Here is a 72,089-nt window from a genome sequence, read left to right as displayed (position 1 = left end):
TCCAAGAGGCCTTGAATCCCTACAAGGCAGGTCAAGGCAAGCGTCCTCTCCTCTGCGGATGAGTCAATGGCCGCGGGCTTGGGGTCCTTCACATCAGCCAATACCCCGCCGATCTGCAAGTGAGGTAGCACTACGTCAGGGATTGATGGGCACTCATGAAGGAGGAAGATCATTATGGCCTGAACAGAGAAAAAAGTGTTTCCGATCCTTCCCTTACGCATTGCTCACACATCATCAGCTTCAAGCCGCACATATTGTCCGGCGGGTTGTGCTATGGTGGCAAAGCGTGCAAGCCGCTGATGAAATGGCTTGTCCCCTTGGTAGATGTGGTGGAGAAGGCCTTCAGGGACCCATTGCCCTGGCCGGTTTGGTAACTCAACAATGAATACATCTCCCCATGCACGTGGAAATGTATGAAGTAATGTGCTCAAGAGATTGAGAGTGGAGGGTCAAGGTGGTTTCCAAATCGGGTTGGGTTGTGAAAAATGCTTGAATCTCAGGGCGATTTGCATGCCCAACCTCAGTAAGGAATGCATCTAAAGCATTAGTAGCAGCCATTTCTTCTCTTTGCGTGATTGGGTATGCTAGGTCTCTTTGCAATGCTGGGATGAAAATGGTGAAATGAGGAGGTGGTCCTCCTTATATAGACATATTCCATCTCGAAAAAAATAAAAAATATGCATTTAAAAAATAAATTTACACCACCTTAAAACTCAAGTACAAAATCAAGTACAACACCTTAAAACTTTTCAAAATCTTTAATAAAATATCCAATATATAAACGATTAAAGTTACAAGCCAATTCACTTAGACAAGATGATTTCGTTTGTAGCCCAATCTTTGTAAACAAGCATAGTGGCCTCCATCCACCTTCCAATCTATACAACCAAAAATGGCCAATCAAAATACAAAAACCCACAAAAAATAAGAAAAGGTAGCTAACCAAGCACAAAGCAGACCTTGCGTTGTTCTAGTTTGAAACTTGCATTACCGACATCCTCGAATCCCATTATGATAAAGTGTTCCCGAAGATTGGCAAGAGTCCAATGCGGATTCACTGCAACCACCTCCACCTCGTTATTGGGCATGCGGACACGAATTTCAAAGGATTGAATCTCTTCGGCTGTCAGCTGCAAGGGTATCCATTTGCCACGTTTGTGCATCCACCTCTCATAGCTAAACCGTGCATACAAGGTGCACCTTGCTTTCAAATACCGAAGGCAAAGCTGTGTGGGGGACACATTGCACTTATAACGGTCACCATCATGCAAACCGTCAACATAGCCCCAATTGACACCTAGAATGGTGTCCATTGCATCTATGCCAACTTCTTTGCAAACAAACATTGTTGGTGTTTCTACAATCGGCAGAGAGCGGAATGCATGCACAAACAAATGAATGGGACAATGCCAATTGAGACCCACCGATCTGGTTGCCTTACCAAAATTTAGGGACCCTTGAAAATCTTGCAGCACCTTGCGCTTGAAAGAAAGCAAAACCCAATGGTTTGGAGTTGGCCATTCTGCACTCTGCAATGAGGGTGTCTCCACGGCTTCTAACCTACCATAGCTTTGGCTTGACTTCGGCACCACGTACTTGTGGGAGTACATGAATATTCGCTGCTCGGTAAGTTTTTTCGATGAAACATTAGGAAACATAAGCTCCCCAATGTGAGCATGCACAACCATGAACGTGCCTGAGAGGCACTCAAGCGGCTGCTCTTCAACTAAGCTGGATGGAAAAACATCTTTACAAATGCCCTTAGTTAAACATAATGATCACATAAACGTAAACATGACATATGCATGGGATAGCTAAACCATGAAAACTTACAATGAGGTGCAAATTGAGTTGAATCTCTCTTGAGGTGGAGCTCAGCTGCACTGTAGACGTGTTGCACGATGGCCACCATTCCGGACTTTGTTTCTTTGAGTTCCAATACGCCTCGACACCGTACGCGATGAGGTCCAGCACGTGACAGTTGCATGTAGATCCATGCACCCTTCTTGAATACTTGTGGGATCCATACCCCCTCTGAGTCTTTTGTGTTGTGCAACACAATCTCTTCTATCTCTGGTTTGGGCCTTCTATGCGTGGACATGCTTGGGAAGTTGGGCTTAGGAAGGGATTTGAAAGAGTTGAGTACTGAGGGGAGGGTGAGGTGAGCTGCCTATGGTGGCTTTGACAGTGGAGATAGAGAAAGAGGGGAGGAGTGAGAGGTAGAGAGGTAGAGAGGATAGTGGAGCTGTGGGCTATGGAGTGTGGGACTGTAGAGGGTTGATGGAGGTGTGAGAGAAGGGGGAGCTATGGAGAGAGAGGAAGAGAGTGGTGGAAAGCTTTTGGCTATGGTTGCCTTGACTGTAGAGAGAGAATGGGAGGAGGGAGAAGAGGGAGAGTGTGGGAGAGAAAAGTAATGAGGGAGAGAGAGAAAAGTGGATTTTGGGGGGGAAAATTGACTTTTTAAAGTTAGTTTATGTTTTGGGGCAGTTTTGGAGGCAAATGGGTGAACTTTGGAACTTTTTTTAAAAAAAATCAATTTTTAGGGTTTTTAAGCATGCGCGTTTTTTTTTTTGGGGGTCCCTCCCTCTTTTATGACACCTCTCTCCTCTTATTTACCCCCCCCCCCCCCCCCCCCCCCCAGCCTACCTCCCACCTCTCTCTAAGAACCAAGCATTGAAGAGGGAGACAATTAGGCTGCACCCCTACCATTCCTCCCCCTCTAGGTGATATCCTAAGAGCCTTCTCATTGGTTCTCCCTTAAGCCTTCACTAATCAAAAAGGCCCAAGGAGAGTCCATATTTTTCCTAATGTCACATAGTCAAGTAGATTAAGCTACCAACCATCTTCTTGTACATGATAGCGTTCTTGAGCACTTGACATGCATCATTCTCAAACTTCAATATTGTTGTGGCCACCAAGGAAAGAGTTAAAATGAGTGTGTGTGTGTGTGTGTGTGTGTCAAAGATGAAATTTGTGTAGCTAAGTCTGAATTACGTCATATTATGGACTCTATAATTGATAAACAAAAAAATATTGCAAGTAATAGATCCCCTTTTGTGGAACTTGATGGAGAGAAAATCTACAAGAGTACTCTTGTCAACCAATTAAATGGAAATCCTAAATTGTCCAAGGATAGACTAACTAGGGTAAAAAGTGGGATTTATTTCTCAATTGATAAGAAACAAAAGTTTCAAATAGGCAGATTCATTGTAGTAGGCTTGGATTGTGTTGTTTTGTTTGAAATCTCATCTTCAAAGGAGAATTCTAAGTAGCAAAGGAAAGAAAAACTTGGGAGTACGAGTCATGGTGTGAAAAAAGGTACATGATACTTAGGCTCGACTATGCCAATGAAAAGAATGATGGTTGTGCTATTGAAGAGGTAAGAGGTCCAGTTGATCTTCTTGATCATCTTCCTAATGTGGAGATACATTTATCACGGTATCAAAAAGCAAAGGGAACAAGGAGCTACACATATAACCTTATCGACAATCAATGTGTCCCCTTGGAATCAATGATTTCCATTGCTAATTTGTCGTATGATTTGGACACAAGGAATAATCAACTTGATGTTGATGATGGTAAGATATTCAATGACTATGTAAAAGGTATCATATTATTCACCGATAATTTATAATAACATATATTTTAATGTATTAGTGATAAACATAAAAGAGACCAATTATCTAGAAGAATTTTACTTCATTTTTTTTAAAGGAAAAAAATCTAGGGAGAAGCTTAGTTTGAGTCCATGGTTTCTTGCAGGTTAATACAAGCTTTGAAGGGCTTTGAAGATCCACTGCACTCTTCTCAAGATTTGGTGATGTTTTTAATTGGTGGCCATGCCATTATTGTAATCAATACTTGAAGAATTTATCCATATAGAGGTTTCAGTTTTTTCCAATTTTGGAAGCCTTAAATCCCTTGTGGGAATCCTACTAAAATAGGAGGCATACTTATCATGAGATTTTAAAATTAGTGGCACTGTCCAAAGGGAACTCTCAACCACTTTAGCATTTGCAGATAGGGGGTTGGGTTAGTGTTGTAGGCCCCGTAGATAGGGGGTTTTCCTGTATGGTTGCACATAGGTGACATCCCTCCATAAGGATAAGTGGATCCTTTGCGCTCATAATTTGAGCCTCTACGTCAATGTACATTTTCCATGCTTAACTCTTCATGAAATGTTTACGTTTTTAGATAGTTAATGATGTATTTTTCTCCATTTGGGTGCTATTATAACTTGGAACATGGACACAAAAAGTTGTGGCTCTTTTGTACAATATGTTTTATACCTCTTGAAATATTCATGAATAGTTTTATAAATATTGGGTCAATATACCCCCAATTTTATCAAGCGTTGATATGTATTTCTTGATGCATTGTGGAATTTAATGTTCTAATATACACTTGAACCAAGTAGGTTGATCTTTCACTCAGTTTTATGCATAATCTAAATATTTGATTAGTTCCTTGCATGTAGAGACACCTAGCCAATAGGAATAGAGATTTGGATTGATCAATTACCTTTGGATCACTCTCTATATGAAAATTTCCTAAGAGGACAAGGGGAATTACCTTTTGATTATATGAGCATTCCCTAGGGTAAAAAGGGGAATTACTGTTTTACTCCATCTATGTGTGATCTCTATGTTGAAAAAATACAAATCAGGCAGGTCATCATCCACTTCCTCATGTGATTTTTCATGCATTATCCTTGATATGATCAACAATTTGGTAGGCTATGCCCTCTTTGACTACCATAGTGAAGTCAAACTTTAACAATATAATAAACCATCTGACAATTCTCCAATATTGTAGGGTTTGTTCACCAAGTACTACAAAGCTTGATGATCTACAAAGACAAATTGGATTGCCAATAAAAAAGTGTTTGAACCTTTATCGCATAAATCATCCCTAACCCTTCTCTCTTAGTGGCTGTATAGTTATCTTTAGCATTAGTCATTAGCATAACAAATGGGAAAATGCATAGTACTGTCACATGGTTGAGCTAGTATGCATCCTATAACATAGTTTGTTGCATCAATGTGGACATGAAAAATCTTTGTCCAATCAAAATATTTCAAAATTGGAGCTGATATGAGGTATTTTTTCAACTTTTGAAAAGTTATGTCACACTTCTCTATCCTAGTGAAGTCTATAACTAATTGATAAAAGTCTTTTGTAACAATAGCAGTAATGTAGATAAAATGATGATGGTATCCACAATGGCTCAGTCAATCTGGCATCTCCCGTATCTTAGTAGGTCTAGGAAAATCTACAATAACGATCTTTTTCAGATTCATAGATATGGCATTCATTGACAAGACGTGACCAAGGATTTTGCCTTGTCTCACCATGAAGACACCTTTTTTTTGGGTTCAAGTAGATCTTGTAGCTTCTATACTTCTAAAATAATTTTCTCAAATGCTCGATATGGTCTTCCCTCAGTAATGAACGAACACATAAGTCATTCATATATACTTTTAAGAATATCCATAGAGATTCTCTGAATGTGTGACTCATCAATCACCAACAGTATAGTGAAAACATTTTCATGCCAAATAACATAACTTGATAAGCATAGATGTCCCATTTTTATGGTAAATTCCATCTTATGTTGATTTTCAGGTTTAATTGACATTGATTATAGCTCGATAATCCATCTAAAAGGTATGAGCCTCTTTTCCTGCCACTCTTTCTAACACATGATCTGTAATACAAAGAAGATACCATGATGGTAACAACATTTATCTTTTTGAATTCATGCATAGTTTGAGTTTTCCATTTTTCTTGGGCACACTACAATGGTTGAAACCCAATCTTTGTGATCAATTTTGTAGATGAATTCTTCCTCCTTAGGCAATCTATCTCTTCCTTCATTTTCATAGCAAACATTTCATTATAAGCGTATGGGCCCTATCTATTAGGCTTAGCATCACTCTTAAGAGGAATAGTGTGTTGACAGATGTCAAGATCCACTCCCTTTAGATCTTTATGAAACCAAGAAAACACATCTTTGTACTCTTTAGGCATTGCAATCAAGATTTCTTTCGCTTTAGAGATTAGGTTAGTTGCAATGCAATCAAAATTTCTTTCTCTTCAGATGGTAGGTCAATTGCAATGTAAGCTGGTCTAAGTTCTTCGCTCATTTCTACTAGTCAGTCTCCTTGGCTTTCTAAGTCCATCCTAAGATGTCATCAATTCCTTCATTTCTCTCATGGGTTGTTGTGTCGCAATCTTTCTGTCATACATTTGGTACTTTTTGTAGTGGGATGAAACATTGATATGATCTATCTTTGTGTCTTTATCATTATCCATATCCATATCCATTAATTGTCCAAACTACTTTCAAGATTTGTTTCAACCCCTAATGTTTCTTTTTACGTTTCACTGTAGTCATTTTTGGTTCAATGTCTTTGATGGTTTGGGTTTGGATTTAGTTTCCTTTCTTTTTGTATTTTCTCTTTTGTCTACTGTGTAGTTCTTGTACCTCTTGGTGATCTTGTTCTTGACATAATCCGTTGCCTTTACAAGCATTAGGTAATGTCTAGCCCTTTAGTGTTGGCATGGGTTTATGTTTTATTATTTCCCTTTGCTGTTTTTTTTTCTTTTTCTCTATATTGTGCTTGTCATTTAGGCTTCTAGTTAGCATAAACTTAGCACCACATCATAAACTTAGCACCATTACGCATACATAACTTCACATCTCCAATTTCACGTCTCTCAAGGTAATGAGAATCGTCCAGCTTAATTGAACCATGTGTAGAAGCATAACTGGAAAAACTTTCCTTGTGACAACATGAAAACTGGCAAGGCTGAGTCAATAATCAAATTTTGTGCATAGGATTCATCAAGAGCTAACAACACCCCTAGACTCAAATCAAAAGTGAAGACTAGTACATCTGATGGCTACGGCATGTGAGGACCAACATCAACATGTGGATACTCAATGACATTGAGCTCCTCTATCTTCACATTGCTCTTATGAGGTGTAAAACTTATGATAATGGCTTTATCCTTCTTTCTTTGCAACTAATGGCAATCCTTTTTCATGTGTCCTTTTTTGTGACAATAGTAGCATTCAATGGTCCTTGTGTCACGTCCATGACTCTTGCTGCGTGCATTCTTGTGATCCTAAGAATGACCACGACTATGACTACGACCCTCTTCCTTTGACTGCTTCTTTGGCTACTTCCACTTGCCATATACGCATCACCATGCCCACTTGTGTCAAGAGACTACGTCAAATCTCTTCCATGTGCAAAGCACTAGTAAGATCACTAAAGTCAAGCTTGCCTTTAGGAGCAAGAAATTTGTATGTATGGGATTGTGGATCTGAGATCTTTAGCTTGTGTTTAACTCATTTAGGAGCTGATTTTGTTGAGATTTAGAACCATTTCCCTATGGTTAATCAATCCCAGCTAATTAACAGATATAGGCTTATGTAGGTGTATTTTTTGGTGCGAAAAAATGCATTTTTGGACATAATTGAGAGAGAGAGAGAGAGAGAGAGAGAGAGAGAGAGAGAGAGAGAGAGAGAGAGAGAGAGAGAGAGAGAGAGAGAGAGAGCATCATCTTTCTCGGTGTTCCATATCTTCAACATTGGTGAGGTGTTTTTGTCCGGAAAAAAATCGACATCGATATCCAATGGTTTTTCTTGGCATCAACTTCTTCATCATTGACATCGGCAACACCTTCGGCATCGACACAATGGTTTTACGGTATTGTGAGAGAGATCAATTTTGACAGTTACTACTTGGCTCTTTTGTACCCTGTTTTGCATGGTTTTTGTGATGTATGTCTAATGTGGTTCGATTATGTGACGCTTAGCTGTTGACGGCTCACATGTTACCAATTTTATTGGTTTTCTTGGGAGGCTTCCCACTGTACAAGTTTGTTGTTCTTATACTTGACAAGCGCAAGTTATTGTATGCATGGCATACATGGTTTGATTTTGTCTAGACTAGTTCGCTACAATTGACAAGTTTTGTTAGTGATAGGTTCCAAGTTCAACAAAAGATTTTTGACCAGTGATTGCTTCTCTTTGGGAGCCTTATGTATATGAATATGTGTGATGAGCACATTTTGTGGGCTTGAGATCTATTGACAACAACTTTTACTCCCCGCAAGGAGCTCAATTTAGTGCATCTGAGAATACAAATGCATCTTTAGACAGTTATTTCAATGTTTAGCAATAGCACCAAATAGTGTTTCAAGGACTTTCCAAGCTTCAATCACAGATTCAAAAATATTTCCTTGATAAAATTATCATCGAGTGCAGTAATAATAATACCTGCTGCTTTTTTATATTTTCATTGCAAGGCCATCATCATTAAATGTGTTACTGTTGGAATTAGGGTTGCAGAGAGACACACATAGCTTGGAGAAGACGAAGGAAGCTCAAGGCACACAATAGAGAGTGTGTTACTTAGTGTGCAATGGAAAGATAGATAGCCCTAGAGTGATGGGCATATATACAATGCACGGGGGAAAAAACCTCCTAAAGAGGGAAAAAATGCCCCGGCGGTCCTAATGTGTTCACACACATCACTACCACATGTATATGGTAACAAATCCCCCCTGGAGTGATGCGGTGAACGAGAGCTCGCACATGAGTAAAGGGAAGTGCCATGCCCTGAGGACATGATCAGTCCACAAAGGGGAGTAAGCCCAAAGCTTTGCGGAAAGCTTCAAGCTTCTCACGAGACAATGCCTTTGTGAAAAGATCTGCAAGGTTGTACTGTGTTGGCACATAAGCCAAATTGATCTCTCCTGCTGAGAGCCTCTCCCTGACATAGTGGTAATGCACCTCAATTTGCTTTGTGCGAGCATGGAAAACTGGGTTCCTCGCAATTGCCAATGCGCTCTGACTGTCAGTGTAGATAGTGTCGGCATTGTCCTGTCCAACACCCAAATCAGCCATAAGGCGTCTGAGCCATACACACTCAACCGTAGCTGTGAAGACTACCCGGTACTCAGCCTCACAACTCGAAGTGGCCACAGTAGGTTGCTTCTTGCGCAACCATGATATACATGAACTGCCAAGCATGAAACAAAAACCACTTGTGGACACTCGCGTGCCAAAACAACCAACCCAATCTGAGTCCGAAAAAGCATGTAAGTCTAGTGGCAATGATCCCCCCTTGGGATACAACAAGCCAAGATGTAAAGTGCCACTAAGGTAGCGGAAAATCCTCTTGACAGCCTGCCAATGCTTAGACCCTGGGCTATGCATAAATCTGCTGACCTGTGAGATTGCAAACTGAATATCCGGCCTCGTGTTGCATACATAAATGAGGCAGCCAACAACAGTTTGGTAAAGAGTGACATCAGCAGGATCGCCAGCATCATGTAGACTCAACTTCAAACTTGTTTCCATGGGAGTGGCAATAGGTTTGCAATCTTCAAGTCCAAACTTACATAGCAATGTCTCTATGTAACTTTTCTGACACAAGGCAATACCACCATCACACTGCTTAAACTGTATACCCAAGTAATGATGCAACAGCCCCAAATCTTTCATCTTGAAAGTAGCATTCAAATCAGCCTTAAATTCAGCAATATGTCTCTCATTTGGTCCAGTGATCAGCAAATCATCAACATAAAGAACCACAATGAGAAGTACATCACCCTCACGCTTTACATACAGTGTGCTTTCTGTTGGACTGTTACGAAAGCCTTGTTTGACCAAATGAGTGTCAGCTTTCTCATACCAAGCACGAGGAGATTGCTTCAACCCATACAAAGCCTTGTTACATCTGCACACTTTGTCCTCTTGTCCTTTTATGACAAAACCACGATGCTGCGTTACATAAACTTCCTCAAATAAGTCATCATTCAAGAAAGCAGTAACAATGTCTGATTGATGTACATCCCAACCAAAATGAGCTGCTAATGCACATAGAAAACGTACAATAGTCATACGAGAAGTGGGAGCAAAAGTCTCTTCATAATTTATGCCTTTTTGCTATGCATAACCTTTTGCAACAAGTCAAGCCTTATGGCGATCGATCTCACAATCTGGCTTGCGTTTCAACTTGTAAACCCACTTCGTACCAATGGCCTTTTTGCCAGGAGGCAAATCACATAAAGTCCATCTGTCATTTTCTATAAGTGTATCATATTCTGATTGCATGGCAGCCATCCAATTTTCTAAATTTTGTGCTTCATCAAAAGACAAAGGCTCCTCAACATCATGTAAGCTAGACACAGCCAAAGCATAACAATCCGATGCATAAGATGCATGGCGAGAGCCTGAACGAGTACGACTAGACAAAGGTGCATCCAATTTACTGTCACGCAAAGTGTGCACCAGCCATTTTGGCATACCTCTAGCCTGCTCATTTTCAACCCTTTCCTCATCAAGTACATCATGTACATCTGCATCAGTAATAGGCTGATCTAAACAATTTTCAGAAACCCCCATAGGCTGTACATTTTCCTCATTGGAACTTACATTCGTATTTCCACCACTGAAAAGAGGCAACAAAGTCTCATAAATGTTTTGTGAGCTTACATTATTGTCTCTAGTACATGGCAGCAAGGGCTGAACAGAATCTTCCACAAACACTACATCCCAAGAAAAAAGAATACGTTTTGTTTGCGGATGATACAACCTGTAACCTTTGCTTTCAACACTATAACCAACAAAAATACATTTGACAGTCTTATCATCTAATTTTCTGCGCTACACTTGTGGCACCAAAGCATATGCCAAACAGCCAAAAACATGCATGTGCTCAATAGAAGGCTTTCTATCATGCCATGCTTCATATGGAGTAATAGACTGCAAAGCTTTCGTAGGACACCTGTTAAGTACATAAGTGGCACACATGATGGCCTCAAGCCAAAAAGAATGCGGAAAAGCTTGACTTTTGACCATACATCGTGCCATTTTTGTCAGTGACCTATTTTTCCTCTCAGCAACACCATTTTGCTGAGGTGTATAAGGCACTGTACATTGGTGTTTTATCCCACGACTAGCCAGAAATGCATTAAATTCATGAGACATATACTCCCCCCCTCGATCGGAACGGAGGGTGCCCATAGTACATTTCGAGACATTTTCAGCCATAACCAAAAATTGTTTGAAGCACATAAAAACTTCGGACTTCGCTTTAAGCAGAAATACCCATGCATGCCTGGAGTAATCATCAATGAAAGTCACGAAGTACAGGTAATTGCCCAAGGACGGAGTTTGCATGGGCCCACAAACATCACTATGCACAAGTTGCAACCTACATGTGGCCCGAACTAAACCATCCTTTGGAAATTTAGAACGCTGCATCCTTCCCAAAATACATCCTTCACAAAATACATCCTTCACAAACATGTTTGACAGGTGCTTCAAGAGGCAGCAAAGAAGCAACCATATCAGAATTCTGCAAACGCAGCAAACTGGCAAAATTCAGATGACCAAAACCTGCATGCCAAAGTTTTGCATCTGAAATAGCCCTTGAATCTGCAACAACATTTGCAAAATTTTGTCCACACTTGTCATACAAAGTGAGCTTATACAGCCCACGGCACAAAAGCCCAAAATGTAACAATTTCATCACCAAAACTGAGATCATGAACTGTACATCTATCATCCACAAATTTGACTACGTCCAAGTCTAGCAAGTGCGGATACAGACAAGAGATTCTTCTTGATCCCAGGTACATAAAGTGCATCAACAAGTGTGAAGGAACTGCCATTAGCAGCAGTGAGCACAATCTTTCCGACTCCCTGAACTGGATAAGAGGCGTTGTTGGCACAAGTGACTGAATTCCCATGAGGGACAGACTTGAGAGAGGTAAAAAATTCACGATGTGAGGTAATGTGATTTGTAGCACCACTGTCGAAATACCACACATGTGAATCTGCAGCAACTGACAAGCATGCATCATGGACAGCAGGATTGTAAGTGCACTCTATGCTAAAAGTCCATTCTGCATCAACATCAGCAACACAGTCTCCTTTCATAGAAGACTCAACAATGGCTGCATTTGTAGTGGAACCAGCATTTGTAGTGGAACCACCCTCTTTCTTCTTAGCCTCTTTGGCCTTCAACTTAGGACACGAATTGATCAAGTGATCATTGGCTTTACAATAATGGCAACGCATCTTCTTTTTGCCCTTATCACGAGAATTTCCAGACGAACTGCTGCCAGCAGAAGCATTAGGAACATAATTTTTGCCACTCGCAGCAGAACCATAAGAAGTGGCTGCATTGCTGTTACCACCCTTTCTTTGAGAAGCAATAAAAGCATGTTCAACTGCACGCTGTCTAGTCCTGTTTTTTCTGGAAAGTGACTCTTGCAACAGCAATGTGCATAATGCATCAAACTTGACAACTTTTGGATTTCCTTGGGTCATAAGTCTCCAAGTACTAGCAAAAGTCTGGTAAGAATCTGGTAAGGCATCAAGAATAGTCTGCACAAGGGAACTGTCTAAAATAACTTCACCTGCAGAAATAAGTTGCTCATTGATATCCTTGACACTAGCAAGGAAAGTGTCATATCATCTTCCTCATGCATAATCTTCGACTCCAGCTCTTTACGCAGCAAATCAATTTTAGCATCATTGCGGCTTGCATAAAGACCTGCTAGCCTATTTTGCAGATTTTGCTGAACGGATGTGAGAAACGATGGTGCGCTTCACAAACAACGCAATCAATGCATGAGCCTGCGCATCCTTAACATCCCAACGATCTTGTTCTGCCCCGTAGGCAAAACAACTCTAACAGTTGCAATCCTTGCAGCAAGACCTGCAACATCCTCAACATCACCTACATCCTCAGAACTAGGACGTACATCAATGCCCTGCACAATGTTCCAGACACCCTTTGACACAAGAACATGTTGCATCATATAAGCCCACATAGGGTAGTTGTCTCCATCCAACCTGTCCTTAGCAGCAAACATCTTGAACACATTTGTGTTGTTGTTGTCAACCATGGTAAATGCTGCACCTGATGTGAAAACTGCTCGAAAATAGGAGAAACCGAGCGGGAACAACCTGTGCTATATAGCACAAACCGTAGAAGCTATAAGGCACATGTTATGTAGAAAACGGCACTGATAGAAATTCTGCACAAAATGACGAAATAGCTTGTGCAGTACTACCTGTAGTGGAAACGGAGGCCGAAATGAGCCCAAATCAAAATTCTGAGTCGCCCTACGAACACTTGCCAAAGCTCACTGAAATCGGAGAAAGTGAGCAGGCGTGTGCTGGAGCAGCTGGCGACTAAGCCCGGGAGGACGTGACCTGCTCTGATACCAATTGTTGGGATTAGGGTTGCAGAGAGACACACATAGCTTGGAGAAGACGAAGGAAGCTCAAGGCACACAATAGAGAGTGTGTTACTTAGTGTGCAATGGAAAGATAGATAGCCCTAGAGTGATGGACGTATATACAATGCACGGGGGAAAAAACCTCCTAAAGAGGGAAAAAATGCCCCGGCGGTCCTAATGTGTTCACACACATCACTACCACATGTATATGGTAACAGTTACAGCTACAGAAGTTCTTGCTTCACCTTCTGGTAATGGTTTTGTTATATTCGAGGGTCCCTTTTTCATTAGGTATCCTTTAATCTTTGTTTGCTAGGTATCAAATCGAACATCATTGAACTTATTGAGGAATTTGGCAGCCATGGTGTGGTAGAGAGAAAAATTGATGAAAATCATCTTGAGCTTCAACACTTAGAGAAGAAGAGATGAAAACTGAAATATCTCTCAAATGGTGTAGAATAGGACTATGTGTGTGAGACTCTAGAAAGTATTGAAACAATGTTTAAAATTTCTAATTAACACCTTTCTTTGATACCATGTTACAGGTCGCAAGGGAAGATGGAGATGGTGAAGAGAGGGTGGAGATGGAGGTGACCATGACCAAGGAGAGAGAGACTCAATAGATAACCTAAATGTGCCAAAAAACTCTCTTTATTAAACTTGTTTATAAGGGTTTTTATAGAGCTTGTAGGTTCATGCAACAACTAACCACAACCTCCCTATCTCCCAACCACTCAGATGCATGGTTTGGGAGAACATTCTCACTAGGAGAAATTTATTCTAATAGTATTCATGTCACAAACCTCTTGAAAATGGATTTGATTACATTCGTTAGGTCATTGCCCTCCATAAACAATGCCAATGTTACAGCCTTGTAGCATAGCAACTACCTGCACACATAGCAATCCCCAACAATCTGTGGGAACTGTTCAACAACTTTGATTTGGGCAATGCTCAATGGCTATCCATCACCATCACCATTGAAAGCTGGCTTTGGCCATAGCATAGAAACACTCACCAACACTTACTGATAATCACTAACATTAGAAAAGTCAAAATTTCTACGAGGTGCTCAATGGAAATGGGAGAGAAAAGCCATAGATTGACATTATCCAATGCACTTGTCCACACTTCTACTAACTCAATCTACACACATAGTGACAATTGTGTACATACAATTTGATTTCTATACTAAGTGCAAGCACACACATATGGATCTAATGTCTCAAACACTAGTTAAACCATGCAAATCCTCTCACACCAATCTCTAATCAAATCACATGAAATTTTTTATGTCAAGAGAGCGAATAGAGCATATTAGAGGGTAATTCACCCACTAATTAGTGGTGGATTAGAACTCCATAACCATAGCCACACACTCTTGTTACTCTCATGCCAAGTCAATCTACACACAATGAGAGTTATTTTTTAGTGTCCTTTCACAATTTGTATGGTGACATATACCTAGGGTTTCGCTTATCTGTTTCTCGGGCACCCAAAGCCACCATGGTTGCACACTTAACTATATATGCTACCCACGCCTACTAACTAATGTCATACTTACAACATGGAACTCTTCTTAAGCACGTGCCACATTATAGAAGGCTACATTTGGAGGAACAATAAAGGGGATTTTATAATAGATTTCATAAAATACGTCCAATCCTTGATGCCTTCTTACACATTTGCAGTGTGTCTTTACATTGGGATCCTTGACGGTAATTTACAGATAAAGCACCAATCAGTCTAAAAAAATGTTTCACATATTTTGATACTAATTGCGAATGTTCAAAATATTGAAGTTACTTGACCATGAATTTTGTGTATTTTGTAGGCATTTGGTGAGACTAAAGCGTAGAAAGGCTCTGTTAAAAAAGAGTTATACTTTCACTTCTATGTGATAAATACTTATGGGTTCAAATCTTTGACCAATATTCACAAGGCAACTTGAACAACCAAAATGAGTGAGACTATACGCTCCACAGGACGCAGCTCTGAGAGGCAGAGGCAGGAGTTCTTTAATTCAAGAAAAGGGTGCACAGCTCAAGAATCCTATGGCTCAAGATACGCTGAACTAATAATACATAAGAGAAAAACGGCATTGAATGTGTGGCTGCTGGGATTCGAGCCCAGGTCTCCACGGCCACAACGTGGAATTCTAACCACTAAACTACAGCCACTTGGTGTTCCCAGGGGAGGAAACTCATTTTTTAATTAAAACATTTAAAAGTGCTCTCTCTTGCTTGCACAAGTTTTGTCCTCGGTCGCGTAGGCAGCGTCCTCACTCGCAAGGATGGAAATGCTAGAAATCTCGACAGTCTTCAATTGTCTCAGCTTTTTCAATTTGCAAAAGACCCTCTCTCTCTCTCTCTCTCTCTCTCTCTCTCTCTCTCTCTGCTTGAGAGCTCCTGGGATTTGGACCCAGAACTCCAGTCACAACGTGAAATTTAACCACTAAACCACAGTCTTTTAGAAGATCAGCCCAAAGCTGTTTATAAATACTCTTTCTTCCTACCTCATAACTTTGGGAAGTTTTGTTTCAACCTCTTTTGTGGTTATCAATCAAGCTTCACTTCCTATGCTTCTTTTGCTATCGGTGTCCCAATGGGCAACATCCCAATGACATCAAGAGGCAATATCAATGCTCATAATTATCAACGTGCAAAGCTTGATGCAGCAACCAAGCATAGCAGAAGTACATTAAGCCTACGCGCACAGCTCGAGAAACTACGGTGAGACCATACAGTAAACAAAACAATAATTAAGGTTGCTGCCAAGCTATAAAATGTAAGACTTGGTTCCTGTTTAACAATGACAGCGCAAGAAACCATATACAAAAAACAGGACCTATACAGCAGAGGGTGGACCAGGAACAAAAGGTCCTACTGATTTACAGAATGCGCTATACTTGAGACTTGTCGTTAAAACCTTTCTTCGAGGGGGCCTCCTACAAATTACAAATTGCACCTACTGTAAGCAAATGTTACAAAATGGTATTGATAATATACGGTTTTCAGATGGTATTGCTAGGGATAGCATGCCAACCAATGGTAAAGATCACATTCTCATGCTGCACCCTGACAACATGATGGCATGGTAACAGCTTTTACATCTGACATCTAAAAATGCAACTCAAGCATTTATTTCATTTATTTTTTGGGGGGGGTGGGGGGGGGGGGGGGGGGACTGTAAGTAAGCCCTTGGTTGATCATGCTCAACAGCCTGAAGGGATCTCTTTCTCAGACGGGTTTCTTTGTCTTGTATGAGAAGGGCTGGTGCTTGGACAATGTTCATTCAATTTTGCAATTTCAAGGGGCCTGTAAACGGTCGACTAGTAGAGCCAAAAACTTCCTCCCCATATTGCATCTCAACCTATGTGCCCCTTTGTCCCGTTGCAACAAGCACATACAATGGGCAGATCCACCAGAGTTGTTGCTAGGTATCGCTACGCTTCGTTAGCAAGTAGAGCTATCATGTAGTTAGGAATTTTGGGGCACAATCAATCTAGCATCTGACAATGCAATAAGTAAAGACTTCGTAAGCCACTGTCAATCATTGTGATAGCCGAGGCTAAGCAAGTTCCACATCTGACAAACGTAGAGATGTTCAACATGCAGACCATAAAAGCCACAACCAGATTTGCAATATCCCCACAAGACACTCCAAATTTGTAATACCCCCACATTTTAAAAGCATTTAAACAAGATTCCCCACAGCCCTGTCTTTCACACGTTTAGTGCTGATGCTTTTTCTACAACAGATGTACAGGGGGTGTAACAATCCCCAGGACAGCTAGGGTAAGGTTCATTTTTAGAGCCCCATGATGATTGGCCAACCATCAGACTTTGATCTCCTTCAATCTCTTCCAAAGGCTCCTGTCTGTGCATACATCGTCAGAAGGTCTCTTCCTTTTCAACCCACGAATTACTTCACCTTCTTCAGCTGCAGAATCACTAGCAGCTTCGCACCCTCCTGCACGTCACAATACAAAATGGCAGTTCAACAGGGTGCTCTTATGGCACAGCAAAAACAAAAATAAGAACAGATCTGGCAAAAGAAGGGGAAGGTGTGGAGGGGGGGTTTCTTTAAAGCTCTGATGAGATTCTTTACAGAAAAATATCATCAGAGCTGTGATATTGAGGGTTGCTTAAAGCTCTGATGAGATTCTTCATAGAAGCCTACATGTTGAGAATCTCTTCAGTAGCCTGACCTAAATTTTGTTTGGAACCCTTAACAACACCGCTGGTGGCACCTGGCATGCTGCAAGGGATTCAGCTGCTTCAGGTGACCCTTCTTAATTTAGCTCTCTGCATGTATGGAAGGATGATCACATTCCATTCAATAAAAAATGGCAGGCATAAAGCAGACGTCTTTCTGTTCAAGGCAAAAGGCAAGACATTTAAAATTTAGAGCCAGGATGAGGCAGAATACTGACTTCTATTTGTAACCAATCAACAAGACGCGCCTTAAGCCATACATACACTCTTGACATATTTTATTTCTGGCTGTGTCCAAATGATCTCTCAAAACGTGCCTGTGTTTGCCCCTTTGTCCCATGAGATGAATAGAATGAGCACTTCCTATGCTGAAAGGGCTATCAATCGCAAGGACTCAGTGCCAGAAGCAAGAATGAACTCTGGCATCTGAAGCAGAATATCAAAAATGTGGATGATTCCTTTACCAGGATGTATCTCATGCCGAATTCGCTTGTTCCAAGTGCGAACCATAGATTCATCTCCAAGGACACGTCGCTTGAGTTTGCGAGGGGCCAGTGACTGTGTCAGCACATCTGCATAAAAGCACATGTAGTCACTCTGATCTTTCAAACTCGGCTGTCTTCGATACCACCACCATCATTACTACCTTACCTTTCTTACCTGATTCTCTTCCTTGCTTTGTACGTTTTGATGGAGACACAAGACTTGATTGAAGAGCTAGTCTTTTTGCACTGTCAGAGTTATCATGGCACACACATTCAAGACTGGAAGCTACAACAGCTGCATACAACCCAATGAGTTAATCCAGTGAATTTGTCTGCCTGACCCATGTAGGAACCAAAACTGACTATAACGATCTATCTACACACCAAATTTAAACCAAAAAAAATCCAGATACGTGCCCAAGAACACGAAAACCATGAGAAAATAAATTCAAGATTCCATTCTTGCACTGGCTTCTCGATGCAAAAATTACTTGGTGATCTCGCAAATTGTCGTATTGTTGTTGGACCCTCGCTCTTGCTTCTCCAATCGAGGTACTCCAATCCCCTCACGAGCCTACGATCTCTTTTCTTATGACCTTGTAAATGAAGAGAGTCCAATCACACTTACATAATACTCTAGATTGGCTCTCCTTATTCAGTTCTGCTTGATGCTTCATACACACACTTGGCAGCATTGCATTGCCAATTGCATTGCCAGAGGTCAAATGAGGTCACTGAAACCGGCCCGTAGGGTGGTAGACTTTGGCTTTCACCTGAAACTTTACTTCAGACTTTAGGACACAGAGAAACTTGGAAATAAAACCTGTGACGGGGATTAACATTCCAACATACACAGCTTGGAAGCTAGAGTAGCTGCCCCGTGTAATCTCGGCTGAAAATGACCTGATCTGGCCCGATTTCGGCAACATAACTGTACTAGGACGGTTCGCAAACAGTACCCCCACACAATAGGTGACTTTCCCGACGCATACGGACACTTTGTAAAACCTGGCGAGAATATGCAGCACGCTGAATTCTCTGTTTTCTTCCCTGAAAATGCGCCAGAACACCTGCACACCGGTCCGCTCACGTCCCCAGACCACCTGGGTGTATTAGGGACCGTTTAGGGCCGAAACCCTAAACCTGCACAAATACGCAGCAGGCTGTATTTGTCTGTTTTGGGCTCCGTTTCGTGAGCCGACCACATCCATAGCAAGTCCTCGAGCTCCCGCACCTGTAGGGCTGGGCACCCATTTCAAGAGAGAGAGCTGATTTTTTATCATTAAGTGACTACAAAGTGTGTGTGAGTCCTCTTCATGCAAGCTTGGCAAGTCACTCTTGAGCCGCCACATGGCACTTTCTCCCGCATTGGACTTCCAGCTCAAAAATATATCAACTGGTGCGTCAGTTGACTTTGCAGGAGAGCAATAAAATGTTCCCCTCATCATTCTGGAGCTAATGACGCGAACAGATTTCATGGCCCAAAATAGCAATTCCCTAAATTTTAGGAGATGCTTCCATTGGACTCTCACTTGCCATCTAACCATCTTTCACCACTGGGACCATATCTAAAAATGCAAAGTAGCCCAATTCTCAGGTAATTTTCTCTGGGTGACCCCACCTTGGCACTGTGCCTCCATTGAGTTAGTCTCCTAGTATCCACCAACTTATTAAGTGCAACGAGGGGACCTAAATGACTTTGAACTGAGCCTAGACCCCCTTTTACTACTGGAATTCTAGTGCCGACCAAATTTCGTCTCCGGGTCAAACTACTCTTTCACACTAGCCATGCAATGTCCGACCATTTGCAACTTCAAAAAGAGGGTCTCAAAAATACAAAAATCATCGGAAAGAAACCAACAACTAAGGTTAGCAGTTGCCACGTCCTCGTGACATACCCCCCTCTTGAAATCGCAAACGTCCTCGATTCCACACCATAAATACATGCCATTGATGGTCTTGCGTTGTCAGCACTCTTTTATTATCCCATGTATCCGCAAGAAAGATGATAAGACATAGATACAAATGACTTAATAAAACCTTCATACTTTTGTCATTTCCATCTATGATAGATGTAAGGTGCAGCGGAAGTGAATGTTGACTTTGCTCAAGATGAGTGCTCCGAACTGTGCTCAAGAGAGCCTTCCGTTCCTTTAGCGAGAGAGTGCAACGATCTATCACGTGCACATCTACCCCTATGTGCATGTGGACAAGCTACTTCATGACTAGGGTTCAGTTAGCTTAGGAAGTGTTCTGGCACTTTTGTGAGTCTGTTCACAAACCGTGCATGTCCAGGCACTTAGAGTAGATGCATATCCTATGCATGATCATCAACATTACCACCACAATCCATCAGGAACATTTTACAGTGCATAGAACCTATTTTCCCTATTTTAGCCATTTTTCACTTATTATTAATAAGTGACTTTGTTGGGAAACTGTGTAGGGCAATTTGGCTCAGGCAATATATAAGAAAAGCTAGCGCTAGCAGTATCTAGCAGAAGAGGCAGCAGGGACCAAGTGTTCAACAATGCACCTTCTCAGCAAGAAACCCTGGCAGGCAACCTAGCATTTTCAGCCACCAAAGACCAGCCATCATTTTCAGCATTTGCAGATCAGCCCAACATTTTGCAGTTGCAAATGATGCCTGGCGACAGCAGATAACAGCAAACTCCCTAGCGTTTGTGCATCAGCGTTTTCAGTTTTCAGCATTTAGATTCCGCACCGCAGCCCCCAAACCTCGCAGATCTCACCTTCCCGCAGCAATCCTCGCTGCATGGTTAGATCAACCAGAGTTTGCAGATTCAGCCCGTTATTCGCAGATTTCAGCATCTACGTTTTTAGCGTCGCATCGTCGTCATCGCCGTCGTCACCACATAGAGATAGTGTCACAGGGACGTGGCAGCTGTTAACTATGTCACGAGAACGTGGCAACTGCTAACTTTAGTTGTTGGTTTCTTTCCAATGGGTTTTGTTTTATTTTTGAGACCCTCTTCTTGAAGTAGCAAACGGTCGGACATTGTATGGCCAATGTGAACGGTAGTTTCACCCGCAGATGGGAAGTGGTCGGCACTGCAATTCGTATAGTAAGAGGATGTCTAGGCTCAGAGCAAGATCATATAGGTCCTTGGTGGATACTAGGGACTGAACTCACTAAAGGCCTAAAGTCAAGGTGTGACTACCAACAGAAAGTATCCGACAGTTGAGCCACATTGCACTTTTGGATGCGGTCTGAGGATAGATGGTCAGATGACCAGTGGGAGCCCAACGGAATCATTTCCTAAAATTTAGGGAACTGCTATTTTAGGCCGTGAAATGTATTCGCATCATTACCTCCGGTATGACTAGGGGAACATTTTACAACTCTGCCGCGAAGTCAACTGGGCGACCAGTCGGGAGATTTTTAAGCGGCAGACCCGAAACGGGAAATGGTTTGTAAATGCGCCAAGTGGCATATTCCTGTGCACTTTCCTCATGCAAGAAGAAGTGGCGCTGAATTTCATGCTGGGAGAGGCCTCATTTGCAAGCTGTCACAAGTTAAGAGCTATGGAGTGCTTCCTTTCCCCCTTATGTACAGTGCGGTGCCAGGAGTGATGCCCTGCACGCTACGCACTGCTCTCTCTCTCCCCTATGAGCAGTATGTTATGCCTCTCTAGTGGGCTTTTCATTTGACCAATGTACAGTTGTGTGGGTTCATGCGCGATTGCCGAGGCAAGAGCCTCTTGCACAGGTTCTAGATTAGCTAGCGGCTAACCCCCCGCAGGTACAGGTGAATTCGGAGAGGTTTCACGTGAGAAATCTCGTCCGATTCAAAGGGCAAGTAGCCCTATAGGTGCGGGAGCTCGAGGTCTTGCTACAGATGCGACCGGCACGCGAGACGGAGCCCAAAACAGGGAATTACAGCCTGCTGTGTATTTTTGCAGGTTTAGGGTTTCGGCCCTAAACGGACCCTAATACCCCCAGGACGTTCGGGGATGCGAGGGGACCGTTGTACAGGTGATCTGGCGCATTTTCGGGGCAGAAAACAGAGAATTCAGCGTGCTGCAGATTCTCGCCAGGTTTTTCATAGTGTCCGTATGCGTCGGGAAAGTCATCTATTGCGTGGGGATACTGACTATGAAGCGTCCTAGTACAGTTATGCTGCCGAAATCGGGCCAGAATAGGTGTTTCTTAGCCTAGATTGTGCGGGGCAGCTTGTAGGAGATCACAGGTTTTATTCCCTCTGTTAAAAAATAAAGAAATACCGAAAGGGGTGCCAGTTTTGGGGCCTACAGGTTGTCGGTGTCTGCTCGGAGCATTCTAGCTTTTGAGCCGTGTGTGTACTTAGGTGTTAATCCCCGTTACAGGTTATCTTTGCAAAGTACTTTGTGTGTGTCTAAAGTAAAGTATTTCGGGTGAAAGCCAACGCCTACCACCCTACGGGCCAGTTTCATGGTTCCGCTGCCGGGACCTCAATCACTTTTTCCTTAAAGAGTGAGCCTCGGTTGTTTTGGGTAAAGACACAGAGTGCAGGAACGCAGGATTGCACTGGCCGACAAGGGGAAGGGCATTATGGAAGAGGGTTCCTCTTCAAAGGACATGCAGGAGATCCCTATGGTTTTCGAGATTGGCAAGAGCTCACCGCCATATCAATCTGTACCTCCTGTCAATGTGAATGTCCCTCCAGTAGTACAGGGCTTTATGACTAGGCAACTTGAGGATGATGCGTTCAAGACTGAGTTAGTTGCCGCGGTGAATGTCTTTTCGCAACTGGTGCAGAATCCAAGGTTTATGGAGTTCTTGCAAGCACCACTAGTGCAACAACAAAATAGGCAACCTACGCCGCGTACGGAGCTTGTTGAGGCTCAAGCCCAGGTACTTCATGCGGCTCAGGAGGATAGGAAACACTCGCATGTTGCGGAGTCAGGGGCTCCAAAACAGGTTCCTCCCGTCCTTGAACAGGTGGCTAGAACGCCTATTCCACAGGTTATGTCAGTTCAGCCCGCCACCTTTCAGAGCCAGCATGTTGTCTTGATGGACAGGGAACTGGATACCAAGCTATGCACCCAGTTTTTCCACCACCCACGGTACATCCTAGGTATTTTGGGGGTGGATCAGTGTTCCAAAGTATGGCTGGTTATGCGCCTGGAAGTCAGCTGTACATGCCAGGAACAGTGTTCGGGGGTATGCAAGGCATCATGCCAAACCCCATGTATGGTAGTATCGGCATGCAGCAAGGTTTTCACTGCAACCAAGGCCAGTTTGGGGTGCCACAGGGTCATTTTGGCAGACAGCAGCTAGATATCACACCTCTGACGCAAAATGTCAATGGCCAAGATGTGCCAATCATGCCTACTACAGTGCCCATGTTGCAGACCATCTCTTATGACAACTTGGAGGCACTAGAGAAGCCGAAGGCTTACAAAGATGGTGGTGCAGCTGTAAAGTTCAGTACCTTCAGTGGTTTCGAGGATGAGACAAAGGCTCTTACCTTCCTCTAGCAGTTTGATACAGCATATGCAGGAGGGAATTTTACAGAGGCCTCAAAAGTCAGGAAAGCTGCCACTTTTAAAGGACAATGCGCTCACATAGTGGACGACATTGTTAATGCAAGGACAAGCACCCACCACTTGGGTTTACTTCAAGCAAATGTTTGCATCTGCTTGGCTGTCAAATGAATTTAAAGCCGACGTAATGACAGATTGGCACCAGCTTACTTCAGCTTCGTGCAAGAGCTTGCTGGAGTACAATAGGAGGTTTTGTAAAGCGTTACTCTAAGTGACCTCCTACAGATTTGTGCCATTGACAGAGCAGATAGAGAAGTACTGTTGTGGGTTGCCTAAAGGACTTCGCGATTACGTACAAAGAACAGAGTGGCTACCCTCACTCAGCTTATGGAAGTTGCGAACATTGGTCTTGCCTTGTTGAAAGGAGAGGACAGTGGATTTCCGAGCAACGACAAAGGAGGGCAGCAAAAGAAAAATTCAGCGAAGAAGCCCTTTGTGAAAAGGGCTACTGATGCGTCACAGGGGTCAGAAAAGGCCACCAAAGACAAGGATTCAGCCGGGACTTCTGGAGCGCAGGCAAAGAAACAAAAAAGGAAGCCTTTTGTGCACAAGTCGCTCAAGGAAAAGAAGGTCCTAATGGCTGAGAACAAATGCTTTATATGCGAGCAGCCCGGTCACTTTGCTACCAATTGTCCACAAAGGAAAAGACCAGCTAACTCAGAGGATAAAGAAGACTAGAAAGGCAAGAAGCCTAAACCCACGGCAGGTTTAGTGCCAGACATGGTGGGTGACAGGCCCAGCACAGATGCCAGTGAGTTATGCAGGGCATGGGATAAAGTTAGGGATCAGACGGCACTCATCTTCTTTGATCCAGGTGCCAAAGCCAACTTTATCTCACTAGAGTTAGCTATGAAGCTGGGCATCAGAGCTGAAGAGATGGGGTACACAACAGAGGCAGGGTTGGCATGTCTTGGCCACTCAGAGTGTGTTACTCCCATTGTTATTCCCGCTCACAGGAGAGAAGATCTAGCCCGGATGCCGTCGGGATGGGCGTCCAGTGTCCGGGCGGACATAGTGTGAACACGGCCAGTGTGGCCGGCCATTATTATAAAAGGGAGGCCAAGGCCTCATTTATAGTTATCGACCCCACTGGCAGAGTGCCAGTGGTTAGCCCGCGAGGCTAGGAGTGCGTGAGGTCACCTATAGGAGGTGAGGCCGGGTGGTATGGGACGCTCGGTCTTACAGGTGCATGCCTACGTCCTCGGACGCTGTCCCAGCACGGGGGAGCTGCCGGATGGTGGCTATGGCCGAGTGGTTCGCCCGACGAGCATCTGTAGGCGCTCCGTGTGGCCGGGAGATCGTACCTCCTCGTTCGTCTCACCCATCATTGGAAAACTGCGTCTGCATATTCAGAAGAGTTCTACATCATGCCGCTGGAAGGTTGTGACGCCTTGTTGGGGATCCCGTGGATGTTCCGAGTGCATGGAGTCTTGGATGCCTACAACAAAAAGATCACTGTACAGCATAGGGGCAAAACTCACATCTTGGATGTAAAGCTTAAAGGAGAGTCAGTCCCTATTGTATCTGCTTCTGCTATCACTTCTATAATAAAGAATCATCTTTCTGTGTACTTGATTTTTGCACGTGATGTCTCAGATAGTGATCGGTCAAATTTATATGTGTTAGATAAAGAAAGGTCAGCATTTTTGCAAAAGTTGAGTGACTGTTTTTCTGATCCATTACCGCCGCAATTGCCGCCAGAGAGACCTGAGGACCATCAGATAGATTTGGTGCCAGGGTATAGCCCACCAAATAGACCTCCCTACAGGGTTAGTGCGGCGCAGCAGAAAGAGATTATGGGCCAGGTTGAGGAGTTATTAGAGAAGGGGCTGATTCAGCCTAGTTCTTCACCCTTTTCCTCCCCAGTGCTCCTAGTGCAGAAGAAGGATGGCTCATGGCGCATGTGTATTGATTACCGTGCGTTGAATAAGAATACCATCAAGAATAGGTTTCCTATTCCTAGAATTGATGATATTCTCGATCGTTTAGAGGGCGCTGCAATTTTCAACACGATAGACCTTAAGAGTGGGTACCATCAGATTCATATAAGGCCAGAGGATGTGCACAAGACTACGTTTAGAACGACATTTGGTCTTTATGAGTTTCTAGTGATGCCGTTTGGGCTAACAAATGCTCCTGCCACGTTCAACAGAATGATGGGACGGATTTTCCACTCGCATCAACAGTTTGTTGGAACGTTCTTCGATGACATGATAGTGTATTCGAAGAATGAAGAGGAGCATAGGCGTCACTTGACCATTGTGTTCGAAGAGCTGTGCTGTCACAGGTTACTTGTCAATTCTAAGAAAAGTGAATTCTTCCTCGAAGAGATCCACTTTCTTGGCCACATAGTCCCAAAGGATGGTGTTAGAATGGATCCCGCAAAGGTCGAAGCTATCAAGACATGGCTAGACTTGAAGACTGTGCCCAATGTCAGAAGCTTCTTGGGATTGTGCTCCTACTATAGCAGGTTTATCAGAAATTTTGCAAAGATAGCATCGCCTCTTCACGCTTTGCAAAAGAAAGAGGTCACTTTTAGATGGACCCAAAAAGAGATTTCAGCTTTTAGTCTCTTAAAGGAAAAGTTGACTTCAGATCCAGTTATTGTTTTGCCAGATCTCAGGAAGTCATTTGTGGTCCAGTGTGACACATGTGGCAGTAGCATGGAGCAGTGCTAATGCAAGACGGACGGGTAGTAGCTTATGAAAGCCGAATTTTGCAAGGGCCAAAGAGGACTATGCAAGTCTATGAAAAAGAGCTCTTGGCCGTAATTCATGCGCTTTCTAGCTGGAAGCACTACCTCTTAGGTGCTGATTTTGTTGTCCAAACAGACCATCAGACCTTGCGATACTTCTTGACACAGACAAAGTTATCCGAGAAGCATATGCGATGGGCAAACATTCTTTCCATGTTCCACTTCCAGATTATGCATGTGGAAGGCAAGAAGAATGTTGTGGCTGATGCGTTATCAAGAAAGCCACAAATTTCAGCTGTGTCAATTCCTTATCATCATGAGCTAGATGACATGAAGGAACAATATACTGCTGATGAAGATTTTGCAAGGATCTTTGAACAGTTACAAGAGGGGCAACATCACGAGCACTACCTCTCCTCAGAGATGGTTTTATGATGATGCATGGCAGACTTTGTGTCACTAGGCCACTGCGACATAAGGTCATGGAAGAGAGTCATGTCCCACCGTATGCAGGGCATCATGGCATTGATGCAACAGTTAAAGCGGTAGAGACATTCTTCTATTGGCCTACCTTGAGGAGAGATGTGGATGCCTTTGTGCGAGCATGCATAGTTTGCCAAAAGGTCAAGTTTGACAGGCAAAAGGCACCAAGGTTGTTACAACCACTGCCGATTCAACCACTGCCAATTCCGGATAAGCCATGGGAAAGCATTGCTATGGACTTTATCTTTGATCTTCCAAGAACGCCAACAGGGAATGATGGTATATACTATATGGACCATTATCTGCAGGTTCAGCAAGCAGGCCCATTTTATCCCTGTCAGGAAGAAGATAAAATCTGATCAGATTGCACGCTTGTTCATGTACAATGTCTTTAAGTACCATGGTATGCCACAATCGATTATCAGTGATCGTGATCCTCGCATGACCAATTTGTTATGGAGAGGATTGTTTGAGAACATGGGCACTACGCTCAAGTTCTCGTCTTCGTTTCATCCACAAACTGATGGATAGTCAGAAGAGGCTAATTCTATTGTCTTAGATCTGCTGAAATGCTATGTGTCAGATAATAAGGGCAAGTGGAACAGTATTTGCCTATGCTTGAGTATGCGTACAATAATACAGTGCATTCGTCTACTGGCAAAGCACCTTTTGAAATTGTTGAAGGCAGCAAAAAGGTTCCTCCCATTTTGGATACAAAGGACAAGATCTTTGAGACGGATCGATATGTTGAGAACATGGATGAGATGTATAAGAAAATTAAAGTTGCCTTGGAGAAGACTCAGGCAAAGCAGAACAAGGCTGCTGATCGTCACCGTCGTGAATTGCTACTATCACCTGGTGATTGGGTTCTGTTAAGGTTCAAAAAGGCAAGGTTAAAGAAGATGAAGGGCAAGGAACGGCTATTTCCTAAGCTCAGCATGCGTTACTATGGGCCTTTTCAAGTACTTGACAAGATCAACGATGTGGCTTACAGGCTGAAATTGCCTGATGCATGGAAGATTCATAATGCGTTTCACGTGAGTCTTCTAACTTCTAAGACCCTTCGTGGGTGATGTGCCAGAAGATATGCTAGATGAGGATCAACCAAAAGTTGAGGAACTTGATGAGATCCTGGTACCTGAGCAAGTTTTGGCACATAAGGACAGAAAAGTTATAGGACAAGTTGCAAGACGCTATTTGGTGAAGTTCAAGAACTATCCGCCTATGGATGCAAAGTGGATGGAAGAGCATGAACTATCAGAGTCACCAAATGTACTGCAGCTTTACCTTGAAGCCTTTGGGTTACAGCCTACTTATACCCCAACCCAACGTGTACAAAGGAGGGGTAATGATAGAGCTAGTACATCAAATGTACATATGAATTCAGTGTAATAGATGGAAATGACAAAAGTATGAAGGTCTCATTAAGTCATTTGTATCTATGTGTTATGACCTTTCTTGCCGATACATGCGATGATAAAAGAGTGTTGATAGCACTTGATCATCAGTGGCGTGTATTTATGGTATGCAATCGAGGACGTTTGCGATTTCAAGAGGGGGGTATGTCACGGGGATGTGGCAGCTGTTAACTATGTCACGAGGACGTGGCAACTGCTAACTTTAGTTGTTGGTTTCTTTCCAATGGGTTTTGTTTTGTTTTTGAGACCCTCTTCTTGAAGTAGCAAACGGTCGGACATTGTATGGCCAATTTGAACGATAGTTTCGTCCGCAGACTGGAAGTGGTCGGCATTGGAATTCGCATAGTAAGAGGATGTCTAGGCTCATAGCAAGATGATATAGATCCCCCCGTCGCACTTAGAAAGTTGGTGGATACTAGGGATTGAACTCAATAAAGGCCTAAAGTCAAGGTGTGACTATCAACAGAAAGTATCCGACAATTGGGCCACATTGCAACTTTGGATGCGGTCCCAATGAGGATAGATGGTCAGATGACCAGTGGGAGCCCAACGGAATCATTTCCTAAAATTTAGGGAACTGCTATTTTGGGCCGTGAAATGTGTTCGTGTCATTACCTTCCGTATGACTAGGGGAACATTTTACAACTCTGCCACGAAGTCAACTGTACGACAAGTCGGGAGATTTTTAAACGGCAGACCCGAAACGGGAAATGGTTTGTAAATGCGCCAAGTGGCATATTCCTGTGCACTTTCCTCATGCAAGAAGAAGTGGCGCTGAATTTCATGCTGGGAGAGGCCTCATTTGCAAATTGTCACAAGTTAAGAGCTATGGAGTGCTTCCTTTCCCCCTTATGTACAGTGCGGTGCCAGGAGTGATGCCCTGCACGCTACGCACTGCTCTCTCTCCCCTATTAGGGGTATGTTATGCCCCTCTAGTGGGCTTTTCATTTGACCAATGTACAGTTATGTGGGTTCATGCGTGATTGCCGAGGAAAGAGCCTCTTGCACAGGTACTGGATTAGCCGCCGGTACAGGTGAACTTGGAGAGGTTTCACGTGAGAAATCTCGTCCGATTCAAAGCGCAAGTAGCCCCACAAGTGCGGGAGCTCGAGGTCTTGCTACAGATGCGACCGGCACGCGAAACGGAGCCCAAAACAGGGAATTACATCCTGCTGTGTATTTTTGCAGGTTTAGGGTTTCGGCCCTAAACGGACCCTAATATCCCCAGGAGGTTCGGGGACGCGAGGGGACCGCTGTACAGGTGATCTGGCGCATTTTCGGGGCAGGAAACAAAGAATTCAGCCTGCTGCAGATTCTCGGCAGGTTTTGCAAAGTGTCCGTATGCGTCGGGAAAGTCATCTATTGCGTGGGGATACTGACTGTGAAGCGTCCTAGTACAGTTATGCTGCCGAAATCAAGCCTGAACAGGTGTTTCTTAGCCTAGATTGTGCTGGACAACTTGTAGGAGATCACAGGTTTTATTCCCTCTGCAGGGGTGCCAGTTTTGGGGCCTACAGGTTGTCGGCGTCTGCTCGGAGCATTCTAGCTTCCGAGCCGTGTGTGTACCAAGGTGTTAATCCCCGTTACAAGTTATCTTTGCAAAGTACTCTATGTGTGTCTAAAGTAAAGAATTTCGGGTGAGCGCCAACGCCTACAGCCCTACGGGCCGGTTTCAGACAGAATTCAACAGATACAAGATTTGCAGATTTCAGCCCTTAGCGTTTTCAGCCCGTCTCGTCGTCGTCGACATCGACATCGTCGGCAAGACCATGGTATTCAAACCATTGTAGAGATTTGTGCAATCAACAGTAGACCGCTCTCGCCATAGAGAGTGGGGCCCTTGGAAAAGGGTTTGACAACATTCTAGTGTCGTATTCTTCTCTCTCTATCTCTCAGTCTCAGCACCTTCATTCATAGTGTTTACCACTTTGTTGTGATCATTTGCACTCTCTCACTAAAGGAACGGAAGGCTGTCACCAACGTGTGACTACTATTTATCCTTTTTGTTGATTTCTTTCTTATTATCTATTTACTTTCACTTTTTGGAAACACCCCTCGGGAAATCTAACTGCCCTGCATTGCATAGCTAGTGTGGAACTGTCCAGAGGGAGTCCAGGCCTGAGGGCAAGAGAGCACTAAGGTTGACAAGGACTATGGTTAGCCAAAGTGGGGTCATTAACTAGCCAAACTGGAATTCTTTGTTACAGAGGCTACATTTTAGTTCTGGGTGTGGCTGCAGTGTACAAAGAGGGTCGGATGACCTAGAGAGATACAATGGCAGCATCTCCTAAAATTTAGGGAACTGCTATTTTGGGACCTGAAAATGTGTTTGCGTCATTACCTCCGGAATGACAAGGGGAACATTTTCTTACTCTGCCGTGAAGTCAACTGGGCGACCGGTTGGGAGATTTTTAGGCGGCAACCCCGAAACGGGAAAATGCTTATAAATGTGCCAAGTGGCACCTTCTGGTGCACTTTCCTCATGCAAGAGAAGGGGGGCGCTGAATTTGAAGAGCAAAGAGGCTCATTTTCAGCCTGTCACAGGTTAAGAGCTATGGAGTCCTTGCTTTCCCTCCTATGTACAGTGCGGTGCCAGGAGTGATGCCCTGCACGCTACGCACTGCCCTCTCTCTCCCCTATGGCAGTATGTTATGCCCCTCTAGTGGGCTTTTCATTTGACCAATGTACAGTTGTGTGGGTTCATGCGCGATTGCCGAGGCAAGAGCCTCTTGCACAGGTACTGGATTAGCTAGCGGCTAATCCCCCGCAGGTACAGGTGAATTCGGAGAGGTTTCACGCCAAAAATCTCGTCCGATTCAAAGGGCAAGTAACCCTACAGGTGTGGGAGCTCGAGGACTTGCTACGGATGCGACCGGCACACGAAACGCAGCCCGAAACAGTAAATTACAGCCTGCTGTGTATTTTTGCAGGTTTAGGGTTTTGGCCCTAAACGGACCCTAATACCCCCAAGAGGTTTGGGGACGCGAGGGGACCGCTGTACAGGTGATCTGGCGCATTTTCGGGACTGAAAACAGAGAATTCAGCGTGCTGCAGATTCTCACCAGGTTTTGCAAAGTGCCCGTATGCGTCGGGAAAGTCGGTCAATGCGTGGGACTACTGACAGTGAAGGGTCCTAGTACAGTTATGTTGCCGAAATCGGGCCGGAACAGTTGAAATTCAGCCAAGTGTGTGCGGGGCAGCTTGTAGGGATCCACAGCGTTCATTCCCTCTTTTGAACAATAAAGAAATACCGAAAGGGGCGCCTAAGTTAGGGGCCAATCTGGTGTCGGTCTACTCATACAGGTGCAATCTAGCAGCCTGTATCCCTCTCCCCTTTGTTGTGTCTTGAAAGTACAGGTAAAGTGGACGACAAATTAAATGGGTGAAAGCTAAATCAAGGTTTAAAGTAAAGTCTACCGCCCTTTTTGGATTGAACAGGCCGGTTTCATGGTTCCATCGACGGGATTAAATCACTTTTTCCCATAGAAGTGAGCCTTGGTCAGTTTGGGCTTGAAGACACAGGGGATCATAGACCAGACACAGGAAATAGCAATTATGGCTGACAGACCAGATGATGTGACTGAAGAGGTTTCTTCTTCACAGGGTCAACAGACACATGAAGTGGGTGAGTCCTCAAGACCACCACAGATGGATGATGATATATTCAGGACCCAGTTGGCTACTGCTGTGGCTATGTTCACACAAGTAATGCAGAATCCGAGGTTTTTAGCCTTTCTGCAACCTCCTGTTCCGTCTCCGCAAGTTGGGTCACTGGATCGTATTCAAAAGCCTGTTAAGGCTCCAGCACAGGTGATTCATACTGCACAGTCAATGGAAACACCTGTACACTTGACGAAGAACATGCAGTCTCCACAACCTGTGCCTAAGGTGCAAAAACAGGTGGCTAAGATGCCAATCTTTCAAGCTGTACCAGTTCAGCCCGCCACCTTTCAGCAGCCTATAGCTGGTTCTAATGGGCAGGGAAGCAACCTACAGGCTATGCAACAGGTCTTCCCACCACCTTCAGTACACCCTGGCTATTTTGGAGGTGGATCGGTATTCCAGAGCATGGCTGGTCATGCACCTGGAAATCAGTTTTACACACCAGGAACAGTGTTTGGGGGTGCTCAAACGATGATGCCTAACCCCATGTATGGTGTCACGGGCATGCTACTAGGGTTTCAAAGCAGTCAAGGCCAATTTGGGATGCCACAGGCAAATTTTGGTATGGCTGGAATTACAAATCAGCAGCCAAATATGGCGTTTCCAGGTCAACTTAATTGCAGTCAAGGAACACAAATAAACCCTAACAGTGTTCCCATGTTTCAGTCACTTCCATATGACAATTTAACGCCGTTGGAGAGGCCAACTCCGTACAAAGAAGGTGGCAAAGGTGTGTCATTCACGACCTTTACAGGGTTTGATGACAGGAAGAAGGCTCTCTCATTCCTCCAACAGTTTGACAAGGCCTATGCAGGGGGAAACTTTACAGAGGCTTCAAAGGTCCGCAAGGCAGCCACTTTCTTGACAGGGAATGCGGGACAATGGTGGACAACTTTATTGCTTCAAGGGCAAGCTCCGTCCACATGGATTTACTTCAAGCAGATTTTTGCAGCAGCATGGTTATCTGATGATTTTGAAGCAGATGTCATGACAGAATGGCACCAGCTTAATGCTGCTACTTGCAAGAATCTGGATGATTACAATCGAAAGTTTTGGAAAGCTCTACTTCCAGTAACTTCCTATAGGTTCGTGCCATTGACAGAACAGATTGAAAAATATTGTTGTGGCCTACCCAAAGGATTGAGAAAATACTGCACGAAGACCAAAGTCACTACTTTGACGCAGCTCATCGAGGTAGCAAACACTGGCAATGGTTTGCTCAAGGGAGAAGATTGTGAATTCAATACTGGCGTCAAGGAAGGATCAGCCAAGAAAAATTCAGCGAAGAAGTATGTTTCCAAGGAGGTTCCTAAAGTGACTCAGGAGCCAGCCAACGCAGGGAAAGGCAAAGCTTCGGCTGAATCAGAAAAGGGACCAACGAAGAAATGGAAAAGACGTTTTCCTCGCAAGTCTGAAGAGCAAAAGAAGGTCCTGAGGATAGAGAATAAATGCTTTATTTGTGAGCAGCTTGGCCACATTGCTTACAACTGTCCTACAAAGAAAAGGCCAGCTGATTCTGAAGACAAGGAGGACAGGAAAGGAAAGAAGCCCATGGCTGGTCTAGTGCCAGATATGGTGGGCGACAAGCCAAATTCAGATGCAAGTGAGCTTTGCAGAGCATGGGGAAAGGTCAAGGATCAAACAGTGCTTATCTTCTTTGATCCAGGTGCCAAAGCCAACTTCATTTCCCCAGAATTGGCTTCAAAGTTGGGAATCAGACTGAAGAGATGGGGTATACAGTAGAGGCAGGTTTGGCATGTCCTGGCCATACAGAGGCTGTGACACCCATCATTGGAAAGTTGCGTCTACATATCCAGTCCTATGTAGATGCTGAAGAATTTTACATCATGCCACTGGACGGATGTGATGTGTTGTTAGGTATTCCTTGGTTGTTTCGTGTACAGGGAATCATGGATGCCTACAACAAAAAGATCACTATACAGAGCAGGGAAAAGACTCACATTCTGGATGTAAAGCTTAAAGGGGAGTCTATTCCCACTGTATCAGCTTCTGCTATTACTTCTATAATGAAAAAGCATCTTTCTGCGTACTTGGTTTTTGCACGTGGAGTGTTAGATTGCGATGAATCAAATTTATCAGTGCTAGATAAAGAAAGGTCAATGTTTTTACAACAGTATAGTGACTGTTTTTCCGATTCATTACCGTCTCAATTACCGCCAGAGAGACCCGAGGACCATGCGATAGATTTGGTGCCAGGCAGTAGCCCACCAAATAAGCCTCCGTACAGGGTTAGTGCAGCTCAGCAGAAAGAGATAATGGGCCTAGTACAGGAGCTGTTAGAAAAGGGACTGATTCAGCCCAGTTCATCCCATTCTGTTCTCCACTGTTGTTGGTGCAGAAAAAGAATGGCTCATGGCGTATGTGCATAGACTACCGTGCACTGAACAAGAATACCATCAAGAATAGGTTCCCTATACCTAGAATTGATGATATTATGGACAAATTAGAAGGAGCAGCTATGTTTAGCAGGATAGATCTAAAGAGTGGGTACCATCAGATCCGCATTAGATCAAAGGATGTGCACAAGACTGCTTTTAGAACGACGTTTGGCCTTTACGAATTTTTAGTGATGCCCTTTGGTCTCACAAATGCTCCTGCTACGTTCAATAGGATGATGGACAGAATTTTCCGTCCACACCAGCAATTTGTTGGTACATTCTTTGATGACATGATAGTCTACTCAAAGAATGAAGAGGAGCATAGGCATCACTTGGCCATTGTGTTCGAAGAGCTACGCAGTCATAGGTTGCTCATCAATGCAAAGAAAAGTGAGTTTTTTCTGGAAGAGATTCACTTTCTGGGACACATTGTCTCAAAGGATGGTATCAGAATGGATCCTGCAAAAGTTGAAGCGATCAAGTCATGGCCAGATTTGAAGACGGTGCACGATGTCCGAAGTTTCTTGGGACTATGCTCCTATTACAGACAGTTTATCCGAAATTTCGTTGAGATTGCTTCACCTTTACATACTCTTCAAAAGAAGGCAGTCACCTTTAGATGGACACAGAAAGAGATTTCAGCTTTTAATCTCTTAAAGGAAAAGATGACTTCGGATCCAGTCATTGTGTTGCCAGATCTTAGAAAGTCATTTGTGGTCCAGTGTGACGCCTGTGGTAGTAGCATTGGTGCATTGCTAATGCAAGATGGCAGGGTAGTAGCCTATGAGAGCAAAATTTTGCAAGGGCCAGAGATGACCATGCAGGTCTATGAGAAAGAGTTAATGGCTGTGATTCATGCGCTCTTAAGTTGGAAACACTACCTGCTAGGTGCAGATTTCGTTGTCCAAACGGACCATCAGACCTTGCGATACTTCTTGACACAGACAAAGTTATCTGAGAAGCATATGCGATGGGCAAATATTTTGTCCATGTTCCATTTTCAGATTGTGCATGTGGAAGGCAAGAAGAACGTTGTGGCTGATGCCTTGTCAAGGAAGCCACAAATTTCAGCTGTGTCAATTCCTTATCATCATGAACTTGATGATATGAGAGAACAGTATGCAAATGATGAAGATTTTGCAAGGGTTTTAGAGCAACTAATGGATGGACAACGTCATGAACACTATCTTCTTAAAGACGGGTTCATGATGATGCATGGCAGATTGTGTGTCACAAAGCCATTGCGACGCAAAGTTATGGAAGAGAGTCATGTCCCACTATATGCAGGGCATCGTGGTATCGATGCTACAGTTAAAGCGGTTGAGACATTCTTCTACCGGCCTACATTGAGAAGAGATGTGGATGCCTTTGTGCAAGAATGCCTAATTTGCCAGAAGGTCAAGTTTGACAGGCAAAAGGCACCAGGGTTATTGCAACCACTACCTATTCCAGATAAACCATGGGAAAGTATTGCTATGGATTTTATCTTTGATCTTCCGAGAACGCAGACAGGAAACGATGGTATTTGGACCATTATTTGCAGATTCAGCAAACACGCTCATTTTATTCCTGTCAGGAAGAAGATAAAGCCAAATCAGATGGCACGCTTGTTTATGAGCAATATTTTCAAGTATCATGGCATGCCACAGTCGATTGTTAGCGACCGTGATCCACGCATGACAAGTTTGTTCTGGAGAGGCTTGTTTGAGAATATGGGAACCACGCTCAAATTCTCTTCGTCATTTCATCCTCAAACAGATGGGCAGTCAAAAGAGGCAAATTCTACTGTCCTAGATCTACTGAAGTGCTATGTGTCAGAGCATAAAGGAAAGTGGGAGCAGTGGAGTATGCATACAATAATACAGTGCATTCATCAACTGGCAAGGCACCTTTTGAGATAGTTGAAGGTGGCAAGAAAGTTCCTCCCATACTGCATACAAAGGACAAGATATTTGAAGCAGATAAGTATGTTCAGGACATGGATGAAATGTACAAGAAGGTCAAAGTGGCCTTGGAAAAGACTCAGGCAAAGCAAAAGAAAGCAACTAATTGTCACCGTCGTGAAGTGGTATATTCACTTGGTGATTGGGTGCTTTTGCGCTTTGAAAAGGCAAGGTTAAAGAAGATGAAGGGCAAGGAAAGACTGTTTCGAAAGCTCAGCGTGTGTTACTATGGGCCTTTTCAAGTGTGCGACATAATCAGTGATGTTGCATATAGGCTGAAATTGCCTGACATTTGGAAGATTCACAATGCGTTTCATGTGAGTCTTCTCAGACCCTATGTGGGTGATGTGCCAGAAGATATGTCAGCTGAAGATCAGCCAGAAGTCGAGGAACTTGACGAGATCTTGGTCCCTGAAAAGATTTTGGCACACAAAGAAAGGAAAGTGAAAGGCAAGGTTGCTAGGCGTTACTTGGTAAAGTTCAGAAACTATTCACCAATGGATGCTAAGTGGATGGAAGAAGGTGAACTTGCAGAGTCACCAACTGTGTTATCACTTTACCTTGAAGCCTTCGATTTGCAACCTACCTTGACCCCTTGAGTTTCAAAGCTACATGGATTGTCAGTGTGACAATGGCTTCTGAAACAAATGATGTACATGGTATTTAAAGTGAGCTCAAATGAAATACCTGTTACATGAATGTTAGAGCTGTACAGATTGTCAGTTTGGCAATTGCTCTTATGGAATGTCCAAAAGTTTGGTTAGTGCTATAGAAGTGAGTATTTCTTGTCAGTTTGTCAAGGATATATTAATTGCTTCTATTAAAGAGTACATGTGTAACTGCATTCTTAAACTGTCGGTTTGGGTATGCTCGAAAGTGTTACGGGATCCAACGTGTACTATAAGACAGTGGCAAAATGTGCAGCTACCATTTTGTCATTGGAAAGTTAGTGACTCAAAGCAATGGCACAGTGCGAAGCTACCACCATGTCATTGGGACAGGGTTCACACGCAGGCAATACATGTGTCGACAAGGTGTTAAATACACGAGGGTTGACAATGAGCATGTATGTGTCGTACATGTGTCGACAGGTGTTGAATACATCAGTGTTGACTGTGAGCATGTACGACATAGATGCAAACCAGGACGTTTGAGATTTCAAGAGGGGGGTATGTCACCAGCGTGTGACTACTATTTATCCTTTTTGTCGATTTCTTTCTTATTATCTATTTACTTTCACTTTTTGGAAACACCCCTCGGGAAATCTAACTGCCCTGCATTGCATAGCTAGTGTGGAACTGTCCAGAGGGAGTCCAGGCCTGAGGGCAAGAGAGCACTAAGGTTGGACAAGGACTATGGTTGCCAAAGTGGGGTCATTGACTAGCCAAACTGGAATCCTTTGTTACAGAGGCTACATTTTAGTTATGGGTGTGGCTGCAGTGTACAAAGAGGGTCGGATGACCTAGAGAGATACAATGGCAGCATCTCCTAAAATTTAGGGAACTGCTATTGTGGGACCTGAAAATGTGTTTGCGTCATTACCTCCAGAATGACAAGGGGAACATTTTCTTACTCTGCGGTGAAGTCAACTGGGCGACCGGTTGGGAGATTTTTAGGCGGCAACCCCGAAACGGGAAAATGCTTATAAATGTGCCAAGTGGCACCTTCCGGTGCACTTTCCTCATGCAAGAGAAGGGGGCGCTGAATTTGAAGAGCAAAGAGGCTCATTTTCAGCCTGTCACAGGTTAAGAGCTATGGAGTGCTTGCTTTCCCTCCTATGTACAGTGCGGTGCCAGGAGTGATGCCCTGCACGCTACGCACTGCCCTCTCTCCCCCCTATGGCAGTATGTTATGCCCCTCTAGTGGGCTTTTCATTTGACCAATGTACAGTTGTGTGAGTTCATGCGCAATTGCCGAGGCAAGAGCCTCTTGCACAGGTACTGGATTAGCTAGCGGCTAATCCCCCGCAGGTACAGGTGAATTCGGAGAGGTTTCACGCCAAAAATCTCGTCCGATTCAAAGGGCAAGTAACGCTACAGGTGCGGGAGCTCGAGGACTTGCTACGGATGCGACCGGCACGCGAAACGGAGCCCAAAACAGTAAATTACAGCCTGCTGTGTATTTTTGCAGGTTTAGGGTTTTGGCCCTAAACGGACCCTAATACCCCCAGGAGGTTCGGGGACGCGAGGGGACCGCTGTACAGGTGATCTGGCGCATTTTCAGGGCTGAAAACAGAGAATTCAGCGTGCTGCAGATTCTCGCCAGGTTTTGCAAAGTGCCCGTATGCGTCGGGAAAGTCAGTCAATGCGTGGGAATACTGACTGTGAAGGGTCCTAGTACAGTTATGCTGCCGAAATCAGGCCGGAACAGTTGAAATTCAGCCAAGTGTGTGCGGGGCAGCTTGTAGGGATCCACAGCATTAATTCCCTCTTTTGAACAATAAAGAAATACCGAAAGGGGCGCCTAAGTTAGGGGCCAATCTGGTGTCGGTCTACTCATACAGGTGCAATCTAGCAGCCTGTATCCCTCTCCCTTTTGTTGTGTCTTGAAAGTACAGGTAAAGTGGATGACAAATTAAATGGGTGAAAGCTAAATCAAGGTTTAAAGTAAAGTCTACTGCCCTTTTTGGATTGAACAGGCCGGTTTCAAAGGCTCTCCCTTCCGTGAGTAAAAGGAACCCTTGAGCACACTTCGGAGCACTCATCTTGAGCAAAGTTCAACATTCACATCCGCTGCACCTTACACGATCACAAACAAAGTGAATGCTACTGTGAATGAAGGTGCTGAGATTGAGAGAGAGAGAGAGAGAAGAATACGACACCAAACGATTCGTAAACCCTCCTCCAAGGGTCCCCCTCTCTATGGCGAGAGAGGTCTATGCTATTGATTGCACAAATCTGGTACAATGGTCTAGATGCAATGGACTTGCCGAAGATGTCGACGACAATGATTACAACGACAAGGACAGGCTGAAATTTGAAAACGCTAGGGCCGAACTGCTGGAATTTGCAAAACGCTGACTTTCTGCTGATCTCGGACATTGTGTCAGCGAGGATGGCGATGGTCTACAAGCCAAGACGATGCGCTGAAAACGCAGATGCTGAAATCTGCGGACAACGGCTGAATCTAAAAACGCTGGCTGATCTAATGGTACGGCGAGGATCTGCAGCTGGTAGGTGAGATCAGCGAGGCTATGGGCTAGCTCTGCAGTGTCTAAGTGCTGAAAACTAAAAACGTTGATGTGCTTGAACTGATCTGATGCCGGAATCTGCAAACGTTAGACTAAGTGCAACAAAATATAAACGCCAAGCTGAATCTGCTACTGATGAAAACGCTAGGCTGAATCTGCTGCTGAAACGCTGATGGAGGAAATCCAAAAACGATGGCTGCTTCTGTTGGCTGAAAACGCTAGGGTCTCCTTGCCGGTCTTGCTGAGAAGGTGCACTGCAAGTTACTTGAACTTCTGCTGCCTCTTCTGCCAGAAAGTGCTAGCGGTAGGTTTCTTTTATAGTAGCTTAGCAAATTTGCCCTACTCACTTTTCCAACAAAGTCACTTATTATATAATAAGTGAAAATTGAGTAAATAAGGAAAATGGTTTTTGTGTACTGTAAAATGCTCATGATGGGTACTGAATGTCATGCTGTGTGCAACCAGAGGATATGCAACTACTCTAAGTGCCTGGACATGCACGGCCTGCGCACAGGCTCACAAAGGTGCCAGAACACTGCCTAAGCTGACCTGAACCCTAGACCTGAGATAACTTGTCCACATGCACATAGTGTTAGATGTGCACGTGACATCCCCTCCTTTTCAAAGTGAGGTACTCGTACCGAGCCGTCGAGGGAGGACGCCAATAACGTCTCGAATCCTACGAAGAACTCTTCGCCGGCCCACTCTAATGCGTGGGTCGTGCGATACTGAACTTCATGAAGGTCTGCAATGCTTGCTTCTTTGGGCCGCGTCGAACTGTAAGGTGCAACGGAAGTGAATGTTGACTTTGCTCAAGATGAGTGGTCAGAACTATGCTCAAGGGTTCCTTTTACTTACTGAAGGGAGAGCCTTCCGTTCCTTTAGTGAGAGAGTGCAATGATCACAAACAAAGTGAATGCTACTATGAATGAAGGTGCTGAGAGAGAGAGAGAGAGAGAGAGAACACGACACCAGACGGTTCTCAAACCCTCCTCCAAGGGCCCCCCTCTCTATGGCGAGAGGTTGCACAAATCTGGTACAATGATCTAGATGCAATGGACTTGTCGACGACAATGATGACGACGACGAGGACGGGCTGAAATCTGAAAACGCTAGGGCCGAACTACTGATCTGCAAAACGCTCACTTTCTATCGATCTCTGACGCTGTGTCGGTGAGGACCGCGATGGCAACGACGCGACGACGATGCGCTGAAAACGCAGATGCTGAAATCTGCAGACATCGGCTGAATCTGAAAACGCAGGCTGATCTGACGGTACGACGAGGATCTGCTGCGGGTAGGTGAGATCTACGATGCTAGGGGTTGGATCTGCGGTGTTTTAAGTGTTGAAAACTGAAAACGCTGATGTGCTTGGGCTGATCTGACGCCGGAATCTGCAAACGCTAGGCTAAGTGTGCTGCAAACTGTAAACGCCAGGCTGATCCGCTACTGATGAAAACGCTAGGCTAAATCTGTTTGCTGAAACGTTGATGGAGGAAATCCAAAGACGCTAGCTGCTTCTTTTGGCTGAAAACGCTAGGGCCTCCTGTCGGTCTTGCTGAGAAGGTGCACTGCAAGTTACTTGAACTTCTGCTACCTCTTCTACCAGAAAGTGCTAGTGCTAGGTTTCTTTTATAGTAGCTTAGCAAATTTTCCCTAGTCACTTTTCCAACAAGTCACTTATTAAGTAATAAGTGAAAAATGAGTAAATAGGGAAAATGGGTTCTGTGCACTGTAAAATGTTGATGATGGGTATTGAATGTCATGCTGATGATCATGTTGTGTGTGTAACCGGAGGAATGCAACTACTCTAAGTGCCTAGACATGCACGGCCTGCGCACAGGCTCACAAAGGTGTCAGAACACTTCCTAAGTTGACCTTAACCCTAGACCTGAGATAGCTTGTCCACATGCACATAAGGTTAGATGTGCACGTGACAATAGAAGTGAACATTATACGTTTAACACTTAAAGAGCAATGCACACTTCTATTACACTGAATCCATATGTATATTTGATGTACTAGCTCTGTCATTACCCCTCCTTTGCACACGTTGTGTTGGGGTATCGTAGGCTATAACCCAAAGGCCTCAAGGTAAAGCTGCAATACATTTGGTGATTCTGGCAGCTCATGCTCTTCCATCCACTTTGCATCCATAGGTGGATAGTTCTTGAACTTCACCAAATAGCATCTTGCAACTTGTCCCTTAACTTTTCTTTCCTTATGTGCCAAAATCTCCTTAGGAACTAAAATTTCATCAAGTTCCTCAACTTCTCGCTGGTCCTCATCTGACATATCTTCGGGGACATCACCCACGAAGGGTCTTAGAAGACTCACGTGAAACACATTATGAATCTTCCAAGCGTCAAGCAATTTCAGCCTGTAAGCAACATCGTTGATCTTATCAAGCACTTGAAAAGGCCCATAGTAACGCATTCTGAGCTCGGAACAACCGTTCCTTGCTCTTCATTTTCTTCAACCTTGCCTTTTCAAACCGCAGAAGTACCCAATCACTAGGTGAAAACAGTAATTCACAATGGTGACGATCAGCAGCCCTCTTCTGCTTTGTCCAAGTCTTCTCCAAGGCAACTTTGATTTTCTTATACATTTCATCCATGTTTTCAACATATCGATCTACCTCAAAGATCTTGTCCTTTGTATGCAAAATAGGAGGAACCTTTTTGCCACCTTCAACAATCTCAAAAGGTACCTTGCCTATGGGCGAATGCATCGTATTGTTGTACACATACTCAAGCATAGGCAAATACTGTTCCCACTTGCCCTTATTATCTGACACATAGCATTTCAACAGATCCAAGACAATAGAATTAGACTCTTTTGACTATCCATCAGTTTGTGGATGAAACACGAAGACGAGAACTTGAGCGTAGTGTCCATGTTCTCAAAGAATCCTTTCCAAAACAAACTTGTCATGCAAGGATCACGATCACTGACAATCGATTGTGGCATACCACGGTACTTCAACACATTGTACATGAACAACCGTGCCATCTGATCAGATTTTATCTTCTTCTTGACATGAATAAAATGGGCCTACTTGCTGAACCTGCAAATAATGGTCCATATACCATCATTCCCTGTCGGCGTTCTTAGAAGATCAAAGATAACGTCCATAGCAATGCTTTCCCATGGCTTATCCGGAATCGGCAATGGTTGTAACAACCCTGGTGCCTTTTGCCTGTCAAACTTGACCTTTTTCGCAAATCACGCATGCTCGTACAAAGGCATTTACATCTCTTCTCAAAGTAGGCCAATAAGAGAATGTCTCTACAGCTTTAACTGTCGCATCAATACCACGATGCCCTGCATACGGTGGGACATGACTTTCTACCATGACCTTATGTCGCAATGGCCTAGTAACACAAAGTCTACCATGCATCATCATAAAACCGTCTCTGAGGAGGTAGTGCTCATGATGTTGCCCCTCTTGCAATTGTTCCAAAATCCTTGCAAAATCTTCATCAGTAGCATATTGTTCCTTCATGTCATCTAGCTCATGATGATAAGGAATTGACAAAGCTGAAATTTGTGGCTTCCTTGATAAAGCATCAGCCACAACATTCTTCTTGCCTTCCACATGCATAATCTGGAAGTGGAACGTAGAAAGAATGTTTGCCCTTTGCATATGCTTTTCGGATAGCTTTGACTGTGTCAAGAAGTATCGCAAGGTCTGATGATCTGTCTGGACAACAAAATCAACACCTAACAGGTAGTGCTTCCAGCTAGAGAGCGCATGAACGACGGCCAATAACTCTTTCTCATAGATTTGCATAGTCTTTTTTGGCCCTTAAAAGATTCTGCTCTCATAAGCTACAACCCGACCATCTTACATTAGCATTGCTCCGATGCTATTGCCACACGCGTCACACTGAACCACAAAAGACTTCCTGAGATATGGTAAAACAATCACGGGATCTGAAGTCAACTTTTCCTTTAAGAGATTGAAAGCTGAAATCTCTCTTTGGATCCATCTGAAAGTGACCTTCTTTTGCAAAGTGCGAAGAGGTGAAGCTATCTCTGCAAAATTCCTGATAAACCTTTTGTAGTATGAACACAATCCCAAGAAGCTTCGGACATCATGCACAATTTTTAAGTCTGGCCATGTCTTAATAGCTTCAACCTTTGCGGGATCCATTCGGACACCATCCTTTGACACTATGTGGCCAAGAAAGTGGATCTCTTCCAAGAAGAATTCACTTTTCTTAGGATTGACAAGTAACCTATGACTGCGCAGCTTTTCGAACACAATGCTCAAGTGACACCTATGCTCCCCTTCATTCTTCGAGTAGACTATCATGTCGTCGAAGAATGTGCCAACAAACTTTTGATGCAAGGTCCATCATCCTATTGAACGTGGCAGGAGCATTTGTAAGACCAAATGGCATCATTAAAAACTCGTAAAGACCAAATATCGTTCTAAAGGCAGTCTTGTGCACATCCTCTGGCATTATACGAATCTGATGGTACCCACTCTTAAGGTCTATCCTGCTCAAAATTGCAGCACCCTCAACGGTCAAGAATATCATCAATCCTTGGGATAGGAACCTATTCTTGATAGTATTCTTGTTCAATGAACTGTAGTCAATACACATGCGCCAAGAGCCATCCTTCTTCATCACTAAAAGCACTGGGGAGCAAAAAGGTGAAGAACTAGGCTAAATCAGCCCCTTCTCTAAAAGCTCCTCTACCTGGCCCATAATCTCTTTCTGTTACGCCGCACTAACCCTGTAGGGAGGTCTGTTTGGTGGGCTACACCCTAGCACCAAATCTATCACATGGTCCTCAGGCCTCTCCGACGGCAATTGAGACGGTACTGAATCAGAAAAACAGTTATTAAACTCTCGCAAAAATGATGACCTTTCTTTATCTAACACAATAAATTTGACTGATAATTATCTGAAACATCACGTGCAAAGATCAAGTACACAGAAAGATGATTTTTAATTACAAAAGTGATAGCCGAAGCAGATACAATATGGACAAACTTCCCTTTGAGCTTTACATCCAAAACATGAGTTTTGCCTCGATGTTGAAGGGTGATCGTCTTGTCGCAGACATCCAGCACGCCACGTGTTCGGAACATCCACGGAATTCCCAGTAACACATCATACTCTTCCAATGGCATGATATAGAATTCTTATGTGTCCACATACGACTGAATATGCAGATGCAATTTTCCAATGATAGAAGTAACACACTCTGAGTGGCCAAGACATGCCAACCCTGCCTCTGCCATGTACCCCATCTCTTCAGCTCCGATGCCCAGCTTCATAGCTAACTCTGGTGAGATAAAGTTTGCTTTGGCACCTGGATCAAAGAACATGAGTGCCATCTGATCTCTGACTTTTACCCCATGCTCTGCATAACTCGCTTGCATCTGTGTTTGGCCTGTCACCCACCATATCTCGCACCAAACCTGCCGTGGGCTTAGGCTTCTTTCCTTTCTTATCTTCTTTATTATCCAAACCAGGTGGCCTTTTCCTTTGTGGAGAATCTGCAGCAAAGTGACCAGGCTGCTCGCATATAAAGCATTTATTTTCAGCCATCAAGACCTTTTCCTCGAGCGACTCGTGCACAAAAGGCTTCCTTTTTGGGTTTTTTGCCTGCGCTCCATAAGTCCCGGCTGAGTCCTTATCCTTGTTGTCCTTTTCTGACCCATGCGATGCTCTTCAAGAGCCGCTTTTGCAAAGGGATTCTTTGCTGAATTTTTCTTTTGTTGCCCCCCTTTTACGTTGCCCGGAAATCCAATGTCCTCTCCCTTCAACAAGGCAAGACCAATGTTGGCAACTTCCATAAGTTGAGTGAGGGTAGCCACTCTGCTCTTTGTACAGTAATCTTGAAGCCCTTTGGGCAACCCACAACAATACTTCTCTATCTGCTCTATCAATGGCACGAACCCATACTTTGGAACACAGTCCACCCCCGAAATACCCAGGATGTACCGTGGGTGGTGGAAAAACCTAATGCATTGCCTGGAATCTGGTCCCCTGTCCCTGTAACGCAACATGCGCGCTTGGAAAGGTGGCGGGCTGAATTGGCAAAGCCTGTAGAATAGGCGTCCTAACCACCTATTCATGGACGGAAGGAACCTGTTTTGGAGCCCTTGGCTCGGCACATGCGTGTGCTCCCTATCCTACTGGGACGCATGAAGTACCTGGGCTTGAGCCTCAACAGGCTCCACGGGCTGTGTGAGTTGCCTCGACTGCTATGGCACTGGTGGCGCTTGCAAAAACTCCATAAACCTTGGGTTCTGCACCAGTCGGGAAAACAGGTTCACAACGGCAATTAACTGAGTCCTGAATGCATCACCTTCAAGTTGCCCAATCATAGAGCCCTGCACTGGTGGAGCACATCAACAAGAGGTACAGACAAACGTGGCCGTGAACTCTCGCCAACCTCAAACACTGTAGGAATTTCTTACCTGTTCTTCAAAGAGGAACCCTCTTCCATAATGCCCTTCCCTTTGTCGGTCATAGTGTAACCCCGCGTTCCAGTACTCTGTGTCTTCACCAAATCAACCGAGACTCACTTCTTGAGGAAAAAGTGATTCTATTCCGGCAACGGAACCATGAAACCTGCCCGTAGGGCGGTAGACTTTGGCTTTCATCCAAAACTTTACTTTAGACTTTAGGACATAGAGAAACTTGCAAATAAAACCTGTGACGGGAATTAACACTCCAACATACACAGCTTGGAAGCTAGAGTGCTACCAAGCACACGCCAACACCTGCTGGTCCCAAAGACTAGCGCCCCTTTCGATATTTCTTTATTATATTTCAAGAGGGAATAAAACCTAAGATCTCCTACGAGCTACCCCGCATAATCTAGGATGAAAATGACCTGATCTTGCCCGATTTCGCCGATTTCGGTAGCATAATTGTACTAGGACGGTTCACAAACAGTACCCCCACACAATAGGTGACTTTCCCAACGTATACAGACACTTTGCAAAACCTAGCAAGAATCTGTAGCACGCTGAATTCTCTGTTTTCTGCCCTGAAAATGTGCCAGAACACCTGCACAGCGGTCCTTTCGCATCCTCGGACCTCCTGGGGGTATTAGGGACCGTTTAGGGCCGAAACCCTAAACCTGCAAAAATACGCAGCAGACTGTATTTGTCTGTTTTGGGCTCCGTTTCGTCAGCCGGTAGCATCCGTAGCAAGTCCTCGAGCTCCCGCACATGTAGGGCTATTTGCCCTCGGAATCAGACAAAATTTCTTGAGTGAAGTCTCTCCGAATTCACCTGTACCTACGGGGGATTAGCAACTAGCTAATCCAGTATCTGTGCAAGAGGCTCTTGCCTCGGCAATGGCGCGTGAACCCAAAAAGCTTCTCAGAACCCATCTTTATTCTTGTGCTTGCATCTTTACGCGTATTCCTCTTTCCAGTTCGGATTTCCTCTCGACTATGGATATCCCCTTTCTGATGCACCCGTCACCCACCTTGTGACGCATCAGGAATACCCATCACCTAGTCCTTTCCTACCGAACTTATGGTACAATCCCCTTCACGATGCTCTACGTCACCCATCCTATGACGCATCAAAGATATCCGTTCCCGGATGGTTGAATACTTCTTCCCAATGCTCCCTGTCACCCATCCGATGTGACGCATCAGAAGTACCCGTTCTTGGTGGCCTTACAGATATTCCCGTTCATAGTGCTCCCGTCATTACTTTGAATGACCCACTAGGAATACTCTGTACTCGGATGTCTCCAGTGAGAAAAACCCTCTCACTTAAAATTCCAATAATTCATTTAGAATTAGTTTCTTGGTGTTCCAAGCGAGAAAACCCTTACTTATAAATCCAATAATTCATTTAGAATTATTTTTCTGTCAGATAAAGCCAATTTAGCAACAGTGCAACCGGAGGATATGCATCTATGCTAAGTGACTGGGCATGCACGGTCTACGAATAGACTCACAAAAGTGCCAGATCACTGCTAATCTAGACTGACTGAACCCTGCTGTGGTGTAGCTTGTCCACGGACACATAGGGTTGGGAAGTGTCACGTGACATGTCACGAGGACGTGGCAGTTATTAACCATGTCACAGAGATGTGGCAACTGCTAACCTTGGTTGTTGGTTTCTTTCCAATGGGGTTTATTTTATTTGTTTTGAGACCCTCTTTTTGAAGTAGCAAACGGTCGGACATTGTATGGCCAATGTGAACGGTAGATTCATCCGCAGACGGGAAGTGGTCGGCACTGGAATTCGTATGGTAAGAGGATGTCTAGGCTCAGAGTAAGATCATATAGGTCCCCCCGTCGCACTTAGCAAGTTGGTGGATACTAGGAAGTGAACTCAATTAAGGCGTAAAGTCAAGGTGGGACTACCAACAAAAAGTATCCGACAGTTGGGCCACATTGCACTTTTGGATGCGGTCCCAATGAGGATAGATGGTCAGAAGACCAGTGGGAACCAAACGGAAGCATCTCCTAAAATTTAGGGAACTGCTATTTTGGGCCGTGAAATGTGTTCGCGTCATTACCTCCGGTACGACTAGGGGAACATTTTATAACTCTGCCGCGAAGTCAACTGGGCAACTGGTCAGGATATTTTTAAGCGGCAAGCCCGAAACGGGCAAATGCTTAAAAATGCGCCAAGTGTCACATTTTCGTGAACTTTCCTCTTGCAGAAAAATGGGCGCTGATTTTTAAGCTGGGAGAGGCCTCATTTGCAACCTGTCACAGGTTAAGAGCTATGGAGTGCTTCCTTTCCCTCTCATGTACAGTGTGGTGCTAGGAGTGATGCCCTGCATACTACACACTGCTCTCTCTCTCCCCTACGTGCAGTTATGTGATGCCCCACAAGAGGGCTCCTCATTTGACTGATATACAGTTGTGTGGGTTCAGGCTTTTGTGCTGAGGCAAGAGCCTCCTTGAGCAGGAACAGGGGTAGCTAACTGTTGCTCCAAAGCAGGCATTGGTGAGGGTCATAACCTCACCGTACGGGTGCAAAATCAGCACTGTGTATGTGCTGTAAATTCACTGTTTTTCAGCCGTACGGACGCCAGGACCATTGGGAATCGTGCCCCACTGGCAGAGGACAGTTAGGGGACTGTTTGGGGCTGAAAACAGGGCAAAAACCAATAAATACAGCGTGCTGAATTTACTGTTTTTGGACAGGAATCAGAGGGTATACGACAGTGCAAGCGAGTTCCAGCAGGGGAATTGATTTCGCGCAAGTTTTGGGGCTGTTATGCTGCCAAAATTTGGCCAAATCAAATGGTATCTAGGTGGATACACGTGAAGGATTCCCAGGACCTTACCTTGTAATTTACCCTCCTAAAGAATAAAGAAATACCAAAAGGGGCGCCAATTTTGGGGCCTACATGTTGTCGGCGTCTGCTCGGAGCATTCTAGCTTCCGAGCCGTGTGTGTATTTAAGTGTTAACTCCCGTCGCAGGTTCTCTTTGCAAAGTGCTCTGTGTGTGTGTATAAAGTAAAGAATTTCGGGTGAAAGCCAACGCCTACCGCCCTACGGGCCGGTTTCATGACATCCCCTACTTTTCAAAGTGAGGTACTGGTACCGAACTGTATGGCGTCGAGGGAGATCGCCAACAGCATCCGGAATCCTGGAAGGGACTCTTCGCCGGCCCACTCTGATGTGTGGGTCGTGCGGTACTTGAACTTCATAAAGGTCTGCAACGCTTGCTACTTTGGGCCGCGCCGAAAGCGACTCAAAGTCTTCTGTGGCTCCTTTGATGCTTCAACTTCGTTTAGAGTCGTGCTTCTTCCATCTTCAAGAATCTCCATGGCTGAAAATTCCTAAAACCATCTCCAACACAAAACCATGAACATACTCATTCCATGTAAAGTGAAGGAAAAAAATCTTGTCTTCTCTAAAGACTGTGTATGCAATGTAGATGAACAAATAGATGGAGTGACAACCCGTTCATCAAACACATGCAAACAATGAGGTCGAATCTTTTCTGTTTGATCGAAATCAATCAACTGTGGCAAATCACAATGGAAATGCCCATGCTTGGTGCTCATACTATCATGTGCTCGTTCAAAACCTGTGTCATGCCAAGGAAGAGACATGGAATGCGACTTCCTTACATACAAACATTTCAACTTTTCATGAACAATCCGCATACATTCGTGCTTATCCATGAGAGAAACGTGCTCAACATACAATATGTCATGCCTAGGAAAAGGGATCACATAACGATGTTGACTACAATACAGGAAACGATCACGAATGAAACATTCGAATTATGCGTGCGTATCAATCATGCGAACACATAATACTTCCTGTGATGGTTCTTTGGACCAAGGCTCGAGAGCCAAGATCAGTTCGTCCTGAATGATCGAATCGTCTTGTGGGGATTCTTTGGACCTCGACTCGAAAGCCAAGATCGGATCTTCGTGATTGATCGAATCTATAACGAGGTTAGCTTCGCTAGGAAAAGCATCCACTAACACATCATCTTTGTGGACAATCACATCATCTTCATGCAATTCATCATGTTTGTCTTTTTCATCCAAATCTTCATGCAAATCATTATCAATCAAATCATCATGCTTCTCATAATCATGCAAATCCTGTGTGTCATGCTGTGGAGAAAAAGAGACTGCGAGAGTCTCCTTCTCTTGAATCCTGTCAATCTTGTCCTGCATATTAGCAATGAGAGATGGAGAATGAACAATGTCCTCTCCATGAATGACAATAGGAGAATCACTTTTGGCATTGAGAGTTATAGTGTTAGTCAGAAAATCCATGAGAGTGTCATTATCACGAAACCATCGAATGCCCAACATCATATCACATCCTGAGAGAGGAGAAACAACAAATCTTCTAGTGAAGGCAGTCTGTTGAATTGCAAACAACACATAAAGACACTCCTCCTGATGAGAGCGTCCATACCAGGACAAAAGCCAGAGACCTCGATAGGAGATATTGGACTAACTTCGAGGCGGGCTCTCTCAACAAGAGAGGAACTGATCACATCATGCATACTACCTGGGTCAAACAATATGACAAAACGGTGCCCCGACGTACGACCATAACATTTAATGAGAATCATCAATGGGAGGGTCCTGAGAAACTTTGGACACAATTGTGTTATCATTCATTGCATTGACAAATGTAGTGGGTGTTGTGGGTTTTTTAGATTCATTCGATTCAAGCATAGGACATGTTCTTTTTATGTGACCCTTAATGTGACAATGAAAACAATGACCTTCCTTAGAATACGTGCTTTGTTCTTCCGAAGTGATGTATCCTCCTACAATTCCTTGTGCTACCTTTTCATATGGAGTAAGCTTAGGTTTAGCAGTTGTGTTAGCCTTACCCTTAGATTCATTGGAAGAATTCTTTGATGAGAGACTGTTGGAAGATTGGTTAGAAGAGTTATCATTCTTACCGTTCTGCGGGTTCTGAGAAGTCTGCGAGGTACCTGTGGAAGTCTTGTTCTCCTTAGGCTTTCCCTTGTTGTGCTTTATCTCTTGTGCAAGAGCAATCGCTACTGCCTTGTTGAGATCGATTGGATCGAATACCTCGATATCATACTTGATATACTCGTCCAATCCAAAGAGGAAAGCCTCTTTGCGCTCATCATCCGACATACGTAATTGGGTACCTAGCTGCAAAACACGATTAGAAAAAGACATAACCGGCATACCATTTTGCTTGAGAGCGCGTCAATCGTTCTTTAATCGTGCGAGGTACTGAGGTGGCATAAACCGCGCCTTGAGCTTGTCTTGGAAATCAACCTAACTAAAAGAGGGGCGTGAAATCGTCGGCTGCCTCTAGGTGCGCGGCTAGTTGTGCCTCTTGCCATGCGTGATACCAATTGATGGCATCATCCGCAAGGTACATAGCTGCCGTCAAAACTTTGCTATTTCCGGTTTTCTTGGTTGTCGCAAAATAAGCATTAAATTGATGCAACCAAGAATGAATAACTGTAGCATCCATCTTACCGTCATACTTACTAAAAGTCAACTTTTTTGTAACTGGATGGTTGGAATCCGCGTCGTGGCTTGCGCCACTTGAACTCCCACGATCTTTGGGTGGTTCGGTCTTCGAGGCTAGGATGTGGGAAATAATTTCTTGATGACGAATCTCCCTTTGAGCCTCTCGTTCATCGCGCTCGCGTTCGAAAGCAAGTCGATTTTCTTCTTGTTTTGCGGCAAGAGCAAGGCGATTTGCTTCTTGTCTATCCATCATGGCCTTCATCTGCTTGACCACTTCCTCCATAGGGTTTGGTGGCGTAGATGGCGAAGGGGGAGGATTGAAGAAATCATCTCCGGGTGGGGACGAGTCTTCGTCGCCTCTCTCATGCTCATCACCTGTATGCGAAGTATCCATTCCGCTTCGGGTGACAACCGTGCACTATAATCTTGGGTTCTGAAGTTCGCGAGGAACTTGGGTTCTTGAGGGTCTTGAGGTTCTTGAGGTCCTTGATTCGTGAGAATCTAGGGTTCTTGAGGTTCTTGAGGTTTTCTTTCGCTTGCAAATCGCGTTGGAGAAGGATCTTCTCTTCACCCGAGTTCTATCCTTTTCTGCGGGAGCACCCAAAGGCGGCCTTGCGCTCACACCAAGGTTGCTTTTTCCCACCTCACGTCGATTGGCCGACCGCTAAGTGCACGGTCCGCTCTCAATGAGTGAAAAGAGACACAAGGGGAGGCTGGACAAGCCCTTCTTTCTTGGGATTCTTGTCACTCTTCAACAAAACACGATTAGGAATCGCCACGCCCAAGTAAACTTGGGTTCGTGCGACCACAACAAGCAAAAAAAAATTCTTGTGGTTCTTTCCTTGAGTAATGCACAACACTTCCAAAGCTCTGATACCAATGTAAGGTGCAGTGGAATGAATGTTGTATTTTCTCAAGATTAGTGATCTTTATTTCTCAAGGTTCCTTTTAGTTCTTAGGGAAGGAGAGAACCTTCCGTCTTGTAGAGTGCTGTGATCACGAACAAAGTGAGTGGATATTGTGCGTGCAAGTGAATGAGACTGAGAGAAGGAGAGAGAAGAGATACGACACCCGAGAGGTTGTAAAACCCTCCTCCGAAGGCCCCACTCTCGTCGGCGAGAGTGGTCTACTTTGATTGCACAAAGGTGTACAACGCGAATGCAATGGACTGATGCAATGGGACTATGCCGATGACGACGACGATGATGACGACGACGACTTGATGGCTGAAATCTGAGATCTTTTATCTGCTGATTTTCATGGTCTTCTTGGTGGTTGAAAATGACTGTGTTGGCTGCGTTTTTCGAGGCTAAACTTGGAGGAACATCTGCAACCGTCTAAGGGTTGATCTGCTACTGCGTCTATGGCTGAATTCCTGCGTTTTGTCACTGCTGAATTCCAGGTTTCCTAGCGTTAGTAGTTGGGGCTGAAAACGCTGGAGAAGCTAAGGGTTGGGCTGGCGTTTTTGCATGAAAAACACTGCTGCAGAGGTAGCGTTTTTGCAATGGAAACGCTGGGCTGAATGGCTACTGTAGGGAAAACGCCAGGCAAGCAATGGGATGGCGATGCTGAATGCTATGGAGAAAACGCCAGGGATGGGATGAAGGTATGGTGAGGGTCTACTGTTGGGGGGTACTGCTGAGAAGTTGCCTGTTGAGCGGGAAGCTCCTGCTGCCTCTTCTACCAGAAAGTGCTAACTTGGGTTTGCTTATATATTAACTTAGCAAAATTGCCCTACCTACTTTTGTTGGAAAGTCACTTAAAAATAATAAGTGAAGATACCAATAAATAGGAAAATAGGCAAAATACACTCGAAAATCCCCCTAACTGATGCTAATGGATCTGATGGGAATTCCGATGATCATGCTATGTGCAACCGGAGGATATGCATCTATGCTAAGTGACTGGGCATGCACGGTCTATGAATAGACTCACAAAAGTGCCAGATCACTGCTAATCTAAACTGACTGAACCCTGTTGTGGTGTAGCTTGTCCACGGACACATAGGGTTGGGATGTGTCACGTGACACGATCCTTCATGATTGATCGAATCTGCAACGAGGTTAGCTTCGCTAGAAAAAGCATCAACTAACACTTCATCCTTATGAACAATCACATCATCTTCATGAAAAGCATCATGCTTGTGAGAAATCACATCTTGATCATGCAAATCATCATGCTTGTCATTGTCAACCAAATCATCATGCTCATCGTTATCATTCAAATCATCATGCAAATCCTATGTGTCATGCTTGGGAGAAGAAGAGACTCAGAGAGTCTCCATCTCCTGAATCTCTTGCATCTGTGCCGGCACTTGAGAAAAGAGTCGCAAGAACTCTTGCATGTGTCGATCTCTCTGTTCTTGTCGTGCCTTTCTTTCTGCTTCTCTTTCTACTACTCTTGCCTTTCTTTCTGCTTCTCTTTCTGCTTTGTCTTCTGCGTGCCTGAGATCCATTTCTGCTTTTCTTTCTGCGTGTCTGCGTTCCACTTCTGCTTTTCTTTCTTTGCAATCACGATCAAATTCTGCCATTCTTTCTGCATTCTTGCTTCGCGTTCTAACCTCCTTTCCATAAACATCAGCTCCAAGGCCTCCATAGGAGTTAGTGCAATCCTTGTCGTAGATGGGGAAGGGTTAGAAAAACCTCCTGGTGGGGAAAATTCTTCTTTGTCTCTCTCATGCTCACCACCTCCAAGAGAAGTATCCATTCCACTTCGAGTGATGACCATTCTCAAGTCGTGGGTTCTTGTGGTCTTGGGTTCTTAAGTTCACGAGGAACTTGGGTTCTTGGGGGTCTTGGGTTCTTGAGGTTCTTAAGGTTCTTGAGGTTTTCTTTCGCTTGCAAACCGTGTTCGAAAAGGATCTTCTCTAAAATTCTTGTGATTCTTGTGGTTCTTTCCTTGAGTGATACAGAACACTGCCAAAGCTCTGATACCAATGTTAGGTGCAGCGGAATGAATGTTTGCGCTTTGCTCAAGATGAGTGCTCCGAACTGTGCTCAAGGTTCCTTTTGTTCTTATGGAAGGTAGAGACTTCCGTTCTTAATGAGAGAATGCTATGATCACAAACAAAGTGAATAGACACTGTGCGTGCAAGTGTATGAGACTGAGAGATAGAGAGAGAAGAGAGATAAGACACCAGAGACGTTGTAAAACCCTCCTCCGAAGGCCCCACTCTCGTTGGCGAGAGTGGTCTACTATTGATCGCACAAAGTGGCACAATGACAATGCAATAGACGGATGCAACCTGGGACTATGCCGGTGACGACAACGGGGATGACGACGACAACTTAAGGGCTGAAATCTGCAGTCTTCTATCTGCTGAATTTCGGGGCTGTTTCGGTGGTTGAAAATGATTGTTTTGGCTGCGTTTTTAATGGCTGAAAATGACTATCTTCTGCAACCAACTAGGGCTGAATCTCCTACCGTCCTTAACTGCTGGAAACGCTGCCTCTTCTGCTGCAGATTGGCTGAAAATAGGAAACGCTGGCAGATCTGAAAAACGCTAGGTAGCTGGGAAATTCCGGCGATGGTAGCAATGGAGAACGCTAGGAATCTGGTACTACTGATGGCGATCTGCAAACGCTAGGCTGTAGGGTACTGTGGCGATCAAGCAAATCTGCAAAACGCCAAGGATGGGGAAATGCTGAGGATGTCCAAAAACGCTAGGGTAAGGGAAGCTTGGCGCTTGAGGGTTCTTGCTCACAAGAATGCCTGTTGAGCGGGAAGCTCCTGCTGCCTCTTCTGCCATTTAGTGCTAACTTGGGTTTGCTTATATACAAACTTAGCAAAATTGCCCTACCTACTTTTGTTGGAAAGTCACTTAAATTAATAAGTGAAAAATGCCAAAAATAGGAAAAATAGGCTAAATGCACTCGATAACTGATTCTGATGGATTCTGATGGGAATACTGATGATCATGCTGTGTGCAACCAGAGGATATGCATCTACACTAAGTGACTGGGCATGCACGGTCTACGAATAGACTCACAAAAGTGCCAGATCACTTCTAATCTAGACTTGACTGGACTGATTGAACCCTGATCATGCTGAAGCTTGTCCACGGACACATAGGGTTGGATGTGTCACGTGACATCCCCTCCTTTTCAAAGTGACGTACTGGTACCGAACTGTATGGCGTCGAGGGAAATCGCCAATAGCATCCGGAATCCTGGAAGGGACTCGTCTCCGGCCCACTCTGATGTGTGGGTCATGCGGTACTTGAACTTCAGAAAGGTCTGCAGCGCTTGCTTCTTTGGGCCGCGCCGAAAGCGACAGTCTTCCGAGTCTCCTCCAATGCTTCAACTTCGTCGAGAGTCATGCTTCTTTCTTCTTCAAGAATCTCCGAGGCTGAAAATTCCTGAAACCACTTCCAACACAAAACCATGAACATACCTATTCCATGTAAAGTGACTGGAAAAAATCTTGTCTTCCTCAAAGACTGTGTATGCAATGTCGATGAACAATTAGACGGAGTGCCAAACCGTTCACCACACACACGCAAACAATGAAATCGAATTTTTCTCTTATGATCTGAATCAATCCACTGTGGCAAAACACAATGGAAATGACCATGCTTGGTGCTCATACTTTCATGTGCTCTTTCTATAAATGTGTCATGCCAAGGAAGAGACATGGAATGTGACTTCCTTACATACATACTTTTCAAGTTTTCATGAAAAATCCGCATACATTCGTACTCATTCATGAGTGAAACGTGCTCAACGTACAATATGTCATGCCTAGGAAAAGGGATCACATAAAGACGCTGACTAAAATACAGGAAACGATCAGGAATGAAACACTTGAACAATGCATGTGTATCAATCATGCGAACACATAATACTTCCTGAGAGGGTTCTTTGGACCTAGGCTCGAGAGCCAAGATCGGTTCTTCCTGAAGGGGTTCTTTGGACCTAGGCTCAAGAGCCAAGATCAATCCTTCGTGATTGATCGAATCTGCAACGAGGTTAGCTTCGCTAGAAAAAGCATCAACTAACACTTCATCCTTGTGAACAATCACATCATCTTCATGAAAAGCATCATGCTTGTGAGAAATCACATCTTGATCATGCAAATCATCATGCTTGTCATTGTCAACCAAATCATCATGCTCGTCGTTATCATTCAAATCATCATGCAAATCCTGTGTGTCATCCTTGGGAGAAGAAGAGACTGAGAGAGTCTCCGTCTCCTGAATCTCTTACATCTGTGCCGGCACTTGAGAAAAGAGTCGCAAGAACTCTTGCATGTGTCGGTCTCTCTGTTCTTGTCATGCCTTTCTTTCTGCTTTGTCTTCTGCGTGCCTGCGATCCATTTCTGCTTTTCTTTCTGCGTGTCTACGTTCCATTTCTGCTTTTCTTTCTTTGCATTCACGATCAAATTCTGCCATTCTTTCTGCATTTCTTGCTTCGCGTTCTAACCTCTTTTCCATAAACATCAGCTCCAAGGCCTCCATAGGAGTTAGTGCAGTCCTTGGCGTAGATGGGGAAGGGTCAGAAAAACCTCCTGGTGGGGAAAATTCTTCTTTGCCTCTCATGCTCACCACCTCCAAGCGAAGTATCCATTCCGCTTCGAGTGATGACCATTCTGAAGTCGTGGGTTCTTGTGGGTTCTTGTTGTCACGGGGACGTGGCAACTGTTAACTATGTCACGAGGACGTGGCAACTGCTAACTTTAGTTGTTGGTTTCTTTCCAAGGGATTTTGTTTTATTTTTGAGACCCTCTTCTTGAAGTAGCAAACGGTCGGACATTGCATGGCCAATGTGAACGGTAGTTTCACCCGCAGATGGGAAGTGGTCGGCACTGCAACTCGTATGGTAAGAGGATGTCTAGGCTAAGAGCAAGATCATATAGGTCCCCCCGTCGCACTTATCAAGTTGGTGGATACTAGGAAGTGAACTAAATAAAGGCCTAAAGTCAAGGTGTGACTACCAACTGAAAGTATCCGATAGTTGGGCCACATTGCATTTTTGGATGCGGTCCCAATGAGGATAGATGGTCAGAAGACCAATGGGAGCCCAACGGAAGCATCTCCTAAAATTTAGGGAACTGCTATTTTGGGCCAAGGAATGTGTTCGCGTCATTACCTTCGGAATGACTAGGGAAACATTTTATAACTTTGCCGCGAAGTCAACTGACGCGTCGGTTGAGATATTTTTAAGCGACGAACCGAAACGGGAAAATGCTTGTAAATGCGCCAAGTGTCATTTTCTCATGGACTTTCCTCTTGCAGAAAAATGGGCGCTGATTTTTAAGCTGGGAGGCGGCCTCTTTTGCATTCTGTCACACAGGTTAAGAGCTATGGAGTGCTTCCTTTCCCTCTTATGTACAGTGCGGTGCCAGGAGTGATGCCCTTCACGCTACGCGCTGCTCTCTCTCTCCTCGAGCAGTATGTTATGCCCTACTAGTGGGCTTTTCATTTGACCAATGTACAGTTATGTGGGTTCATGCGCGATTGCCGAGGCAAGAGCCTCTTGCACAGGTACTGGATTAGCTAGCGGCTAATCCCCCGCAGGTACAGGTGAATTCGGAGAGGTTTCACGCTAGAAATGTCGTCCGATTCAAAGGGCAAGTAGCCCTACAGGTGCGGGAGCTCGAGGTCTTGCTACAGATGCGACCGGCACGGGAAACGGAGCCCAAAACAAGGAATTACAGCCTGCTGTGTATTTTTGCAGGTTTAGGGTTTCAGCCCTAAACGGACCCTAATACCCCCAAGAGGTTCTAGGACGCAAGGGGACCCCTGCCGCTGTACAAGTGAACTCGTGCATTTTCGGGGCAGAAAACAGAGAATTCAGCGTGCTGCAGATTCTCGCTAGGTTTTCCAAAGTGTCCGTATGCGTCGGGAAAGTCACCTATTGCATGGGGATACTGACTGTGAAGCGTCCTAGTACAGTTATGCTCCCAAAATCGGGCCAGAACAGGTGTTTCTTACCCTAGATTGTGCGGGGCAGCTTGTAGGAGAACACAGGTTTTATTCCCTCTATTAAAAAATAAAGAAATACCGAAAGGAGCGCCAATTTTGGGGCCTACAAGTTGTAGGCGTCTGCTCGGAGCATTCTAGCTCCCGAGCCGTGTGTGTACTTAGGTGTTAATCCTCGTTAAAGGTTACCTTTGCAAAGTACTCTGTGTGTGTCTAAAGTAAAGAATTTCGGGTGAAAGCCAACGTCTACCCCCCCACGGGCCGGTTTCACTTGTGGTCTTGGGTTCTTAAGTTCACAAGGAACTTGGGTTCTTGGGGGTCTTGGGTTCTTGAGGTTCTTGAGGTTTTCTTTCGCTTGCAAGCCGTGTTCGAAAAGGATCTTCTCTTCACCCGAGTTCTGCTCTTTTCCGCGGGCGCACCCCTTGGCGGCCTTGCGCTCACACCAAGGTTGCTTTTTCCCACCTCACGTCAATTGGCCGGCCGCTAAGTGCACAATCCGCTCTTAATGAGTGAAAAGAGACAAAAGGGGAGGCTGGACAAACCCTTCTTTCTTGGGATTCATGTCACTCTTCAAAAAACACGATTAGGAATCGACCCGCCCAAGCGAACTTGGGTTCGTGCGACCGCAACAAGCAAAAAAATTCTTGTGATTCTTGTGGTTCTTTCCTTGAGTGATACAGAACACTGCCAAAGCTCTGATACCAACGTTAGGTGCAGCGGAATGAATGTTTGCGCTTTGCTCAAGATGAGTGCTCCGAACTGTGCTCAAGGTTCCTTTTGTTCTTATGGAAGGTAGAGCCTTCCGTTCTTAATGAGAGAATGCTATGATCACAAACAAAGTGAATGGACACTGTGCGTGCAAGTGTATGAGACTGAGAGATACAGAGAGAAGAGAGATACGACACCAGAGACGTAAAACCCTCCTCCGACGGCCCCACTCTCGTCGGCGAGAGTGATCTACTATTGATTGCACAAAGTGGCACAATGACGATGCACCCTGGGACTATGCCGGTAACAACGACGGGGATGACGACAACAACTTAAGGGCTGAAATCTGCGGTCTTCTATCTGCTGAATTTCGGGGCTGTTTCGGTGGCTGAAAATGACTGTTTTGGCTGCGGTTTTAATGGCTGAAAATGACTATCTTCTGCAACCAACTAGGGCTGAATCTGCTACCATCCTTAACGGCTGAAAACACTACCTCTTCTGCTGCAGATTGGCTGAAAATAGGAAACGCTGGCAGATATGAAAAACGCTAGCAAAAACGCTAGGTAGCTGGGAAGTTCCGGCGATGGTAGCAATGGAAAACGCTAGGAATCTGGTACTGCTGATGGCGATCTGCAAACGCTAGGCTGTAGGGTACTGTGGCGATCAAGCAAATCTGCAAAACGCCAGGGATGGGGAAATGCTGAGGATGTCCAAAAACGCTAGGCTATGCGAAGCTTGGCGCTTGAGGGTTCTTGCTGAGAAGAATGCCTCTTGAGCGGGAAGCTCCTGCTGCCTCTTCTGCCATTTAGTGTTAACTTGGGTTTGCTTATATACAAACTTAGCAAAATTGCCCTACCTACTTTTGTTGAAAAGTCACTTAAATTAATAAGTGAAAAATGCCAAAAATAGGAAAAATAGGCTAAATGCACTTAAAAATTCCCCTAACTGATTCTGATGGATTCTGATGGGAATACTGATGATCATGCTGTGTGCAACCAGAGGATATGCATCTACACTAAGTGACTGGGCATGCACGGTCTATGAATAGACTCACAAAAGTGCCAGATCACTTCTAATCTAGACTTGACTGGACTGACTGAACCCTGATCATGTTGTAGCTTGTCCAGGACACATAGGGTTGGATGTGTCACGTGACAAAGATAGAGAGAGAAGAGAATACGACACCAAAGAAGTTGTCAAACCCTCCTCCAAGGCCCCATTCTCTATGGCGAGAGCGGTCTACTTATGATTGCACAAATCACTACAATGCTTGGACTTGCCGACGATGTCGACGACGACGAGAACGACGACGAGACGGGCTGAAATCTGAAACGCTAAGGGCTGAAATCTGCAAATCTTTATCTATTGAATTTTGACTCTATGTCGATGACGACGCGTTGAAAACTGAAAACGCTCGTGCTTAATGAGGTCTTGTCGCGAAGATCTGCAAAAACGCTGAGGTATCAGGCTGATGCAAAAACGCTAGGGCTGAAAATGATCTTGCGTGGAAAACTGCTATCTACTGTGGGAATCTGCTAACGCTAGAGATGATCTGCTGAGTCTTGTTGTCATCGGAGTGATCTGCTGTGCAAAAACACCAGAGCTAATCTTGTCCAAAAACACTAGGCTTTGCCACAGCAAAAACGCTAGGTCTGTTGACAGAGTGAGTCTTGCTGAGAAGTTGTTTGTTGAGCAAAGGTGCTCCTACTGCCTCTTCTGCCAGAAAGTGCTAGCGCTAGGTTTCTATTTATAGAAACTTAGTAAATTTGCCCTACCTACTTTCCAACAAAAGTCACTTTAATATTAAAAAGTGAAAAATATCAAAAATAGGGAAAATAGGTCTATGCACTGTAAAAATGCTACTAATGGGTTCTAACTGTAATCTGATGATCATGCTATGTGCAACCAGAGGATATGCATCTATTCTAAGTGTCTGGACATGTACGGTCTGCGAACAGACTCACAAAAGTGACAGATCGCTTTCTATTCTAGACAGACTTGACTGAACTGAACCCTGGTCATGCTGTAGCTTGTCCACGGACACATAGGGTTGGATGTGTCATGTGACATCCCCTCCTTTTTAAAGTGAGGTACTGGTACCGAACTATATGGCGTCGAGGGAGATTGCCAATAACATCTGGAATCCTAGAAAAAACTCTTCGCCGGCCCACTCTGATGCGTGGGTCATGCAATACTTAAACTTCATAAATGTCTGCAACGCTTGCTTCTTTGGGCCACGCCGAAAGCGACACAAAGTCATTTGTCGCTCCTTCAATGCTTCAACTACCTCTTTAGTCATGCGTCTACCTTCTTCAAGAATCTCCATGGCTGAAAATTCCTGAAACCACTACCAACACAAAAACATGAACATACCCATTCCATGTAAAGTAAGTGGAGAAAATCTCGTCTTCCTCCAAGATTGTGCATGCAATGTAGATGAACAAATAGACGGAGTGCCAAACCGTTCACCACACACACGCAAACAATGAGATCGAATCTTGTCTTTCTAATCTAAATCAATCAACTGTGGCAAAACACAATGGAAATGCCTCACCTGAGAGAAGATGTGGATATCATATAATGGTAACGAGATTTAGTAAATCAAGACATCGCGAGAGATCGGTGAGATCTGGATGTGATTGCTAAATACGTTACAATACATCATGATTCTCATCCAAGATCTCGACGGGGATATCCGATAGTGATGTGAGTGTGATTTGAATGTTCAGTGACTATCGTCTTAGTGCAAGTGTTGGATATGTGTTGTAACTTGTCTAATACGTCAGTACTTAGAGTCAGTGTCTATTGAACTAGTTTTTGGCTTATGTTGGTTTTGCAAGCGTAATCAAGAAGGGGGTATATCACAAAGTGATGACGTGGCATGACCAGTGGGACGCACTCCTAATAGAGGAAGGTCCGAACCCTGGTGAAAGATGCAGAAGAAGTTATAACAACTTGCAGAACCAATTCCGAAAGACCAAAACTAAAAGATTCCACTTATAAGTTCTTCCAACTTATAGGGTCCCGTCCAATGGGGCCCAAGGGACGCTAAAACCTTAAAAATAAAGTTGGAGCCCTAAATCGCATGAGAATGCTGATGTGGCAACGCTGTACAGAACTTCCGCGTTTTTCGCTGATTGCGAACGTGGCACTGTACGGATTTTCGTGATTTGCGATGGTTGCCCCTAGCGTCAGCTTTTGGCTTTTGGACTTGCAGCTTTTCATGTAACTGCTTTTAGAAGGCCATTGCCAGGGCCTCACTCAGGCCATATATATGAAGCTTGGTAGAGTTGAGGATCCTCGAACATTGTACGTTGCGATTTGCGAAGCATCAGAAATAAAGAAATACCGAAAGAGGCGCCAATCTTTGGGGCCAATCTCTATGGGCGCGGAACTTCGCCGTGCCGTGTCGTCTTTCTCAGTTTGTTAAGTTGTTTTCAATTTCTCTCGCGTGTGTTGCATCATTCTCGGCTTGGGGGAATCTCAGCTTTGGGTGCCCAAGTCCATTACAGTGGGAAAAAGCCCAATCAAACTTCCCGCTTTACTTCTTTGAAAGATGGACATCGGCATCACTCCCAAAAATCCAAAAATGGGACATATTACGCTTTCTACCAAAGTAAGCCTCAAATGGTGTCTGCTGAGAAAGCGAAATTCAAAATGTAAGGACAAGTCTTCAACAAAATCATGACAAGACTCTCCCCTATCAAACACTGCAAACTCCAAAAACTGCCACGGGTGCGACAGGCAGCACACGGGAGGGCCAACAGGGGCGTGTGGTGGGTGACACGAACTGCAAAGGAGAGAAGCATGGCAAATGGGTATCGGAAGAATGCAGCTCTCTCTCTCTCTCTCTCTCTCTCTCTCTCTCCACTTGCACACACCTTCGTTGGGGGTCCGCAGAAGAGAGCGACCATGTACTTCTACGGGGTTGAGCGGGTGATTGCCCCAGTTAAAACCTCTGCTCTGGAAGAAGGTGAGCAGCTCTCTCCAAGTGAGACAAGATATAAAGTGGGCGTCCCTGCTGATGAAATGGCCGTTAAAATGCACTGAGTTGGGCTGCAGCGAGAAGTGGGCAGCGATGGTGCCCACGTCCACACGTGCCTCGGGGGACGCAACATAGCTGAGGGTGAGACCGGAGTCAGAATGTAGCAGATGTACAGCTGCGGAGCTCACGTTCATTGAGATGTGCCAGTCGAGACCATGCTGCGGAGTCGTGCGGACGGGGGGAAGAGAGAGAGAGAGTCTCAGAAAACAAGTTCTGGAAACTTCACGCACTTCTCATGCAGGCTCGTAGGTTGGGTTCACATGATGGCGAGATGGAAAGAGGATAGCAACAAAGGGGATTTTCATCTCCCCATTGCTCACATTGTGAGGCTTGGATGGATCTTCCATTTCCCACACTCACAAGAATTTCATTTGAGCTCAAACTCACCATTTTGACCCAATGGACAATTTTGACTAGGATTGAAAACTCCATGGATTGAGAGCATGTTAGGGCTAGTCCATATTATGTCTATTAAAGTAAATTATGTAATCGAATAGTAGTGTGAATTGACACAGTGTCTTGAGACTTGTAAATACTCGAGTGGAATCCAAACTAGAAATTATTAGCATGTGTTTTGTAGCTGTTAGTTTGCCTAATTTTCGTTGTTATGTCTGATTTGGCTTGCATATTCTAGTTATGTTTCTCATTGTTCATGTGTTGTTTGATGCTTAAATGTTTTGTACTTTGTGGACGTGTTTGTTTGCTAAATCTTTTGTACTTTGTGGGTGTGTCCCTACATCAAAAATCTACTAGATTTTAGCCTCACTAGTTGGATTTAGAATACGCATGGACAGCCTTGTTCGTTGAGGAAAACTATTGTATGGATGAAGGTTGTATTTACTTTATTAAGTGGATACCATATGAAGGAGAATTTTCAAAATATTGTCAGCATTTACGTACCAAATTGAAAGCCTACAAATATTTTGTCCTTGATTTTTGTGTGAGAAAACATAGGTGTATTTTGTGTTACCTTTATTTTGTTCTAAATAAGTAGTATGAAATAATGTGTTTATAGGGAATGGGTATATTGTTTGAGTGTCGATACACGGGTATCTAGAGTCCATTTCACTATATCACTAATAAAAGCAGTTGAAGGACTATGATCCACTTGGGTATGACTCCAATCATGAAGAAGATTGCTTGGTAGATAATCACATTGTAGTGAAAAGGGGCAAGAACAAGCTAGGAAGCTGAAGAATAAAAGGAAAGTCATATTGACATAGAGGTGTCTGTTGATGCAATGGGTTGCAGAATTTTGTGAGAGTAAGTGTTTTTCCTCCTTAATTGACAAAGAGTTGGTTATAGATTGGCTAAAGAACTCCACTAAGGCTGAAACAAATGGTAGCAACTCCACCAAATATAGCTACAAAGCAAAACTTTATCAAAATAAAAACTCACAATTAATCATAAAGGATTCATCCATGCACACACAAGTTAGCATTACATTAAAAATTATTAGAAAATTCAATCAAAATGTTTTAAAAAAGGCACCTTAAAATATCAATGGATATTTCATAAGCTTGTAGAGAGAGAGAGAGAGAGAGAGAGTTTGTGTATAATATATTTTAGAATACGAAACCCATATTTTATTGATAGAACTATATCATGTGCATATGCACGCACAACAACTAAGATGAAAGATAAGCAAAGGTTGGATTACCTTGATAGAATGCCACTACTATCTTAGTATTTGAGTTGGCATTCCTCCTCTTACCAAGGAAGCTACCTATGATGCAAGCCTTCTTTGTTGCTCTAGTCTAGAGAAAATGTTCAGATACTAGACATCATAGCTCATGGAAAAAGACGCTCAAGAGGATGCCCCTCATCTCATAACACCTCCAACTCACAATAAAACCAGCAAAAGATACCTGGCTTTCAGCGTGTACATCTAGAAATATAACCAACATAGCACAAAACACTTGTTAGCAACCTTTCAATCGGATGTAACGGGGTGTCATCTCATATTCAAATGACTAGGATGGGAACCATTTACCTTGGTAGTTGCTATATCACGAACTCACAAGATTGATGCTTCTTTTCTTCCAGCAAGCTTGTGCAAAAGCATCTATCTTTGAAAAACAATGTAAATAATCATAACAAGTCGATATGATAATCATGCACATGGACCAAGGTAGGATAATGTGAAGCCAAGAAGGGATGTCATATGCTTGCAAGTTGGTGTTCAGAATGTGGGGTCTAGATCTATTCTTAACATAAGACTAGAGCTACATCCGCTTAGAAGGAGGAGGAGGAAAAGCAACCATGAAGCCAATGAATGTCAATGGAAAGTGCTCAAACACTTGGGGGCATGGACTACAAAGAGCTACCCTAATCGGAAGTGAAAAAATTAGAAAGAGGAGGTGGGAATTCCAAAAAGAGCAGTTTCCAAATGTCTAGAAAGATTTGGGAAAACATTTGCATAGGAAACAATGTGGAAGAGTAGGATCATAATATGAAGCTTAATCATGTGTAATGAGCCTAAATGAGAAATATGGTGGAGATGATTGAGAGGATGCAATGAAGGCAAGTAAACATAATAGCTTTGGCATAAGCATGGCTACAAAGTGGGTGCTACGCACCTTGGGTGCATTAGCTAACCAAGCTACAATGTCTGTATAAGTGTTTATATAGGCATAGATTGAGCTATAGATATTTGATTAGAAGTATCTAGAAGATTATATGATATGAAGATGGACATACTCCTTGGAATCTATAATATTTTGCTAACTAATAGTATGCTAAGACTTGGAACATGTACACCTCTACCAACATGTACACCTCTACCAACATTCCCCCCTCGAAGTGTTACATGGGACATGTCTATGTGATGTTACATAATGTCCCCTATTAGAGGTGTTACAACCAGGGGGTACATCTTGTAGGTATGCAAGTGAATCACATGCGCTTGATAGAAAGGTATATTGTAGAGCGTATCATTTACATATTTACACTTACAGGAAGGGCATTTTAAGTTAATTTTCAAAAAAGTTATTGGTTGTGAAGAACAATGGGTAGTTTATTCCAATCCAAAAAAAATGTATAAAGGGGGTTTTTATTAGGTTTTGATCACACGTGATATAGAGAATTTTGTTAGGTGGTGCACCCCCCAATGTTACATGTGACAATTCAACTCAAAATAGAAAGTTCTTGCCTTAGTGCCTAATCCCAAATTTAGAGTACATAGGGAAGGTCTTACACTTTAGGGTAGTGTCTAATCCTTTTACAATGATGTATTGTTTAAACAAGAATTTTTTATGTACTATTTATACAATGTTGTATTGTTTATACAAGATTTTTGGATACAAGAACAAGTCCATACATGTGTAATTGTGCTATGTTAAAGAGATAAGTGTTTGCATAAAAATCTCCTATGTAAAAGGATCTCCACTTGTCGAAGGAGAATTCATCTATGTTCTTTGCCCAATGATGAAGGGTTGCTCCATGTTGTAGGCTCTCTTTCATTGAAGAAAATACCCCATGTGAAGGCGTCGTGGTAAAATCGAAGCTCTTTAGACTTTATGGTCACATTCCATGGGAATTGCTATTGTCATGCAAGATCAAAAAGTATGCCTAGAGATCCTGAAGGGGAAATTTGGAATCCAACATAAATTGTGTAGGATAAATTGAGAACACCATGTCACGAGTATGAAGAAATTGTACTAGTGCCATAAGTGAGACACTTTTGCTTGAAGAGCTTTAGTCGAGGAGCACCATCGAGAAGAGGGACCATGAAGAAGAACACCTCCTTTGTCTCTGGCAACTTTCCTTTTGGTGTTGCTGTGTCCCTTGGCCGACAGCGTTATTTCCCCTTTGCAGCATTTAGCACGTTGTTCGGCAGCCCTTTGGTGATGCCCCCTATGCCCTGCACGTGTTTTGAAACGCCGTCTGCGGTGGCGGACTCTTTCCTAGCATTTTGATACGCTACTAAGCGACACTGCCATTGAGCCATCATTGTCCCTAGCATTTTAGAACGCTAGGCATGCGCAAGCTCGTCCTCGATCGACAGTCCCCCGCACCCCTCCGCTCGCCTACGTTTTAAAACGCTCGACTGGCGGTCGTCCAGTGCACGACCATCCTCCTCCCTCTTGAGTGACTAACGTTTTGAAATGTTATCACCCTTTCCCCCCCTCCCTGACCTTGCTTTTCTTTTACATAGTACAATACTACCTTGCATTAGAAGGCCAAATTGCACCAAAGAGCATTCTTTTCATTGGCTTTGGAAGGTTTGACCCAACTTTTGAAGGTGCTTCGGCGAGAGGCTTGGGAGACAAAGAGGTGGAGTTTGGAGTTGAAGAGAGGGACAACAGATTTTGCGGAGCAGATTGGGAGAAGAAGAGGATTGGAACAACTTGGATATTCTTGCGGCTTGGTTCGTGCAGCCACCCTTGGAGTGCAAGAAGGATTACAACTTCATCATGGTCCTCCTTGCTCAAGCGCTAGTGACAAATTGAACGAAAATAACTACGCTCATTGGAATTTGATCATGCGACTCTGGTTCTCATGGAAAGGCTTATGGAATATTGTCAACGACTCAGAGTGCCATCCCATGAGGGATCCCAACAACTAGTACACCCGCCTTCAGGATGACGAATATCTCAAATCATGTGGCGATTGGGCTGCGGCTAATGCAAAGGCAATGTCGGCCATTGCGGAATCTCTTACAAAGGACCTTTCTCCAGCCATTCAGACTTTGACAACTACCAACAATATGTGGTTCAATCTCATAGGAATGTTTGATCGCGATTCTACGATGCGAGCAATCACCCTTCTTGGACGGTTATTTGCTATCCACTTTCCACGAGGAAGTTCCATGCAATCATTTCTTATGAAGGCTAAAGCTATTCATGATCAACTATCAGGTATGAAAAGTGCATTGACGAGTACTCAGTTAGCTACTTTGGTTCTCACGAAGTTTCCTAAGGAGTATGAAATAGTGTCGAGGAAACTTCGGCTACAAGTCACAAAGGAAAGTTGGAATTTGATGATCTCAACTCTTTTCTCATTGAGGAGGAAGCCGTGTTGATACCTCAAGGTAAAATTCAAATTTCTGAGACAGATGGCCAAGCACTTGCTGCTTTGGATTCCAGAAAGAGGACAAAGAACCGTTGTTACAATTGTGGAAAGCGTGGTCATTTGGCCAAGGATTGCAGATCCAAAGGCAAAGACAAAGATTCTACAAAGGACAAAGGTAAAAGCAAGCATCAAGAGGAAAGCACTGATAGTGTTTCAGGGAAGGATATCAAAGCGGCTGCTGGTGTAGTGGAGTCTACACTGGCAAGGTCTCTCGCCTTCTAGTCACATGCAGATAGTGTCACCACTAGCTTCAGCCAGAGAGAGGCCTGTGGTGAGTGGCAAAGAGGGGCAATTAGTGCTCCCTATACATAATTTGGACCCTTGTGTTGGAGTTCATCTTATTGGTGTTTAAACCCATAGGTCGAAGTTCAAGGCACATGCATCTAGCAGGAAACCAATTAGACGTATCTAAAACACTATGGTGAGTGCACCAATCCATTGTTTTTGGTCGGATCATGGATCAAATGTGTTCCATAATTCATCTTGGAGTATTATTATTTCGGACGTGATGTGTTCACAGTTCATGAATGAGGATTCTTGGCCATAGTGTGGTCTACATTTCAAATTTTCTAAAAAAGGGAACCGATGCTCAAGATGACATTCTTCTAAGATACAAAGTTGAGGGTAGCAAAACCGAGGTGTATTCAATAGTCCAAGGCCTTCTACTGGAGTGTCCATGGTAGCTTCTGTTGGTGGATCGTGCTAGCTAAGGTGGATGAAAGAGAAACATAGTGCAAGTGTGTGAGTGTGTGTGTAAGCAAGATTATCACTCAAGTGAATTAGGTTCCAAGATAGAATTAGCTTGGACTCATAAACACAATCTTGAGTATTGACTTAGCTTAGCATAAGATCGCCATAGACAAGCATGTAGTGCAAAATAGAGTTGTGTTTATTCGTTCATGCTTTAAGTAGCTCTACAGCCTTGCTCCACAGCATGTGGGATAATTCCACTCTTCTCTCCTTGACTCACACTTTAGGACAAATCTCACACTTTACAATCCTCCCCTTGAGGTTTGGACTATGATAAAGTACTGAGATGCAATAACCACGCAGGATGATAAGTTGGTATCCACACAGGATGGTAATATCCACACAGGCTGACAAAATCCACACAAGATGATAATATCTACACAGGAAAATAAAAGTCCTCCCCTACAAGTAGAGAGGCTGCATCTTCAAAGTACGTCTTCATAAAAGATAAGGTTGGTCTCTCCTTTGTCTTCTTCGTCTTCTACCATGTGATCTGATCCTTTGTTAGCTCTCTTGCCTTTGTAGCTTCTACTGTTGCTTCTACTACTGCTACTTTCTCCACTGCTACTGCCTCCATTCGAGTAGCATCGAGAAGGAGGGTGTCCCTTCTTACCACATTTGTTGCAAGGATTGTTTGTGTAGCAATCCTTCGCTACGTGTCCCATTCATAACACTTTCTTCCGATTGATGATGTCGATGGAAAATATCTTCCCCTTGAGGATGTTGTGATAAAATCCCTTCCTGATGAGGTTAATGAACCTTTTTGTTTTCTTTCTTCTGCTTGGATTGAGTTGATGACATCCTGGAAAGGTGGAGCCGGTTCTTTTTCTTCAAGAATTGTGACTAAGTGGTTATAAGAAGGTGGAAGTGCACTTAATAGTATGGCCACTTTGTCGTCTTCTGGTACTTCGACCTGGATGTTAGTGAGCTGTTGCGTGACAATGATCTTAAGCCTATTTACTAGGCTAGCAATGTCCTCCCCTTCAGTCATACTAATCTTGTAAAGCTGTCTTTTGAGACTAACTTTACTCCTTTTGGCCCTGGCTCCAAAATTACTTTCTAGGACATGCCAGGCATCATGTGCATGCTTACATTCGTCTATGAAATGCACATAGTTGTCATGCAAGGAGGTGATGATGATTCCTAATGCTTGTTCATCTTTGGCCAAATTATGTGCACTTGCTACGAGTGTAGTTGCCCTAGTGTGCACTCCATCGGGTTCGGCTTGTTGCTCTAAGGCAGTGATGATGACAGACCATAAACATTTTTTCATTAGGTAGCCTCTTAATTTTGTTTTCCACGTATGAAACCCATCCCCGTTGAATTTTTCTATTTCCTTGTCCCCCATTTGTGCTAATAAAGGGGTCTTAGCTTAGGAGACTCTCGTAGCCAGTGTCTACCTCTTTACACGGTGCACAAGAATTTGAAAATTTATTTGAAGTTGTACTCAGTTGGATTCATTTCATTGCAAGTTAAGAGAGAGAGGGAGAGAGAGAAATCCCTTTGTGAAGCCCCTCTTCACCAGAGTGAAGCCCCTCTTCACAGATAGGGGAAATGACCCTTTGCTTTTGATGCTCAAAAGAAGGCCTCTTTGAAGCTGTTGGAGTAGGTTTTTGATGTTCGAGCTCTTTTGAATGCTTTGGAAGCTTGATTTTTTTTTGCTTTGATTGCCTTTAGAAGCCCTTGGGATTTGCTGGTTGCCTTGGAGTGTAAAGCTTGGTAATAATCTTCTTTCAATTGTTGCAGTGCCGCGGTCGATGAGAACTGCCCCTTTGGTAGCCATGATGCTGCTGGCAGTCAGCTCGTGGGAGCAAGGGTTTAAAAAAGGCTAGTGGCCTTTGAAGATCCCTGTGGGAAAGCGAGCCTGTTAAGGGCCGAGGGAGATGAAGGAGGCTGCGGGATGGCTCGCTAGTGGAGCCGAAAGCTAATAATAAAAAGCCCTTTGAAGGTTGCCGACAAGAGGACGAGGCTATGGGACTCCACCCCAGCGGACCCACCAAGCCTTAAAAAAGGCACAGTTAACCGCGTGTTTGAAATTCGCCCATGAGCCCACCTTCAAAATCCGATTGTTCACCCCACGACTCCACACACTACACCTTTTATAGTGTTAATGAGCTAACCAAAGGGCCCCATGGGCCTTTGTGTGAGGTAAAGCCAAAGATACTTTAATTATGCCAAGCTTCTGCAGTCCTTCACACACAAGACACACACACACACACACACACACACACACACACACACACACCCCTTATGTTAGTAAGGTTTTAGGGATGAGGCTTAGGGGGTTCCCGAGCTCGGATTTGAGTGCTTGAAAGCTCGACGAGAATCTTGTGTTGAGCACATCGAGGCAATGAGAGTAATGCAAAGAGAAAATGAGTTCAATGAATTTAATCGAAGAGGCAAATGGTGCAAAAATTAACACAAAAGGGCAATCTAAAATGCAACCATTTATGTAAAAGTGCCTATTAGCAAACTTCTAATGATGGCTATCCTCCTTCATCAGCTCAATGAACGTGGGTAGTGGCACGTCCTTTCAAGGGAGCATTTCCCATCGTTGATTAGCTTCAAAAAAGAGTGATTAGCATGTGATTAAACAAATAAGGGAAGTATACAATGCAAAGGAATGCTAATCCTACCAAGTGCTAATCACACTAACACAAATGCATGGTAATAACCTAGCTAGCACACCAAAGCTTTGATACCACTTATTGGGAATGGGTTCGTGCTAGCTAGGGTGGATGAAAGAGAAACATAGTGCAAGTGTGTGAGTAAGCAAGATTATCACTCAAGTGAATTAGGTTCCAAGATAGAATTAGCTTGGACTCATAAACACAATCTTGAGTATTGACTTAGCTTAGCACAGGCTCACCATAGAAAGCATGTAGTGCAAAATAGATTTGTGTTTATTCATTCATGAAATGAGCTTTAAGTAGCTCTACAGTCTTGCTCCACAACTTGTGGGATAATTCCACTCTTCTCTCCTTGACTCACACTTTAGGACAAAGCTCACACTTTACAGCTTCTTTATCGACTTGGTCTCATTATTGATGTCCACATGAGTTGCAGAGAGGGTGCTAGAATTTTGGCATCTCAAGTAAACTACCCAATGTGAACCCATTATTTATTTTGGCTTTTAGGTATTCAGTTTACTTATTTGTCAAAGTTTGGGTAGGGCAATTTACTGAGGTTGCTATATAAGCAACCCCTTGCCTCCATTGTATCACACATTCAGTTATTCATTGCCAAGGTTGATTGCTTCAAGAGACTCTCTCTCTCTCTCTCTCTCTCTCTCTCTCTCTCTCTCTCTCTCTCTCTCTCTCTCGTGTTCACTCTCCTTTGT

The 72,089-nt window shown here is 44.0% G+C and overlaps 1 protein-coding gene and 1 non-coding gene across 6 annotated transcripts; both read right to left on the bottom strand.

Annotated features, from left to right (window-relative positions):
* Positions 1-15,380: 15,380 nt before the first annotated feature.
* Positions 15,381-15,452, bottom strand: TRNAH-GUG (transfer RNA histidin (anticodon GUG)). The gene has a single exon. It is a non-coding gene; the product is annotated as a tRNA-His (tRNA).
* A 1,485-nt stretch (positions 15,453-16,937) lies between these two features.
* LOC147436863 (amino acid-ligase) lies at positions 16,938-63,237 on the bottom strand. 5 transcript variants are annotated; one of them, XR_015184771.1, is made up of 5 exons: positions 62,763-63,237; positions 18,141-18,269; positions 17,954-18,061; positions 17,754-17,866; positions 17,294-17,646 (listed from the first exon to the last, which is right to left on the bottom strand). XR_015184771.1 is itself a non-coding variant. In XM_086486258.1 (4 exons), the coding sequence occupies exons 1-4, from the start codon at positions 63,058-63,060 to the stop codon at positions 17,111-17,113; spliced, it is 669 nt and encodes a 222-aa protein (XP_086342384.1). In that variant the 5' UTR covers positions 63,061-63,230; the 3' UTR covers positions 16,938-17,110. The 5 variants fall into 5 exon arrangements, 4 of the variants coding, with proteins under 4 accessions (XP_086342384.1, XP_086342385.1, XP_086342386.1 ...); XM_086486258.1 differs by lacking the exons at positions 17,294-17,646; positions 17,754-17,866 and adding an exon at positions 16,938-17,244 and having other exon boundaries at positions 62,763-63,230; XM_086486259.1 differs by lacking the exons at positions 17,294-17,646; positions 17,754-17,866 and adding an exon at positions 16,938-17,244 and having other exon boundaries at positions 18,150-18,269; positions 62,763-63,227.
* Between the last annotated feature and the right edge of the window lie 8,852 nt (positions 63,238-72,089).

Source organism: Adiantum capillus-veneris, chromosome 17, assembly GCF_014529385.1.
Source record: "Adiantum capillus-veneris isolate H3 chromosome 17, ASM1452938v2, whole genome shotgun sequence".
NCBI lineage: Eukaryota > Viridiplantae > Streptophyta > Polypodiopsida > Polypodiales > Pteridaceae > Adiantum > Adiantum capillus-veneris.
This window is presented reverse-complemented; position numbering and strand designations above follow the sequence as displayed.

Bases quoted from the DNA above. Each gene is read 5' to 3' on its own strand.
- LOC147436863 (XM_086486258.1), bottom strand. From the start codon at position 63,060: ATGAACGTGAGCTCCGCAGCTGTACATCTGCTACATTCTGACTCCGGT. The intron at 18,270-62,762 runs GTGTGTGCAAGT...GGTTGTATGCAG, and splicing joins TCTGCGGACCCCCAACGAAG to CTGTTGTAGCTTCCAGTCTT. The intron at 17,245-17,953 runs GTAAAGGAATCA...TGTGACGTGCAG, and splicing joins TCGGCATGAGATACATCCTG to GAGGGTGCGAAGCTGCTAGT.